The sequence below is a fragment of the Talpa occidentalis genome, unplaced genomic scaffold (genome assembly GCF_014898055.3).
Source record: "Talpa occidentalis isolate TD23 unplaced genomic scaffold, MPIMG_talOcc4v2.1 talOcc4.9, whole genome shotgun sequence".
NCBI classification, from domain to species: domain Eukaryota; kingdom Metazoa; phylum Chordata; class Mammalia; order Eulipotyphla; family Talpidae; genus Talpa; species Talpa occidentalis.
Window position 1 is genome coordinate 4,247,568 of NW_023605305.1, and position 69,049 is coordinate 4,316,616.

The 69,049-nt window shown below is 59.2% G+C and overlaps 1 protein-coding gene across 4 annotated transcripts; it reads left to right on the forward strand.

Annotated features, from left to right (window-relative positions):
- The first annotated feature begins 7,629 nt into the window (after positions 1-7,629).
- SPSB1 (splA/ryanodine receptor domain and SOCS box containing 1) lies at positions 7,630-57,689 on the forward strand. Of its 4 annotated transcripts, none has more exons than XM_054691001.1 (3): positions 7,630-7,644; positions 48,980-49,817; positions 55,890-57,689. In XM_054691001.1, exons 2-3 carry the CDS (start codon positions 49,124-49,126, stop codon positions 56,015-56,017), a joined length of 822 nt encoding a protein of 273 aa, XP_054546976.1. In that variant the 5' UTR covers positions 7,630-7,644; positions 48,980-49,123; the 3' UTR covers positions 56,018-57,689. The 4 variants fall into 4 exon arrangements, with proteins under 4 accessions (XP_054546976.1, XP_054546977.1, XP_037354359.1 ...); XM_054691002.1 differs by lacking the exon at positions 7,630-7,644 and adding an exon at positions 21,206-21,222; XM_037498462.2 differs by lacking the exon at positions 7,630-7,644 and adding an exon at positions 39,346-39,482.
- Positions 57,690-69,049: the final 11,360 nt, after the last annotated feature.

A 69,049-nucleotide genomic window follows, 5' to 3' on the forward strand; every position in this document is an offset into this window, starting at 1 on the left:
CTTGTAAGAAGAGCAGATGATTGACATGTGCACGCCAGGCCTGGCCCACAAGCTCTCAGATGTCAGCCATCACCAGCGCCGCCGCCACCGGGGTAAGTAGGGCAGAGGCCTCGGGAGCCATGAAGGAAGTGAGCAGGAAAGAAGCTTCTCCCAGCATTCCCTCAGGGACCACTGGCAGGACCAGCGTTTCTCACCCCGTGGTAAAGGTGGGTGGGTGCTGAGCTCTCCCACAGCAGCTCAGTGCTACTTTCTTGGGGTCTCTGGGGGATATTTCCCTGCAGGCCAGCAGTGGGGCCGGGGCATGTCTAATTGCAAAGCATCCAGGGCCCCGAATTTCCTCATGCCTTCATCTCTGTTTGATTAATCTTGCTCCCCAAAAATGTTTTTAGTCAACACATAGGGGTTGAGGACTGCAAGAAGTTAGGCTGTTGTCTAGGAGTCTAGTGTGTACATGAGCTCTGAGGCAGAGCGCAACAGGACGCGACGGTCGGAAGGGATGGGAGCTGGGAGCTGCAGGAGGAGCAGGGGATGACCCTGGGAAGCCGGCAGTGCTTCCTGGCAAGAGGGGGCGTGGGTTTTGGAGGGGCTGAGGAAGGAAGGAAGGTGGTGGAGCCAGAAGAGGTGGCAGAGGGCACCGTGTGAGGCTGGCGGGCGGGTGGAAGCCAGACTACCTCGGGTCTGTGGGCGTGCTAAGAATTCCAGATTAAGACCTGTGGCTGGGGGCGGGGGTCCATGCGCAATAGAGGTGTTGCAAGGATCGCTTCTGCTGAGGGTGGAAACGGATGGACGGAGTCACAAGTGCCAGCAGGGCGGTGGTGAGGACGCCTGCTGCTCAGGCCAGCCAGACGTGACCTTGGCACCCGTGTTCCGGGGCTGTCATTGCAAGCGAGCACACGCTGGGGGGCCTAAAACAACAGATGTTTGCTCTCTCACAGCTCTGAGGCCTTTACTCTGCCATCCTGATGTGGGCAGCGCCTTGCTCCTTCTGAAGGCTCTGGGGGTGTCCCTGCTGCCTGCCCAGGGCCAGTGGTCGCTGGCCACTGTGGGGGTCCTGGGCCTGTGGGTGCATCACACCCACCTCGCACTCACCACACAGCCCTCTCTGTTCCAAATCACTCTTTATAAAGGACATTTGTCATTGCATTAAGGCGCGCCCTCAGCATGACCTCTTCCTAACTTGATGACTTCTGGAAGGACCCTGTTTCCAAATAAGGCCACATCCATAGGTTCTGGTGAGCAAAAATTTGGGGGGACACTAATCAACCTCACATGGTGTGGCATTGGGTGGGGCTGGACCCACTGTGGCCCTCTGATATCCCCCCCTTCTTTTGACCCTTCCGCTCTACCTTGAGCCACTCCTGAGAGGCGGTACGGCTCACGACCCCGCCAGGCTTGTCACCAACTCCACAGGCCTCCTGTTGGCGGTTGTGCTGACCCTGACCTTTGTCCGGGTGCAGAGAGGATGCTCTTACCCTTTTCTCTGCCACTCAGCGCTCCCACTACCCCGGCTCTTTGGTGCCAGCTGGACCCGGGCCAACATACACTGCTCGAGCGTTGGCCACGCTCTGGGTTCAAGTCCTGGGTCCGCCACTCACTGACTGGCAGCTCTGGGAGACCTGCGTGACCAAGTCCGTCTCAGTGTCCCCAAGTGAAATCAGAAGCTCCACGCATGGAGCAGGGCGTATCGACAGCATTGAATAAGTGTGAACTTTGAATATGACGACTTGAGTACCTTCATTTTTTTCTTCTTCCAACCTGATCTCCCCTGGAGAGAAGGATCCAGGACATTCCTGATCAGCCCTGTTGAGGAAAGCCCAGCAGGGCCAGTGCACCCGTTCCTGGCTCCACGTGGAAGGGCAGGACGGGGGTCTGGGCTCTGGAGGTGTTTCCCAGGAATCGGCAGCGCAGGAACTGGCTCATTCCCTCTCTCCAGACTGTGCCCTCGTGGAGTCAGGGCTAACTTAACAAACTTCCAGCACAGAGTAGGGTGTCCTACAGCTGGCTCCCAGGAGGTGCTCACTGAGTACATGGGGCTGGGCCCCGCCGCCCCCCCTGCTGGAGACAGGCCATCCTGAGGGGCGGGGGAGAGCAGAAAGCCTGGGCCAGTGAGTCCGGACTCATTTCAAGGTCTAACCCTGCTGTGTGGGGCAGGAAGGAGAAATGAGTCCCTGGCTACTGGAAATCCCTGCTATGTCATTTGGGACAGAGGGTGAATTTTGTAGAATCTTTAAATAGAGTCTTAAAATTTGAACTAAGGCCACTGAATACAGGTCTCTGTTCAAAGAAAAATAGACCATTTAGAGGAAATGATTCATTATTAGCATTCGTTACCATCTGAAATAATCTCATTTACTGTGTATCACCTGCCTCTCCTACATAAAGGGAAGTTCTCTAAGTCCCCCAGACCAGATCTATTTTGCTTTCTGCAGTCCCCCCTCATCCACAGGGGATATGTTCAAAGACACCCGCACCCCCAGAGGATGCCCGAAAACTCAGGTGCTACTGAACCCTGCACATACTATGCTTTTCCCTAACATACATAATTAAACTCATGATAAAGTTTAATTTATAAATTAGGCACAGTAAGAGATTAACAATAATAACTTTTAACAACATAAAACACATTATAATAATACCATAACAAAAGTTTTATGAATGTAGTTGCTCATAAAATTTTTTTACTGTGCAAAATATTTTTGGAACACAGTTGGTCATAGGTGATTGAAACCATGGAAGAGGAAACTGCAGATAAAGGGGAGCTGCTGTCCCCCCCACTGCTGTGCAATATCCATTCATTCCTCAATATTTAATATACAGGTCAATATTGAGGGACCAAGGGAATAAATACTTGGAGAATGACTCACTTCTATTTTTAATGGAATTTTATTATAATTTATATCATTTATTATAATTATTGATATAATTTATGTTGAAGGTGGTTCCCTGTGGGGGGAAATACACTGAAAGAGCTGAAGTCATGCACTGGGATCATTTTTGAAGAATTTTGCAATTTATCACAAGTCCAAGACCATCGATTTATTGATTTGTTTTCAACATCATGGGAACTCTCCTCGAGGTTATTTATCAACCAGAGTCTCATTTAAAGCTTCGGAAACTGACCTGGATCTTTACCTTCGTTCTCAGCAAACCTGTGTCTGATAGAGCTACACTGCCGTATCACACTTGGCCAGCAGGTGTCACTGTCTAATAATATGTGATCCTAGGGGCCGCCTCCAGCCATTTAAAGCCAGAGTTTATGAACTGAATCAATGCACTAATTCCTGAATGCTCTGCAATCAAGGTTCTGTAAGATGCGTCCACCCTATTTCAGTTTCACTTCATGACATGAGTGTGTCTTGTGATAGGGATGCAGAATGGGCCTGAATTTTATTAATAGGTTTCCCTGTTCTTTCTTGTGCACTGCTGTGATATGGAGTCCATACTTTTCTAGGAAAGCCCTTGCTCTCTTTTTTCTCCCTTATTTAGAATTTATTCAAAAAATAGTTAAAGGTGGGTGACAATATCAACATTCAGGCCAAAGTCCATGATGAAGCCCCCTCTTAGTCACTGATCAGAAAGAGGGTTGAGGTCGCACCACCATCTGCTCTCATGGGGCTACTTTGTGGGTCTCCCTCAGATCCTAGATTTATTTATCCTCTGCTGGAATTGACTGTGGTTGTGCTGTGGGTTGCCACGCTTGCAGGCTTGTATTGTTTCTGGAATTTTTGTTGTACCGAGGGTAGGACATTTGATTTGGGATCATAACTCAAAAAATCTTGACTTCTGAGCCATGCTGGAAGCTTCCTGAACGCCGGTCCTGTGTCTTGTACATCTTTGTATTCCTGGTTCACAGTGGGTGCCCAGGGAATGGCCGTGTGTGTGTGTGAGGGTGTGCAAAAAAAAAAGTTTCTTATTATTTATTAGAAATTACAGTGTATTCAAAGCTACAGTTGTTTTCTGCAATTCTGGCTTAAGTTGACAAGTGATTTTTTCTTTTTTTAACCCTCCACCAAACCGCCCATGCCCATATCCCACCTGCCCCCTCCCGCAACACCCCCTTTTACTTTCTTCTACTCCCTCTGGTAACCATTATCCTCTTTTTGCTGAGTTCAAGTTTTATTCCTTGTAGAATTTTTATTTAGGAGAGAAAATTCTCAGAAAGTTTTAAGTCATTTGCTCAAGGTCACACAGCTGGCGCACGGCTGAGCTGAGGTTGCCCTGTCATGACTTTTAACTCCAAATCCAATGCATTTACTCCAATCTGCGGAAGGGGGATTCTGACTCAAGGGTGTCCACTACATTCGTAGATAGAACTTTCATCACCAGATAAAGCAGCTGATGCTAGTCTGCTATCTGATCATTTCTCCCTTTTATTTTGCTGAAACAGATTAGAGAAATGAGCAAATTGTGCTAATGCAAGTGATGAAATGGGAGTGGGGGTGGACTTGAGGGGGTGATACCAGGAGGAGCCCTCCCTTCCCCACCCCACTCAGCCCATATGATCACGCACAGATACTTGGTTTAAGGTTTGAGTCAGACTTTAAATTCCCGGATGGTGTTTATCAGCGATGTCACAATATTGCCAGATTATGTATCTTTTTGACAAACAATCATCTCAGCACTGATAGGATGAAAAACATCCCCCTGTCATACAATCTGGCCCCCACAGTTGCTCACCACGGCTCCCTGCTGCAGCGGGTCCCTGTGGTGACAGTTGCGTGGCCTCACCCGGCCTACCTGGCCGCTGGCCTGGGGGAGACGGAGGCTCACGCCCCGGGACTCCTCTGGGAAATTTAGGTGGACTGGATCCGAGCTGAGAATTCCAGATGAATGAGGAAGGAAGGAGGGGGTATCGGGACTCCAAAGTGGGCCCTCACATCAAAGGTGGGGTTTCTGGCTTCACATCAACAGACCCCACGACCTGCATCACATAGTATTTGCCAGAGGATTCCCCAGAAGGTCTTCTCATGGATAAGGGGAGGCACGGGTTCCTTCCACTCAGGAAAATTGTTGGCATCGTGGCCCCCGGCCAAGTGGCCACAGCAGCTGCCCCGCACAAGGGTTTAACATGTGGTGCTGGTGAGCAGCCCCCACACACCCCGAGTGCAGCTGCTCCTCCAGGAAGCTCACAGAGCCAGACAGAGGCCCTGGGCTCCTGGAGAAGACACCACTCAGGCCCACTGGTAACTGGGAAAGACCCCCTGCCACTCTAGATGTTTTCTCTGTGCCCCCAAGTGCCATCAGGTTCTGGGATGATGAACAGTTTTCAAATCGCAAAGTGTTTGGTTAGAGGGAGTCCCCTGGTCTTTTGAATTTAAGCTCTTCTGGGTCGCCGACAGTGGCTGCCCACCTGGCCGCCCTGGGTTCCATATTCTAGAACCACAGTGTCAACTGAGGAGTCACGATACCCGCTGAGGCCCACCGGCCCAAGGCAGTCAGGATTTTTTTCATGGATAATAATAATACATTCAAATAATTGTTGAAAACAGAAAAATGAGGGGGGAAAAGGCCCAAAAAGGGAGTCATTAATAAATACACATGGGAAAATATTTTGCTTTTCAATTATTAATGCATGGGAGGGATATGTATAATTCAGTAGCACAGATGATATGTAATTAAAATAATCAGTGCTGATGAATGTGCACTGTAACCAGCACGCCACTTCTCGAAGGCAACAGACTGGCTGATAGACTTTGTAATCCACTTGGAAAATGTAAATTAAGTTCATGTAACTTGATTCAATTTATTTTTGCCTCTGCACATCTGAGGATTTTGTCCTCATGTTTTATGTGAAGTTACTCACAGAAGTTTGATTCAATCTGCCAGCAGAAAAAAAAATGAAGTCTTTCACTAAAGGGAATCAAATGGTATTCAGTCGCAAGATAGTCAGCATTTACAATAAAGTTTTAAAAAGCAATGTTAACTGAAACTCCATACAATCGATACAAAATAAAATGTGAATAAACTACCTAAAAGGTACAGTGACTGGTTAATGACACAGAAACGGCACCAGACATCAGGGATTACCGTCTTGCATTTACTTCTTTAAACTTCTTGCCATGTGCTGACTGGATGGAATTTGGAAGAAAAAAATTTTTGAACATGTCTCAAGTAATTACATGATCTGAAAACACCCCTCTCTTTATTTCTTCACTCCCGCTGGCCGCTGCATCTGCCCTCACCTGGCTTTGTGTGTGGAATCAGCTGCCTTGGTGACACCAACTCTTGGTGCCTCCACTGAGAATGCCAGTCTCAGTTCTGCCTGGACTCCTGCGCAGGGGCTGGCTGCTGCTGAGATGCCCTGGGCACTGCGTGGCCGCTCGGGGAGGATGTCCTACACGGGACTTGGATGGCCACGCTGGTACGTGCTGTCCGGGAGTCCATCTAAGCTGCAAGGGATCCCTGGCCCTCCATCCTGTCTCTGACCCTCCCAGACCAGCCCCTCTGCCACTCGGGTATTTTGATTCAAAACTAAACCGATTTTCAGCACAGTGAGAAATAGAACTGAGTCCCCTGGGCTCCAAGCTCTGCTGGGCAGGGCCTCGGGGCAGTGGCTGCTTCCCCTTCTTACAGCCCCGACAGGAGCCCCTCCCCCCGGCCGTCCTAGAGACAAGTCAGCTAGAAATCACATTATTTCTAAGAGCTTCTCCCATAACGCTAATTCCCGTTCCCTTCGTTGGACACAGTGTGCGTGTGCGCGCGCAGGGGGCGGGGGTGTGATGTAAGGTTTTGCTCTTAAAATGGTCTTTCTTTAAAACTTTCCCAGTTCTGGGGCGCAAGGGGCATCTCTGTTGCGGGCGGCCATAGGAGCAGCCCTGGGCTGAGCGTGCCCACCGCCCCTCCATTTGGAGAAGCCCTCGGAAGCCTCGAGCATTCGTTCAACAAACACCGCGGCGCGCCCTGCGGTGCGCCTGGAGCCACCCGGGCCTGAGACCCGCCTCTGCAGGTACCGGGACCGAGACGGGTCGGGGCGGCGGCGAAGCGGAGGAAGCCCGGGTTTATCTGGGGGCGAGGCCCTGCGCCCTAGAATTCCAGGGTTTTAAGCAGCTGGGAACGTCGGATGAGGCCAGCGAGGCCTTGCTCCCGAGGCTGCGGACACATCCCGAGCCTCCCAAAAGGTTTCGAAAGTCACTCTCGGGGAGCACCCACCAGCCCGCCCCCCGCGCCCGGCCGGCAGCGCGCGGCCCTCGGGGTGCGGCACCCCAGGCGGTGGCCCCGGCGGCCTGTCCGGCTTCCCCCCGACGCCCGGGGGGGCCGAAGCTCCGGCGCGGCCCGTGGCGCCCGGGCGGCCTGCGGGAGGCGAGCGCCGGGCACGAGACGCGCCGCCCCCCGCGCCCCGGCCCGGCTCTCTGCGCTCGGGGAGCCGGAGCCCGGGGCGGGGCGGGGCGGGGCGGGGCGGGGCGTCCCCGCCCCCCGCGCCGCCCCCGCCCCGCCCCCCGCGGCTTCTCTATCTGCCCTGAGAGCCGCGGCTCGCCGCCTCCCCGGAGCCCAGGAGTCGCGCTCGGGCGGCCCGCGCGCTCGCAGCACAACCAGGCGCTGGCGCCGGCGCCGGGGCCGCGGGGAGGCGACTCGCTCCCTGGGCGGGCGCGGCCCGGGCGCCCCGAGTCCTGCGCGCCGAGAGCGGCTGGCGGCGGCGGCTCCCCGGTAGGCAGCGCGCGGGGCGGGCGCGGGGGGCGCGGGCATCGCGCGCTGGGGACCCGGTGGCGGGCGCGGCATCGGGCCTGGGCCCGCAGGGGGCTCGGGCGGGGCTGCCCCGGGGCGCCGGGGAGACCTGCCGTCGCCGCGGGGTCCGGGGAGGGGCCGGGAGCCGCTACCGCTGCAGCCCCGAGGCGGGGCGCGGGGCGCGGGTCCCACCTGCGCGGCCGGCGGCGCGCGGGCTGAGCTGGGGGCGCCCGCAGACCGCGGGGCCGGGGGGCGTGCGGGCCCCGCCGACGTCCAGGGGCCCGGGCGCCCCGGGGCCTCTCCTCGCCGCCGTCCCCGCGACCTGCCCGAGCGCCCCGGGCGGCGTGACCCCGCGCTGCCGACTTGGTTTCGCTTTTCCCGCGCGGCCCGACCGGGCCCTGGGGCGCACCCGCCGCGGCCGCGCCTCCCCGGAGCCCGCCCGGCGGCACCCGCGGCGCCGCCCGCCCCGCCCGCCCGCCCGCCCGGCCGCCCTGGGCCCCCGGGCGACCCGACAGCCGGCCCGGCGGATCGAATGAAGCGGGAGACCCGCGCGGGCGCGTCCTGGCGAGGCGGGCGGGTCCCCGCGGCGGGGGCGGCCTGGGGGCTGCCCGCGGGCCCGGCTGTGCGGCGGGTCTGGGGAGTCGCGCAGGACCCGGCTCTGCGCGCCCGCGGGTGGGGCCGTGCCGGGTGCCCCTGGGCACGGCGTGGGTGTGTCTGGGCGCGCGTGTCTGCGGCCGTGCGCCCCTGCGCAGCCTGTCCGAGGGCGCCGGTGTGCGTCTGTGTGTGTCTCCGCGAGCGTGTGCGGAGTGAGTTGCACGTGTGTCTCTGAGTCTCTGCGTGTGTCTGTGTCTGTGTGTCTGAGTGTGTGTTTCTGAGTGTGTTTGCACGTGTAATCTGCGTGAATGTGTGACTGAGTCTGTGTTTTCAGTGTTTGCGAGTGTGTCTGAGTGTGTGTCTGAGTGTTAGTGTGTCTCTGTGTGTCTCTGTGAGTGTGCGTGTGACTGTGTTTCTGCGTGTGCATCTGTATGCTGTCTCCGGCTGTGTGCACACACGTGTGTGTGCGTGTGCACAGGCCACCCCTGCCTGTCCGGCCGTGAGGCTGCCGGCCCTGGGGACCCACCTGCCTGACTGTCCGGCCTGGCGCTCTGCGGGGGCGGCTGGACCCCCGCCCGGGCGGCTGCGCCAGCTGGGAGGTGCAGGCTCCTCGCTGCCTCTCTCCATCTGAACACGAGCTCGGCGCTGGGGGGAGCTGGCGGGGGCTGCTTCCTGAGTGAGTAATATTTAATCAAACGCTGCAGCCGGCAGCATCAGAAACTCGTCATGACTTGAGTCCTAACAGGTGTCGAGGGTAAAAGCCCCTCCCCCTGTGACTAAGGTTTGGTGTCCTTGGGAGAATTCTCTCCTGGGCAGAGCTGGAGGGGGGCCCAGAGCATCCCCTGGTTGTTGGGTGTGAGGGCTCTGCCCCGTCCCTAATGCCCCCACCCCTGGGTGGTGAAAGGCTCTGCATGAAGCACTGTGGGCACTGACAGCTTCTCCCCTAAGGAATCTGGGGGCCAGGGAAGCCCTCACTTACTGACACCTCTGTCTGGGCACCTTCCTTCCCCCACAGAGGCCCAGAGAGGGTGACCGACTGACTCAGATTGCACAGCGAGGACTGTGGACCAAGTCTCAGGAGCCCTCGCTGTGGTCCTTGGTTACTGCCCCCTGTGCTGAGGTCACGGTGGACACCTCATGTCTGCTGAAAAGTGATGGCTAGATGAGATCATTGCAAATTCTCCTCTCGTTCCCTTACTGCCTTTTTCTGCAGAGCTTGCCCCAGTGGACGGGGTGGGGTGTGTGCGTGCGGGGCGTGGTCTAATGCAGTAACTTTACAAACCTTCCTTATTGCTCCCTGACTGGGCACCTTGACATCGGTGACTTGGGCAGACTTGGCTTCGTCGGGCTGCTAGGCAGGGTGGTCCAGCCAGGGGCTTGGGTGATGTCCCCTTGGGGCTGGATGAGGCTGCGTTCCTCGGGCTGCTCCAGCAAGGCTGAACCCACCCTTCCCAGCCTTCCCAGGGCCACCTCTTCAAATCAGCCCCAGGGAGTCAGTGTGGACGTTGATTTCTCCTGGGGGCAGGGCACAGGGCCGGGTCCAGCAGGTGGAGGTCAGCGCTGCCCCTGCTCACCATGCTGTGCTCCCCTGCCCTGGCCCGGCCCCCTTCTGGTACCTTCCCCTCCTTCTGGATGACTCTCCTGCTGCTGCGGCCTCTCATTTAGCAAAACCTCTGATTTTTGTGACACTCACGTTTAGTCTGGGAATTTCGCAACAATTACTCTCAAGAAATAGGTTGTGGCTGGTGTGAATGTGTTGATGTATTTTTTTCATTCTTGAAAAGTCTGAGGAGCATCTTTATCGGACACAGCACAGGGTGGGGCGGGGGTGCCTCTGTCTTCCCAGGGGTACGCAGCCCTGTCCTTCCCCGCACATGCCCTGTGGGCGAAATCCAGATGAAAGGGGTTTTTATTCTAGACTTTGACCCAAGCGCTCTCCCTAGTCCCAGAGGCCGGGGAGTGCCTCTGCCCAAGGTGCCGGGCACTATGTTGCTAAGAGCCTCGTGGACGTGACCTTGTCTGATGATGGTGGTGATGATAACAGGAAACACACCAGCACCAGGCTCTGTCCTGAGTCCCTGACTCATCGACTCTGGACGCTTCCTCAGAACCCCCGGGCAATGGATTCTCCCGTCTTGCTGCTTCTGTGGCTGCTTGGACCGGCCAGGTAACTTGGCCGAGATCGCTCTGTTTTGGGGGGTGGGGTGAAACCCTAACCTTGTGCTCCAGGCCTTTACAGTACAGTATGCCACTCCATCACTTTAGCCTTTTCTCCAAGATGTATGTTTATAGGTATCTAAATTGACACAAAAGTAGACAGTTCCCTTACCAGCTTCAAGTGACAACACACACATAGCTTTATGCACCCGCACCTGTATGCACACACCTGCATGCACATACGCACCTGTGTGTACACACAGGCACCTGTACACAAACCTGTACACACACACCCATAGGCACACACACATAACTGTATGCACACGCAGGCACTTGTACACATATCTGTAATAAGCACACACCTGTGTGCACATGCACACACATGCACACATTCATATTGGATTATTTTGACGAAAATCTCAGCCTTGACATCAAGTCAATGTTACGACTTGCTAAGATGCACTTAAGTCACAAAGAGGTGGCCCGGAGTCCCGCTGGAGGCTGTCGGGTAAGCGGGCTCCTCCTGTCGTAGTCTTGAGGTCCTTCCTCGGCAGTGATGACGCCACTGCCCGGAAGACAGCTCGCAGGGAATCGAGGCCTCTCTAGTTCCAGACTCCCACCTTCCCGGGCCCTTTGAGGAGCTTCTTGCTTGTTTTGTGTTTTAAAAGTCTGTTCATTGCCCAACACTACAGATCAGTGCGTCCAAGGGTCACGAGACGCCATTTCAGCAGCACGCATGGGCTCTCTGGGCCTCCCTTGGAGATGGGGAGGGAACCCCCAGGGCACAGCCCAGCTCTGCCGCCACCCCCATCTGGGCCAGGCCTTCCTTGTGCAATGCGGGCCGCGGGACTCCAGGCAGCCGGGCGTCAGGGGATGTGGAAATGGGCTGTCAGCACGCGACTGACAGAGACCCAAGCTTAGTCACTGAGCAGGAGGGGGTGAGGGGGGGGAAGCTTGGGGCCTCTGAGCCCCGAGGGGTCTCTGGGGAAACGAGGGAGGGAGGCAGTGCAAGGTGTGGATCCAAGATGAAGGGCACTGATATGTGAACGCCACACGGGCAGGACTTGGGACCTGCTGGTGACAAGGCCTCCCAGCCACCCAGCTGCACACCCCCTGCCAGACAGGCGCTGGGGCCGCACGCGGCTGCTGGCTCTGCTTCAGGCCTCCACTTGTTAAAACCGCTTCCTTGTGTTACGAAGCGTCTACTTCCTGCCGGTCGGGATGGAGGCTGGCAGCCTCTCTGAGGTGGGATCGCAGGCTTTGCTGACTCGTCAGACACGGGCCGTGCAGAGGGTGAGGAATCTTGGGTGTCTGCGGTTTTCCTGGAGACTGGGGGTCATCGCTCCCCTACTGGAGCACTGGGCAAGAGACCTGGAGGGGCTTGAGCCTGTCCTGGGTGCAAGTGGTCTCCAGTGATGTGTGCAGGAGGCCTGAGGGAGAGGCCTGAGCAGGAGGCTCTGGGAGGGGTCTTCTCTCAAAGGAAGTTAATCTGGCAGGAGTGGGGTGTGAGATGGGGCGTGCCTGGGTTCGGGCCCTGGTTCCAGCGTTTTCACCTAGAACAGGGCCTTGGGCCTAGTGCTCCCACCCCGGCCTGTGCGTTTGGGGAGAGTCCACCTCTGCTAACGAGGGGGGTGTGCTGGGGTTCCCACTTGGGCGCCTGGAGCTCCAAGAACCTCTGGGAAGGCCTTTTTTGTTTGGCTTAGGGGTTTTCTACTTCCAATTTTAAATCATGGTAAAATACATGTTACTATGTACATGTTACTATGTACATGTAACTTCTTAACCACTTTTAAGTGTCCAGTCTGGAGGTGTTCATTCCCTTTACATTGCTATGAGCTGTCACCACTGTCTCTCTCCAGGACTCTCTTCATCTTGCAAAACTGAAATGGTCACCATTGAATACTAAAGCCTACTCCCCCTCCCCCAGCTTCGGCACCTGCCCTTCTACTGTCTGTCTCTGTGAATTTGACTGCTCTGGGTCCTTCAGATAAGTGGAATCACACAGTCTGTCTCTTTCTCTGACTGACTGATTTCACTTAGCATGATGTCCTTAAGGCTGCTGCATACTGCAGCATGGGTCAGAATTTCCTTCCTTTTTAGGGCTGATAGTATTCCTTTTTAGGGCTGAGTAGTATTCCATTGAATGGACATACCACATTTTGCTTATCCTTTGTTCCACCCATGGACACTTAGCGTCTGTTTTATTTATTGTAATCCTTGAGAGTTCCAGGCTGGGTGGTGGTGGGGCCTCCTCATGTGCCTTTGGGGTGCTTGTGGGGCTGCAGATGCAGGGGGCTCTGATGAGGAACTTTTTGGGATTCCACCCCCCCTAATGTGACCCACCCTGCCTCAAAGGCTGCTGCCCCCTCCAGCTGGTCAGAGATAAGGTGAGGCTGTTTGTGGGAGCTGGTCGAGGCTGGGGAGCCAGGGTCTCATGGAAAGAGGCCAAAGCTCTGGCTTTACTTGGGCACAAGTCCCCAGAGCTGCTTCCAGGGCGAGAGAGGTTGGTCTCTCCAGCCACCATCGAGCCTCTCCTTCCCAGGTCTGGCTCTCCACATCCTCACTTCCTACTGCTTCCAAGCCTGTGCAGCAGCCCTGGCAGTCCCGTCCTAACTACCAACACTCGAGCACTTTTTGGTCTACGTCCACCCCCTCTCTGCTGCTTTGTGCTGTTGACCCCACCTCCTTAGAGAGCTCTCTTCGCCCCTTGCATGCCCGCTGCATCCCCTTCCTGCTGCTGCCGCCTGGTCTTTCCTGCTTGTCTTCCCCTGGGATCCTCCCCTCTTGACCCTTCCTGCCGCTGCCGACTCCTTCCACTTCTCTCGGGCCCCCACCCCACTCAGGACCCTGCACCCCCTTGTAGCTCAGTCACCAGCATCTGCACCCTTCTGACCCCCCCCCAACTCGGTCTCAGCACAGATGTCCCCATCCCACATGCTTCATGCTCACCAAGCCCTGCACCTTCCAGCTCTGTCCCAAGAGCCCTTCTGGCTAACAGCCCAGCCCTGGGTGGGGAGCCCAGCGCACGGGGTGGGGGCTCTCATGGTGGTGTAGTGTGGTGACGGTGGCCTGCTGAGCTGGGACCCTGCCCCCCCGGGCCATATATAGTGTTGTCAACCAGCTGACCTCAATTCAAAAAATACAGTTAAAAAAGAAAAAAGAACCCATCCATCCTGTCTCCAGTTCAGCCAGCCCCCTTCTATTCTTGACTTTGGTTAAAGGAAAATATTTCTTGGCCTGATAGTTCTTAAGATTAAACATACATAAAAATCTACTGGTTTTCATCTTGAAAACACAGATTCCAGCATCCCGTGCCTTGCTAATAAATCTGGAGTTGACCCAGGAAAAAGAAAAGGCCAGCCTGCTGTTTCCTCTCCTTCCAGGCCCACTTGCTCCTGTGGTGTTCCTATGCGCAGGCACCCTTCCACCGGGTAACCCAGGCTGGACACAGCCCTTGGGGCCCCCCAGGACCGCGGGGTGCAGGACAGCCTGTCTAGACATGTGCCCTTGCTCAGGCTGCGTCCCCAGCGCTCAGCCCACCAAGTAGGTTCCTCTCCAGGCCTGCTGGATGGAGACTGTGGGGCAGGCCACTTGAAGGTTCCCAGCAGGGCTTGCAGCACTCTGGATTGGGGTGCAGAGGCCCTTCCTGACTGGTGACCCGGGCACAGGCTTCCCCTCAGAGCCGGCACTCCCCGACCGTGTGGTGTGGCTGCCACCTCCTGCGGTGGCCATGAGGTTCAGGGAGGTGACGTGTCACTGGCCCGCGCCTGCTGGGGCTGGCCGCCCCCATGCTCTCTCCATCACAGAACCCACTGCTGGGTTTTCAATTTGACCAAAATTTCCGCCTTCACCCCGTGAGAGGTCAGGAACTCCAAAACCTTGTGAGCTGTCATTGAGCCACTTGTCACTCATTCTGTCACTGAAACATTTATTGAGCACCTACTATGTACTACCATCTGCTGCGGCCGAGGACACATGGGACAGGGAGGGGCCTTGCTCTCCTGACCTCTCTGTTGGGAGGGGAGACAGGCTCTCTCCGGTGATGACAGCACCCACGTGTTGTGGGGACCTTGACAGGAGTGGGGAGGCAGGCGGGGCCCCAGGTGGGAAGGCAGCAGGTGTGGATGCGCGCGTGGGCTGGGGTGTGGCTGCAAAGTTCTGGAGGACAGAGAGGAGAGGAAAACAGGCCGGGGCCGGCCTTTTGGGAGAGGAGCTGGGAGTGGTGAGTGCTCCTGAGCAGATGGGCAGGACACGGTGGGGGGTGCTCCCTGCCAGGGGGTGGGGCTCGAGGTGCTTCTGTGGAGAGGGGTGGGCACAAGGGTGCCTGCAGGGTCAGCTCTGACTTGGGCTCTCGAGGCGGTGGCTGAGGGCCACTTGGATGGCTGTTCCTCCGCCGCTGATCCTCCTCTTCCCAGCTGCAGGCTCTGCAGCGGCATGGCGGGGTCCCTGGGCCTCCCTGGACGCTGCTTCCTGCAGCAGTTGGCACAGCCCGTCTCCACTATAAATAGCTGGGTTTCCACCACCGGGAGTGTTTGGACACACCAGATTGGTGTGCTGGTGCAGGGGGGACTGCTTTCCTGCCTCGACCCTCCAGTCCAGATGGGGAGGTGGCGATGGGGTTGGGGGGATGGGCACCAGGGGACAGGCGGGCTTTTGTAGGTCACTGTCACCAGCAGAAGAGCCACACAAGAGAGATCCATTGGAGACGTTTGGGTCCCAGAGCTGGGCTCGGAGAACCATAGCCACACCCCGACATCAGCTTTCCAGATGCTGTGGTGCATGAAGTCGGTGGGTGTCCGTAATGCCAGCGAGACCTGTGGGCAGCACGACCCACTTCACAGATGAGAAAACTGGGGCTGGTTCAGGGCCACCTGGACATCAGGGGAGGGGGGGCCCCACCGCCTGCTCCTGGGCCTAACCACAGAGAAAGACCGTGGCAGAAAGGAGGGCTTGAGATGCAGGTCAGAGGTCACATGTCGCGTGGCCTGCTGACTTGGCTTCTGGGGAGATGATGGTGCCCCCCGCAGAGCGGGGATCTGGGCTCCATGGAGTCTTAACTCCCGGGGCTCCAGTGGCCTGTGCACTGGCTCGTTATGTGCCTAGTTATGGTTATTAAAATTGAGGTGAAATCCACATAAAACTGGCCTTTTGGAAGCAAACGATTCCATAGCAATTTGCAGTCACCTCTGCCGCCTCTACCTGGTCCCGAACATTCCCCTGGCCCCCAAAGGAAGCTTCTTACCCGTGAGCAGCACTCCCCACGGCCGCTGCCCCCAGGCCCGGCCACCCCCAATTTGCACCGTCTCGTGGAGTTGCCTGTTCTGGACATTTCCTATACATAGAGTCCTCCATGCCGTGACCTTTGGCTGCTGGCCGGTTCTGCTGGGCGTGGAAAATTGAAGTGTTTCCCGGTGGAAGCTGGTTTCCTTTCCAGCTCATGTGGGGGCCACTTGAAGGGGGGAGCAGCTCTGTCCAGGCTGCTCGACCCAAAGGCTCCCCTAGGACCGCAGACACCTGCCTTGCCTCATGCCCCCGCCGCCGCGCAAGCCCAGCCTCTGCCCTCCTGCGGCTGACGAGCTTTTTCATTCTTTTTCATTGTTTCCAGCAACTTTGGTGAATGCATACATATACCTGGCGGGTTGGCAGCCCATCGACAGCCACCCTGACCTCCCCGACCTGGGACCCGGCCTCAGGGCACGTCGAGCGGCCCCTCCCCCGTCTCCCATGGGCGCTCCATGTGTCCCCGAGTGAACCGGCTGGGGTTTGGGGCCTGTAACTCAGGGAGTTTCCAGGATTGGTCCCTGCCAGTAGGACGCTTGGTGCCACTGGACACTCCAGCTGCCCATCTGGGACCAGAGTTTCAGCTTGAACAGCCTCTGGCGTCTCTTCTCCTTCCACTCCCAGTGTTTTCAGCGATCTGGCTGGGGCTGCGGGGAGGGGACTGTCTCCGTCTCATCTGGGGTCTGGCTGAGCCGCAGCTGACGCCTTCCGGGCAGGGATGCCCTGCCGTGTCCACGGCCTAGAGTCCCGCTACTGTGTGTCACCGGGCCGGGTCACTGGCCCTCAGCGGCGCAACCAGGGGGCCGTGGCTGGGGGAGGGGGGGTGTCTGCAGAAAGCAGACTGGAGGGTCACCCTGGGCATGGGGGAAGCCCGAAGCCATGGCTCTTTAGTCCCTGGAACCCCTGACAGCTCTTTCCTGCCTCCCCCCACACCGCCCCGCTCCTGGGCCAGCATTTCGTTTAGGGCGTCTCTGCTCCATCTGCTCTGAGAGGGATTCAGCCAGAACAGTCTTAACCTTTCTGGAATGCCTGCTGCGTTCCAGGCGCCGCGCTTGCCTGGTCCGTGGGTTTCGGATCCTCCTGTCCATTGGGGAGTTAGGTCTGCCGCCCCACGGACAGGTGAGACAGTGAGCTTCGGGGTGCTCTGTGTTGCTGGGGAGACAGGGTGCGTGTGGGGTGGGCCTCCTTCCACCACCTGTGTTTGCTCTACAGCCAATGACTGGACACTGCTTACTGGGCACTTGCTGTCTGCCGCCGTCACACTGCGGGGCGCGACGCCCCCGGGCCTGAGACTGATGGGGCAGGTGAGGACAGTGCCCGGAACCCCGGCTCCCTGCCAGCGTGTGGGCACAGGGGCCTCCTGTTCAGGAGCGAGGCTCCTGGGCAGGCGGGGAGGCGGAGGGCCCCCGAGGCTGTTGCGTAGTGGGAAGGGCATCGGGGCCAAGCCCAGGGCTTGTCTGTGGGGATGGTGCCCTTGCCCCCCCACTCACCCCAAAAGATGAGTGAACAAGCTAAACATCTTTGTCTCTAGTTTTCTCCTTGCAATACTCAGACCAGTGTCCCCCGGGAACCCCAGCGTAACACCCTGGCCCCGGCGCGGGGCCCGCTGGGGGCCGTCCAGCAGGTCAGCCGTGCACCAGGGCTGACACAGGCGCTGGGGGGTCTGGCTAGGCACGTTGCTCTGTAGCCCTGGGGCCACGGGGAGGCTCAGGGAAGTCCCTGCACCCGCGTGGGGAGGCCACGCAGGACACGGCCAGTTGGTGCGCCTGCCTGTTGGGTGGATCCCTGGACCCTGAGGTTAAACACTGGCTTCCGAGGACGGCAGGTTTTGAGTGGGGCTGGGGGCACCTCCGTGGATTTCTGGGGCCGAGCCCTTGGACACAACAGGAGGAGCGGAGGACCAGAACCTTGTTGCTTAATGACTCTGAAGCCTGAGGGGCGACCCAAGAGGGGTTTCGCTTGTCTAGGGGCTTCTCAATTTGGAGATTTAAAAAGCTATGACGGCAAAGATTGCCTTGCATTTGGGGCGCTTGGAGAAATCGTCCTTAGGGGCAGCGCCAGCGTGCGCGTGTCCTGATGGTGCATACATTATGTACGAACGTCAGGGACCCTTTTAAAAGGCTCTTCTCCCTGCGGAGCCTTCCTATCCGGCCAGTTTTGAGCTCCTTTGTCAAGTGTGTATGTCTCCCCCTCCTTGCTCTGAACCCCCTGGTGTCCCCCAGAAAGCCCGTCTTTCTTCCCACTCTGGAGGCTGGACGGGTGATTCCTTCATCCCTGCCTCGCTGCCTCGGTGCCCTCAGGACAGCAATGCCCCGGAGCGCCGACCCGGAGGCCCCTCCAGCAGACCCCGCGCGGGCTTTGCTTTGCTGCCATCTTTACTGTATTCTTTCAATGGAAAACCTGAAACTCACGCTATAGCAGACGCTGGCGTCGGGAGCCCCATCTTCTTGTCTCCCCTGCGCTCCAGTACTCCGGCTTGCACGGGGTACCCCGTGCTGGGACCATCAGGCTTAGGGGTAACGCGGAGGTCCCGGGCAGGCCAGGGGAACTGCTTGTGCTCTCGGGGTTTAAAACTGTTCATTTTCCTCAGTGGCTCGCACAGGTGGAAGCTGCTCCCACTCGTGCCTGGGGCTCTGCCCCCCTGCTTGGAAGGAGTGGCAAGTGGCCCCCACATGCCCTTTTACCCCGCTCCCTGCAGAGCCCCTGGCTGCCTCAGCAGAGTAGCCACTCAGGCGGGTCCAGCCGGCCCTTGTCGGTGCCCAGGTAGATGGAGTGAGGGCAGGTGTGTTGGGGAGGCCAGGAAACTAGAGACCCCGAATCTCGTGTTTTCCCTTCAGGAGCCACCAACACAAGTCGAGAGTGCCCTCAAATGCCCGCTGGACATGTTCAGTGTCTGCTGGGTCCTGCTGAATCTCCACCCACCCTCAGCCCCCAACCCCCGCCACCATGGACCTGTGGGAAGGTGCGCCCGGGCTGCCAGCCCTTGGGTGACGTGACCCCCTGCCTGCCTTCCGCCTGGCCTGAGAGGCAGGACCGCAGGGCAGAGGCCCTGGCTTTGTTCATAAGCAAAAGGAGAGGGAGAGATGCTGGGGGATGGGAGTCCGGGCCTGGACCTGCTTCTGCTCTTTGTCCAGTAAATCACACAAAGAATCTCAGAAAATTACTGCCTCGTCCCCGGTGCCCCTGGCGCGCCTGGGGCATGGGTCTTCGTCGTCTTGTTTTTCTCCAAGAAAAATCAGCTTAAGTGTCAGACCTCACCATCCTGAGGGACATTTCCAGTGGCTGGTTCAAGTCACCAGGGGCTGAGGGCTTGCTCCTCAGTAAGATGAGTTTCAAAGTGGGTCACACGCTCAGGTGCCCCCAGGGCCCGGAAGGCGGCACAGATTTAACGGTGGTGGGGGGCTGCTGGGCAGGGGGAGGACTGCGGCCGAGCAGGTTGTGGGCGTCTCAGGCCCGAGGAGCGGTCAGCATTCTCCAGCATCCATTTCCGTCCCCTCCTCGGGGAAGCCAGGAATCTTAAGCATTTTCAATGTTGCCAGATAATGACGGGGGCAGTGTGACAGTGGGGTCACACTCGGGGCTCGGGGCCGTGGGACTAAGCCTGCACCTACCTCCTGGTGCCCGGCCTGGCCCCTCGCCGCAGCGTGGGTAAAGCAGCAGGCTGGGAGCCCACTCAGCACCTGCCACGGCATCGAGAGGGACCACATTACCCGAGAGGGCATGTCTGTGAAGTGTGACAGGTGCGTAGTCAGAAGCACTCTGCCCCCGCCACCCTGCAGGCGAGCGTGCCCCGGGCCGGCGGGCGTCTGGTTCTGGGTGGGGGGGCATCACCTGATTGTCAGCTAGTTGCAGGGTCCTGCAGGGGCCTCTCACCAAGGGCAAAAGTCCTGGTATGAGGAACACATTGGGAAACCAGCAGCCGCTGAAAACAGCAAGCAGGTATTAGAAGAGATAGGATGCTTTGGCCAGCAGGAACAACGGAGCCCCCGGGCAATAGCCCCCGGTCACTCCACCCTGGCTCACACCACCGATAAGGCACCCCCAAGAATGTGCATTCCTCCACGTACGTGCACTTGCCCCACCGTCTCTGCACCTGGTTCTAGATCAATCTGAGACTGCCCAGAGGTCGGGCTGCACTCCCTTAGGGGTGAGCCCCCCTAGGCCTCTCTCACTGGGCTTTGAGTATTCTTTCTCTCATCCCGCCTGCTCCCAAACTGCTGCCCCGCGAGGCGACAGGGGGGTCGGGGCCATGCGGCTCCCCCGCTGGAAGGGACCCTCGAGAGCGGCGCTCCTCCCACAGACGGCTGCTCCCAGCTCACAAGGTTGCTGACTAATTCTCTTTGCAAACGGTTCAGTTTCACATGTTTGAGTTTCCAGTAACTACGTGGGTGGATTTGTTTCATTTAAGGGGAAAACAAAACAAAACAAAACATGGAGGGGGTTTTCTTTCCCAAGGAGCGTTCTCGCCAATTCTGGGTTTAATGCACGAGGCTCCGGGCACCGGGCGGCTGTGCAGGCAGCGGGCTCCTGGCAGGCGGTGGCGCTCCCAGGTGGAAATCGCTTAGTCATGTGCGAGCCGCCCAGGTGCCGGAGGTCGGGCGGGAGGGCCGGCCAAGGCCAGCGGCCAGGCCACCCGGGCCTGCCCAGGGAACAGCTGGCCAGGGCTCTTTCCCACAGGACCGGGGAGGGAGAGAGGAAGGTGCGGGGTTCACCGCACCTCCCCGGGGGCCTGACCTGGGAAGGAGAGGCTTCCCAGCTGCCCGGGCCCTGCTTCAGGTGAGTTGGAGTTGGAGGTGGCCCTGGGGCTTTGAATTCTGCTGAGGACAGGGTGAGAGGCCGCCCCGGGGGACAGTGGAGGGGTGTGTGTGTGTGTGTGTGCGCGTGTGTGCGTGTGTGCATGTGTGCGTGCACACACGCCCACATAGGCTCGGCCGGGTAGTACTGTCCTGCTGGCTGGGGGTGGCACTGGCTGAGGGGAGCGCTATGACATTGGCGCTGGGCGGGATCCAGGGCTGTGTCAGGCCTGATCCCTTTAGCTGCTGGTGGTCAGGGGCTCCTATGAAGGGAGGGGCTGATGATGGAGGGGCCTGCTAGGGCTCAGGGAGGTCACTGTTCACCCACAGGCCCATGTGCGTTGCCATCTTAGAGCCCATGCGCACGGCGCTGCCCGGAACCCGAATTCAGGCCCCCACTCCTGTGTGGGCTCCTCCCCAGGACGCCGTGTTTAGTCGGAGGCTGCAGCAGCTACGAGCCTGCTGGGGAGTCAGATGGAGGCGGCTGGCGTCCCGCTCTGCTACTTCCTGCCTCTGGGACCTGGGCTCAGTTTCCCTTCTCTGAAATGGGGGTGTTGAGTACCCCATGGGTGGCACAAGTTGACGATACCAGTGAGCTGCCTGGTGCTCTCCTCATGCCTGGGATCCGGGGCCTCGTCTCCCTTCTTCCTTCATGCTTTGGATTTATGCTCCTTAATCCTGGCCTCCATGGACTTGCTTCCTGTGCCTCCTGGACAGGGAGAGGGCACATAACCAGGTAACCCTCGAACAATCTGTTTTTAAGCAGAGGGCCACGAAAGCAATTGGAGGCGAGCAGAGTTCTGGAGGGGTTTTGACGGGGTCGGGGTTTACTCTCAGCAGATGAATCCAGGAAGACTCCCTGGGCAAGGTGACGTAGAAGCTGGGCCTTAGGGTATGTAAGAACTGGAGGGGTAGGGGAAGACGGAGCTGTCACTGGGGGGGGTGTGTATAAGATGCCAGAGCTTAGATGTAGCCGGGGTGTAGCAAGCGCTTGATGAAAACCATCACCAGCATCAGTGACTCCAGGATTGGCAGGTTGGGCACTGAGAGCCCATTTCTTTGGATCTGCTGTTTCTATAGATGGTGGAAACTGAGGCTCAAAGAGGTGAAGTAATTTGTCCAAGATCCAGCTTGGAAGCCAGAATCAAAATCATTGCCTTCCCAGGGCAGGTGATAAAGGGGTGTGTCAGGCCTGATCCCTGGAATGCCTGCGTGTGTGTGTGTGTGTGTGTGTGTGCACAGAATGTGAGCAAGTGCCTATGTGGGTACAAGTGGGAGTGTGTGTGACTGGGTGATAGGGTGCGGGTATGTGAGCTCGGGGCACAGCTTCCTCAGGCCACCAGGTGGGAAAAGGCCGCTTCAAAGCCGCTTTCAACCCATTTCCGGTGAGACGGGGCCGCAGTCCAGTCGCTGCCCTCAGTGGGCGCTGTTTTTCCTTTGCTGATCCTCCCTTCATTCCACCTGCTGGCTAAGGACCTCCGGGTGCCAGGCTCTGCCCTGCCCCGGGGCCCCATGGGGCCCTCCAGCAGGAAACCAGGACGCGGGCAGGCACCCAAGGGGCGTCTCAGCCCGTGTAATTCCCTGGTCGGGTTTGAAGCCGGTGCTATTCTGGAACTCCCTCGGGCCCCGAGCCTGCCCTGGAGGGCCCAGGCTGGGCGCCAGCATCTGGCTAGTGACCCCTGGGAGCTGGGGGAAGTGGGGCGGACATGTGGCCCTGTCTGCCAGGTAGGGTGGGGAGGAAGCAGCTGCGTCTCTCCCTTCCGGGCAGGTGTGGGGCGGGATGCATTTCCTGTGGCTGACGAGGGCGGGGCCTCAGGCCCTGGGCTGCCCCTGACTCTGTCCTCTCTGGCTCCTGCCCCTTCGCTGGCTCCCTGGCAGCGGGCCTGCCCTGGACTGCCTTCTGTGCCCTCTTCCTGTGTCTCTCAGGCCTCCCACCTCCACACTCAGTCTTCCAGCATCCTGGGAAGACCAGAAGTGTTGATTCTGGCCTCCAGGCTGGAGCCTGGACCAATTACTTGGCCTCCATGAGCCTTAGTTTCTAGATCCTGACAATGGGCCTGAGACTCATCCTGCGGAATCACAGCAGGAGCTAAGTGAGGACGCAGAGCGGGAGCCTCCTGGCACTAGTTTTCTTCATTCAGGGGCTTGTCCTTTGGTGCAGCTGGCCATGTGGGCAGCTTATGCAAGTTGGTGCCCCTGCCAGGCATTGGACTCAGCAGGGCGGGGCAGGCGGTGTCCCTGTCCGCCGGGGGACAGTCACAGTGTGTCGGGTCAGAGGAAGCTCAGAGAAGGGACAGACTTGGCGAGTCCCCTGCCCTGCTTGGCTGATGTCAGCGGAGAGAGAAGCTGCAGGAGAGAGGGAGCTCCTAGGGCCTTAGCAGGGGACTGCTGAGGTGCCCTCCCCGAGGGGCCCCTGGGTCTGGGAACGGGGGGACACTGGATTGGGATGGCAGCCAGTGATAGATTTTAGGTGACTTTGAAGTACAGGCGCTCCCAGGCCCAGGGGTGGCTGCTGTGGCTTGGGTGGGGTGATGTTGGAGGTCCCCCTTCGAAGGTAAAGCACTAAAGCACTGTCCAGCCTGATGTTTGGGGAAGGGAGCACCCACTTTAAGCTCCCACTGGTCCTGTGGTCCCTGGGCTGCCTGCCCAGCCGCCCTTACCTGTGCCTTTGGTGAGAAGCATATCCAGCCCCAGGCTCCCACGAAGCACCCCACTGGGGCCAGGCCCAACGCCAGCCACCTGCCCACCCCCAGGTCCAAGACAGGACATCGGCCTTCTCAGAAAGGTGGAGGGGATGAGAACTTTCGAGTCTGTCAGGTCAAGCGACATCTGCTGTGGCAGGCAGGGACCGCTCAGGGACTCCCGGGGTCCAGGAGACGTGGGCCTCTCACTTCCCACCCCCACCTCGACTTCTTGCCTCCCTCTTAAATCTGCATAGCAGCCGCTTCTACAGTCCTTCACTGAGCACCGCGTCTCAAGCGGGGGCTGCAGCAGGGACCAGTGGGGAGAATGAACTACCACTGTTCCAGCGGGGGCACCGCTGCGGAATGGCCCCCTGCCTCGCCTCTCTGCCTCCCCACAGAGGCTTCGCCCACCCCTCACTTTCCCAAGTGTTCCGAGCCGTCCTGTGATGTGGAGTTTCCGGTTTCTTCCTCTGAGCCCCCAGGAAGACGCATCCAACCCTCCCATCTCAGGCGATGGAGCAGGATGGGTGGAGCTGGTCCTGTCTCACTGCCTGGCGGCTGCCATGGTGCTCAGGAGGCTTTCGGGGGATCTTGGGGAATGTGATGGGAGGCGCAGAAACATCCTCCTGGGCAGAGAAATGGTTCTCCCTGTTGTCTCCTGGTGTCCACAGCAGCAGCGAGATGTGGAGGGAGCTTGGTTGGTCCTTGTGAATAGACGAGTGAATGAATGAGTGAATGGATGAGACTTGCCAACCCCTCGCCTACAGTGGCAAAGCTAACCTCGTGATTCTGTCAGCTCGCATCCTGATTTTGTCTGTTGATTGTCTGTCTGTCTCCACCAGGGCAGGGACTACCTAGATCTGCTGTCTCAGGGCCTAACACAGTGCCTGGCACACAGTAGCGCTGGCTCAGGCCACCATCCTAGCCGTCGCTTCATCCTGGCAGGGGGACCCGACTGCACCCCACTCTGACTGGTCACAGCTTTCCCTTTGGGGGTGCCCTGGAGGGTGGGCTGACGGCTCTTGTCACGCACGGCCCGGCTTCGAGAGCATGGAGGGCAGCTCTGCTCCCGGGAAGGGGCTCCTCCCTCAACGCAGGGACCTTGCGTCTCCCCTGCTCCATCCCATCTCTGAGTCCTGAGTCTGGGACCCACCCCCAGGCCAAGGCCAAGGTACTGACTTAGGCTGAAAAGGGTGGCAGTAATTACAGGTACTGGAAATAGTTCCACAGAACCTCCCCGACTCCGCCCCCCCCCCCGCCCCAGATGTGCCTGTGCTCAGACACACACAGACTAAGCTGAGAAAAGCTCTAAACCCTTCTTAGTTTAGTCTGCAGACGCATCCCAGACTGTGGGCTTAAACGTTGCGTTCCTTGGGCTTAGCCTTTCTTCGAGTGTCGAGTGTCTGGGTTAGTACGGGAGGGAGGGTGAGGCCAGACTCCTCACAGGGGCAGCGTGTGTGGAGGGGCCGGGGGTCCCTGCGTGCACCGGTCACCTCCCAGCTCGGGCTGTGCCTGCGGGAGGAGACCCCGGTGCCTTCGTGGAGACCTCAGTCCTGGCTGGAGAGAGGCTTCAGCCTCTAGACCCCGTGGGCAGCCGGAAATGGGTGTTTGACAAGCTGCTGAGCCAGTGAGGGAGCCAGACTCGGCTCATTTTTGCTGGATTTCGTGGCATCTAAGATCCATTGAGGGTCTCGGGAAAGTTTGCCATTTTGGAGTAAGCTGCTGCTTGTCGCTGCCCTGGGCTCAGGACCAGCCAAGCAAGGTGTTCTGAAGTTGATGCCACTGGGTCACGAGTGGCGGGGTGGGGACTGGGCGTGGCTGCACTCGTGGGACAAGGTCATTCAGCTACAGGGGGTTCGGGGGGCATCTCTGGGCTGCGAGGTGCTGGGGAGAGTCGAGCAGCAAGATCATGACCAGCGTTTGGCCTGTTCTGCTTGTCTGCTTGCTGCAGCCTCTGCCCTCAAGGGGCCTCTGTGTGCACAAACGTGCTAACTCACATCTGGGAGTAGCAGGGGGCAGAGGAAGGAGACCCCAGCTCCCGCCTGGCAGGTTTTGTTGGGCTCTTGGTAAAGACCAGCTCCCAGGGTTTAGTTCCCAGGGCCCAGCACCTCTTGTCTCGGACCTGGCTCTGAGCATGGGGCTCCGGGCTGTGTGCGCCCCTGCACCATCGCACCCTCAAACTACCCATGGAGACAGCTGTGGTTATGGTCCTTGTTCAGCAGATGGGAGACAGCCTAGAGCAGCTCTGGTCACAGTTGGGGTGGGGGTTGGGGTCAAAGCTGGGATGTGAAACATGCAGGGGCCCTCTGGAGCTGCCCCCCTCACCAGTTCTCTGCAGCTGCTGGTGTCCTTCCTCCCCAGCTTGTTCCGAGACGGGGCCTGTCAGAGGGATTTTAAGGTCCAGACTGGATAGGTGTCTGTGAAGGGGGCTTAGGGTGCAGCTGACCCCTATACCAGGCCCCTCTCGCTCCAAACCTGGGGAGAAGCCATGGGATAGCTGGGGAGACGTGTTTACAGGGTCCTGGACCGGCTTCTGGGAGGCCAGCCTCACCTTCTGAGAGGCTGAAAATTGGCCGAATGTTCTGGAGGGTGGGGAGGGCCAGCGCAGGTGGCAGGTGGTGTCTGACAGCCCATGCTGCTCTAGCCACACCAAGGGGGCCCTGGGAGGGAAGGGCCGTGCTGGTGGACAGACACCCTCCCCGGCCCGCCCTTCCGGATGCTCTTCTCAGCTCCCTGCCTTTGTTGTCTGGCTGCACCAGACGTCTGGGCTTGCATGGAGGTTCCTGAATGGGCCTTGGAAATAGGTCACTCCCTTCCCGTCCTGCCTGCCCTGACCCAGAGGTGACCCTCCCGTGGTGACAGTGTCCGTCTTTGATGCTGGCTGTGGAGGGGCAGCCGATGTCTGGGGCAGGGCCACCCCTCCCTGGCCTTCGAGGACTTTGCCGCCTGGGCAGCGCCTGCCTGATGCTGCCTCCAGCACCCCCCCGGCTCCTCCACCCCATGGGAAGGGGAAACCCGCGCTCCGGACCCTCTGCCTGAGCAGCGGCCTTTTCCGCTCCATGAAGTGTCCCGGCTGGGCTGGCGGCTGCAACTGTCTGCAGGGAACAGACCAGTTCCTGCTGGCTGGAACCGCTTGGCCAGCCCCACCCCGGGCCCATGCCCCTCGGCCTGGCACTCAGCCGTGGTGTTCCCGCCGCGGAATCACAGGGCTTTCCATTCCTGCCTCTGGCAGCCTTGGGGAGACCCCTCAGGACCCACTGGCGGAGGCCCCTGGGGGCCTCGGGAGATGCTGCTGGCCGCACTGCCCTCACCTGGGTGGGGAGCCCTGTCTGCCGTGGAGCGCTTAAGCCTTAGTCCCTGGGGAATCCAGGTGTGCCCGGAGCGGGATGCAGGGGAGCCAGTGCCTCTCCTTCCAGGGAGGTGCATTGTTCTCGGGGCTGAAGTCAGGGCCGCCTGACTTCAGCCCCGAGAGCCCGGGCTGGGTGGGTCCTGCGGGGCCCTTGGGCTGTCCACTTGGGACACCCCACCGCTACGCTTCCATGAGGAATGAATTTCTGCTGTGACACTCACAGACCGTGGGGAGCCCTGAACCCCCGGCCTCTCCCCCCCCACCTTTGAGGCCCTCCTCCTGTGACTAATGGGACATTCAAGGGGGCTCTTCCTGCCAGAAAAGGGGGCTCACGTGCAGGCTGATGTATACCAGGCCCCTGTGCCCCCAGAAATTGAGCCCAGCACCCCTGCTCAGGGCTTCCCGTTGCTCCCCTTGCACAATTTCTCGCTTTGTCCCGTGTATTTTTCTCCAGGATTTTTAGACCATGTCTTTTTTGCGTGCCAGAGTAGGGGCCAAAGCCCTATTGGATACTCACACGTTTGTGCTTTTCCTAGCCAGCTAGTTGCTGCGTTGGATGCAGCAGGGCAAGGTGCCTGGGCACAGTGCCAGCGCGTAGTAGGACTCCTAACAGTTGGTTGTGTCGCTGAATTGTGTCCTAATCAGCTGTCATCACACAGGCTCTCCTCTGCAGCGGGTCCCACGTGAGCCCCTTGCTCAGCACACAGTAGGTCTGGATGAGGCCCGGATGGGGATGGGGGGTTGCCTCCCAGGGCGCTGTGGTGTCTCTGTGCCCAGCCTCGGAAAGGTCGGTGTGGCAGGGCTTGGGTCCTGGACTCTGTGTACCCGACGGGGAGGCCAGCCGGGTGGGGATGGGGCAGAGGCAAGACAAAGGCCTGGTTGTGCCCTCAGAGAAAACCCAAACCTGGGTTTCCCTGCGGCTGAAGCTGCCAGTGCCCGCCGCCTTGCTCCCATAAAGGGAACTTTGTGTGTGGCTCCCTGCGGGGGGAGGAGGCAGCAGCGTCTGCAGCGGCCCCGGCGCCCAGACTCCCTGGGAAGGGGCGTGCCGGTCGGGGAGCCACACTCCCAGCCAGGGTAACTCCTGTGACCCTTGACTTCTTTGAGCCGAGCCAGACGGTCGCTTTGGAGACAAGTCTGTTCTCCATGTCATGGGGCCGGTGGTGTGGGATTCAGACCAAACACATTCTTTCTTGGAAAACCAAGTAGGTGGAGGTGTGAGGGCTGGGGGCTGGACTAGGGGTGCCTCGAGATGATGGGCCCCGGCCAGGTGGGCAGTGGGGGGGCCTCGGGAGCCCCGTCTGGAAGCACGGCCACCCCGCTGCTGGCTGTCCCCCGAATGCCAGGGGATCCAAGGTGTGCACCGTCCAGGCTCAGCATAGACCCGGGGGTTTTCCAGAAAAGAGTGAGCAGTGCAGGTGGAGCGGAGGGCCCGGTGCCGGTGCTGGCTGCCCGTACACCACGGCAGAGTCGGGCTTCCTCGTTTTCCAGGAATGAGGGGCCAGAAGGGCAGGCCTGGGGCAGAGGAGCTGCACACGCACCGGGGGAAGGTTCCAGAGCAGGTCAGGGACAGGCAGACAGATGCCCGAGCCCCCTGCAGGAAGGTGGTGAGGGAGGGTGGACCCAGGCCCATTCCCGGGGGTGGCATGTCTGTGGCTCACCCCGGCGTGGGCAGGTGTCTCCACGGAATGAAGAGAAAGAGCTGCTGACTCATTCAGCAGGTATTCCCAGAGCATCCACCGTGTGCCAGGCACTGGCCCGGGCCCCGGGGCACAGTGAGGACGAGGCTTAGTGGAGAACCAAGTGGACATCAAGGGCCAGTGCCGTGGAGCAGGCAGCCTGGGCCGGAGGCAGGGCTCCCCGGGGGAGGGCTCACATTCCCAGTATTTGGAAGAATCGTATGCAGCAGAGCAAGTCGGAATGATAAAAACAAGTATTAGGCGTTCCTGTAACAGACAATTCGACCATGTAAAACACTTTCAAAGGCTACTGGACATGGGGGGAGCTTTGAGGTCAAGCAGGAACAGGGAAGGAAAGGGACAGAGGGACACAAGGGCTGGGGGGTGGTATAACCCCATTAGTAGAAAGACAAGTATTCCTAGCACAAAACATAAAGGAGCGTGACTCAGTGATGCGGTAACCTTGGAATAGAGGCTATGAGGGAAGAACTTCCTGGGTCCCTGGCCCAGTGCATCTGGTGCCAGGCAGGGCTTGGGATGTGCAAAGGCCCTGAGGTCAGTGCTTGGCCTGTGCCTAGAACAGCCAGTGAGACAGGAGGGTGGGAGGTGCAGAAGACCTGAAAGGGGCCTCTGTGACACACCTGCTTTGTCCTGAGTGGAACTGCTGCAGGGTCTGAGCAGAAGCTGGCGCCGGGGGCAGAGAGATGTGCGACTGAGCTGGCTCCCAGCTCTTCATAGACTGAAGCTGGGCCCACAGTGTTCGTTCCAGACTGGGGTTTCTGCCCGTCACCACATGCAGTGGGCTGTCAATGAGGGGAGCCACCCCAAAGCAGGCCCACTCCCGCTCTAGCAGATGTGTCTGTGCCAGACTGTGGACTGGGGCCAGCACAACCTGGCCCCTGCCTTCCAGGAGGGAGACAGGTCAGACAGCCAGCAGTCTCTGGCCACAGGGACTGTGCCGACCTTGGGTCAGGGTGTGGATGCTCAGAGTATATATTTGAGGGGAACTCATGAGTGAATGTAAAGACCCGCAGGTATGGAGAGGGCAAGGGGGGGCATCTAAACAAGATGGGGGAAAGGCCAGACAGGACCAGTGTCCAGGTCTACATGGGACAAAGCCTGATAAGAAAAGTTTTTAAAAAGCTTGACTTGTGAGTCGATTGGGACTTTTCCAGCGAACCAAATCCAAACAACCTTAAGTAAAAAGCAGCTAGTGCCCTAAACAGTAAACAGGCAAAAGTCAGGGGGTTCAGGCACAGCTGGATCCAGCAGCTTAAAGTCCGGCATCAGGCGTTGCCTGTCTCTGTGGAAGCATCTGCTCTCCTTCTTTTTGGAACTCATTTTCAGGTCACTTAAGCAAAAGCCCCAGGGCTGGCTCTGACTGGTCAAGGACACAAGTCGTGTTATGTCCCTCGTTGCAGACTGAGGCTGTGTAGCCGCCCCCCGTCCCCGAGCCTGGAGTAGAGCAAAAGCTGCCCAAAGCCCGTGCCTGGGGTGAGATGAGGGAGGCCCCAGGCACAGAAGCCGGTGTGGGCAGAGGGGTGAGCTGTCCTCCCTGCCTTGTGGGGGACACCGTGGTTGTGCATTTTGCAGGAGGAGGAGGGTGCAGGGAAGGAGGCGGGATAGTCAGACCCAGGCCATAAAACACGTGTATGTGCCGAAGTCTGAGCGTGGTCCCCGGGCAGCCTGGCACATAGTAGGTGCGCAGGAGACAGGGTGACCTGTGTGCTTCAGGGGGGCCGCCAGATGATTGTGAGCTGCTGAGAGGCTCAGCCCGATGACATCTGAGAGGGCTGGGGGTGGAGGGCAGGGGCCGGGCCCGGGTGGGGTGGGGGTGGGCGCCCGTGTCTGCCTGCCGGGCTCTCATGGTCGCTGCCGCCCCGGCTGCGAGCCCGTCTGGACAGATTCGGACGGCGGAGTCGAATCCTGTCATTAGCCTTGGCTCGCGTCCTCTTGTCCGGAGGAGCCACTTCGTCCACTTCCCCCTTTTAGCTGCCGGCAAACATCTGTGGCGGCGAGCAGGGCGTTTCTAAAAGCAGAGTCACCGTGAGGTGAGGCCCTGCCTCCCGGGCCAGCACGCAGCCCCTTGCCGAGGCAGGTTTTCCTCCATGAGAACTCGCAAGAAGGTGGGTCCGGGGGACCCCAGACGGCCCTGCCTCCTCCTGGGGAGAGGGGGGCAGAGAGGGGATGTGCTCCACGGGGCTGAATTTGCTCTGCCCCACCTGGGCTGGTTGGGCCTTTGGGGCTCCAGAGATTTCTGGGGTGATGAAGTATCACCCTGTGGGTCACGGGGGGAGACCTGGGTGGCCCCAGCTCTTCAGGGCGGGCTGGTCAAGCCCCTTTCCTGAGCCTGTGTCCCTTCTCTGTGCCGCGGGGACCACGGGACCGGCCGCTGTGGAAGCGCTCAGAGCCGCTGGGAGGACCACAGAGGGCCAGCGGGAAGTGTCCGAGTGGGCACCCCAAACTGCCTCTTGAACAGTGGCTAAAGGCCCCTGAGTGGCCGTGAACATGAGGAGAGGTGGGGCCTCCCCCACCCCACCCGCGGCAGGGGCCCCAACTGCCTGGGCCTGTGTCCTCCCTGCCGGGAGGGCCAGCAGGGAGGCTGCAGTGAGGCCAGAGGCCCAGCGTGGGGACCGGGGGGCCGTGTGAGGACCCCCGCAGCCGGCATGCCCTCCTGCAGACGGGAGCTGCCTGGCACAGCCGCTCCCCGCCAGCCCCCGCCCCTCCACTGGCGGGCAGAAGTGGTAACCCCGGGTCAGCAGTCTCAGATGGGGCTTTCCTCTTTCCTGCAGTTTAGTCTGCGATGGTTTCATTGGAAAGACTTACCGCCTCTGAGTCAAACACAAAAATCCCCCTGGATGTGCCAGCGTGTTTATTGCTGCCAGAACAGAGGGTGTCTTCTCTGGGGGTCCCTAATCCTTCCCTTCCTTCTTACCGCCAGGCAGGGAGGCTCCTGGGTCCCAAGACTCCCTGGAGTCCTCTGGGCCAGGACCTCAGGGCTGGGGGAGGCACAATTCTTCCTTCTCAGATACCCCCTCTGCCTCGGCCAGGGAAGAGGTGTGCACGCCGAGCTCCCCGTGCCGAGCACCCCAGGTGCTGGGGGCGCCGTGAGCCAGCGGCTCCGGACTGGCTGCTCCTAGGGCAATCCGTTGTGCTATGGGGAGAAATTCTTTGCTTTATTTTTTTTGTTTATACTCCTCCTAATAGATTCTGAATTTTGGGAGCGTGCTTCAGAATGTCAGTCATCTGTCACTATGGGCATGTCAGCAGAATGGGTGCACAGTCTATGACTTTGGGGGGAAACATGTTTAAAGGTTGGCTGATCTGTTAGGTGTGAAGGGCAGGGTATGCTGGGGGGTGCAGGGAAGACCACCGCAGTGCAGTGCACCTTGGGAGGTAGGGCAGGGGTGGGGAAGGAAGCTTGGTGGACAGAGATGGGTCTGGGGGGCTCTGTGCTTGGGTGCCGAGTGTCTTCCTGGTACATAGGACCCTAGGGATTCCTAGTAGAATGGGGTCTTTCAGGGGGCATGGGGGAGCTTGGGGGAGAGGTTTGGTCCATGTGTCTTAGGTAGTAAGACACCATTTCCTAAGTTCTAGACCATGGCTCAGCACACTGGGCCAAATAGTAACCATTTAAGCTTGTGGACCATATGATCTCTACTGCAGCTACTGACGATGCCTTGTGGGGAGGGAGAAGCAGCCAGACACAGCAGGTAAACCAAAGAGCGTGGCTGTGTGGCAATAAAACTTTATTGACAAAACTAAATGGTGGGCCAGGTGGGGGCCAGGCTCTGTACTGTGGGACCTCTGGGCGCTGCTGGGCTCTGGGGCACTAGGGGAGGGGCCTCACAGCCAGTGACTACCAGGTAGTGACACCAGGGCTGGTGACAGTGTTGGGATGAGCATCAAGGACTTGGCTGCCTCTGCCTGGTGGGGTGCACTGAGGAGGAGCGGTGCCCTGCCTGGTCCTGCTGCGAATCAGGTGCAGGAGGAAGCCTAGGGGCTCAGAGCAAGAACTTCGGGGTGAAAAGCACGTGCAGTAAAGGAGAGGGAGGGCTTCTTTTCTTCATAAGGGCCGAGCCCCCGAAATCCTCAGGTGCTGATACTGACCACATGAGGCTGACAGGTGCACATTTGTGGCTTCAGGGGGGATGATTTCGTGTCTGCCTTCAACCCTTCTTCCTCTCTTCCCTCCTCTCTCACGCCACCCTGCTCACCTTAAGCATGTCTTCCTGCCCTTTAAAAAAAATTGTGGTAAAAACACATAGAAAATGCCCCATCTGGGCCTCCCCTGGTGGTGCAGGCGGTTGAGCGCCGTGCTGTGAAGCTGTCCGTAGCCTCTGCAGTGCCGGTTCGATCCCCGCCTCCCGGCGAGGGTCCCACATAGCGAGCAGACCTCTCCTGTCACGCCCGCTGCTCCCCTCAGCAGTGTATTTCGTCAGTCTGCCTGTTCTGTTCCCTGCTCTGCCTCTGGTGAATCCTGTCACCCTCCTGCGCATCTGGCCTGTACCCCGGTTCTTGTGTAAAATAAATAAATAAATTTTCAAAAAAAACGAAAGAAAAAAAGAAAATGCCCCATCTGTCTCCATCAGCTCAGCCGCTGAAACAGAACACCCCAGCAAATGCTAATTCTCACAGTTCTGAAGTCTGGAGCCCAAGCTCAAGGTGCCCGCGGATCTGGGGTCCCGGGAGGTCCCTGTTCTTGGTGTACAGACAGCTGTCCTCTTACTGTGTCCTCATGTGGCCTCTCCACCTTGTCTTCTGAGGACACTCATCACTCACAGGAGCTCCTGACCTAGTCACCCTCCACCAAGACCTCATCCCCTAATATCATCACATTGGGGTGAGGATTTCAACTTAGGGGTTTTTGAAGGCCGCAAGCGTTCAGCCTGCAGTACCATCTTAACCATTTTTAAGTGCACAGGTCCGTAGCATTACGCGCATGCACACCACCCACCCCCTATTCTCATGTGGCAAAACTGAAACTCTGTCCCATTAAACAGTAACTTCCATCCCCATTTCTACTTTCTGTCTCTGTGAATTGCACTACTCTCAGTACCTCATCAACAATATTTGTCCTTTTGTGCCTGACTTATTCCATTCAGCAAGCGTCCTCAAGTTTCATCCACATTGTAGCTGGTGTCAGGATCTCCTTCCTTTTTAAGGCTGCGTCATATTCCCTGGTAGGTGTGGACCATTTGCTGATCCACCCGTCCATGGACATTTGGGCTGTTGCTTCCACCTTTTGGTCACTGGACGGTGCTGCTGTGAGCACAAGTGAACAAAGATCTGTTGGGGCCTCTGCTTCCAATTCTGTTGCGTCTGTATGCAGAGAGGGAGTTCCCGAGCCCATGGCCATCCTACCAGGCTTTGAGGAGCACCGTGCTGTTCACCACAGCGGCAGCATTGTCTTACCTTCCCACCAGCAGTGCGCCAGGCTTCCAGTTTCCCCACGTCCTTCTAATTTTCCTTTAACATAAGCTTTTCACCAAAGGTTTATATACCCTGGATGCCAGCTTGTCTGTATGACTGTAGGTAGACGGGTGCTCAGAATGCATTAACCTTCCGAGAAAGGTTTTCTGTCTGTCTGTCTATCCATCTGTCTGTTCATCCATCCTTGGGGCTGCCTTTATGTTATTGAAATGCCCCTTTTGGTTACGCTGCTCTCTCCACTGAGTGAGCATGGAGATGCTGCAGGTTCACCCCCCTTCTACTTGCCACGTACTGACTTGTGGTGTGGTAGACTGGAGCTGCCCACCCGGGCTGCCTTTGTGGCTGGCAACCCACTAGCGACTCTGTAATCAGTGCCCTTTACAGGTACCTGACGGGGGCCTTGATTCTGGACCCCCCGGAGGGGCCTTACTAGCTCCATTGTCAGCTTGTTCCCCAAAACTTCCCAGACCCCTGTTCTGCCAGTGTGCCAGCAGCACCTCCATGCTAACTGGAAATCTGGGGTGCAGAGGCTCACTGCTTCTATCATGTTGAGTGTTCCTCTGTCTGCCAGGGAGGCTGGCATCTTTTCAGACAAGTTTATTTGCAGGTTGCATTTCCCCCATTCCTCCCCCCTCGACTGCCTGCTGAGGTCCTGACTACGTGCGCTGGAAGGACCGGACACAAACGTGACGAAGTATTTGCAGTCGGTCCCTCGCATGTCTTTTGTGTCTCTTTGAATTACAAGTTTTCAGAATGAAAACTAAATGGCGGGGTGGGCCTGGGCCAGGGGGATGCTGTGGGCAGGGAGGCCAAGTTGGGGACTCCTCGGTGATAGTGACTTAAACAGACTTGACAATTATGGGGGGAGGGGGCTTATATCAGGTGATAATGTAGAAAGCCTGGAGGAGAAGGAATTGGGGAGATGTGAGGTTGGCGTGAGGATGAAGCTGTGGTGGGGTACGTCAAGGTCACAGAGGTCCTCCCTGGAACCACGATGCGGGGGACCCTAATGAGGGGAACCCTCTAGACGCTGGTGTTTTAGGGGCAGGACGGACTACCAGCAAAGGAGCTGGGACAGGAGCTCTGCAGAGGGGGCTGGCATACCACGTGGGTGCCAAGCAGCCTTTCCAGGCCAAGGACATGGTCGGGGTTTTCAGATGGGGCTGAGAACTGAAGAAGATGCTTTTCTAAGTGGTTTGTTTTATTGATTCGGAGGTCATGACCTTGGCAGAGGTGTTCCCTTAGGTGGCTTGGGCCCGAAGCCAGCTTGTGGGTCCTTGCAGCCTGAGTGCGTGGAGGGTGGCGGAGGCCACAGGAAGTGTGGGTGGCAGCAGGGGGCCAACGGGTCCTCCGAGGTGCAGGGGCTGGATTTCAGTGCCCTTCACCAGGGAGCTGCCCACAGGGTCATGCTAGGCCCCGACAGCCCCAGGTGCCCACGGGGGGCCCGGAGGGCCAAGGTGCGTGGGGACCCGCCTTCCTCCGTGAGAACCGCGGGCTGCCCTCCCAGTGTCTGTTCCCGGAGCGGCCCCGAGGGGCCCGGGGAGACATGAGTCATTTCCTGGACAGCAACCTGTCCCTGCTCCCGAGCCATTTTGGGCTTGACCTTTCACAAATGTATCCGCTTTTTCAAGTCCATTCCGTTTCCTGCTGCTCTGTCTCCTACCGGGGCTTGAGTCGCGCCGGAGGTGTGAAGTGGCAGGTGAGGGCGGCCAGCGCCTGGGCAGTGAGGCCGGCCCCCAGCACACGCCGGGAGATCGGCGCCGTCTCTTCTTTGTCCAGGGGAAGGGAGGGAGGTCGGCCCGGAGGAATGAGGGGCCCCTGAGCCAAATAAATGGGCTGTCCCCTCTCTGCTCAGGCTGAGCTCCCCAGCACGGCCCCCGGGGGGCTAGCTCTGCCCATGGGCCACCACGGCCCTCAGCTGTCTTGGGAGGTGCACGGCTGACCGGCCAGCGTGCCAGGGTGGACTGGCCCTTTCATCCCGTCATTTTCCTAGGCCTTGGGTTTTCTCTCTTACTCTCATAGGCAACAAAGCATTTTTTTTTTCATTGTGGTCAGCTCTCCAGCACATAAAATCGACCATTCTGACCATTTTTAAGAGCGCGGCGCAGACGCCTTCCGCTCAGTCACCCGGTGTAAGTGACCTTCCATCACCGTCCACTCCAGAACTTTCCCCCAGTGCCGCCATCCCCACTGAGCGCTCACCCTCCCCTCCTGGCCTCCCTCTCTGGGAATTTCACTCCTAAGTCCCTCCTGTGAGGGACGCCCAGGATTTGTCCTTCGGAGACCGAGTTGCTCCCCTCAGCATCCCTCTGGTTTCTTCCGCGCTCCTTCCCTGGTCAGAATCCCTTCCCCTCCCGTCAGTCTCTGAACACACCGGCGTGGGGCTGGCGGGTTCACTGTCGTCCTGGGGAGGCATTCGTGGGGCGATCTTGAAGGTGTCTGAGCTTCGGGAGAAGCTGTGGCTCCCTGCTCCCTGGCTCGAGACTGGAGCATCCTCCTGAGCATCCTCCTGCGCTGAGCGCCGGCCTCCTGGCGGTCTCGGGGGTCCCGCGACCGTGCATCACGCCCGATGCGCCCAGCGGTGCCGCCCTCCGCCACCTGGGCTTGGGCCCACCTGCTGGGGCCTGGGCTCTTCCTGTTCCTCCCTTCACGTCTTCGGTGCTCCCCGAGGCCTCGCAGGAGAGGCCTGAGAATGTCTCCGTTCTCTCTGTCGTGGGTGACAACGTCCTGATGTGTTCTCATGCTGCTGACGTGACGTTTCTTGGGTTAATGCACTTCACATGTGCTGTTTACCTAAGAGAAATTTTTTAATTCTTTTAAGCCTACCTCCCCCGGCGCAGGTGGAAGGAGGAGGGAGGGAGGAGAGGAGGAGTTTTCTGTGTTTCCTGACAGCGTTCGGGAAGGGCCTGGGGTGTGGCCCACAGAAGCCCACCTCCTCCACCGGGTGCCCTCGCCTGAAACAAGGAAAGGGCCTGGGTCGCTGTATTCATGGACCCACTGCCCCTCCCTGCACTTCGGATGAAGTGACTGTAATTCCTCTGTGCAAAGAGCGGGACATTAGCTCCCCATTCAGAGTTCTCCCCGGTTCCGTCTGAACATCCAGGATGGGTTCAGCGTCTCTGATCTGTCCCCTCCCCAGCTGTCCCTGTGCCTGAGTCCTGGCTCTGACTCCCTGCCAGGCCAGCAAGGCCCTGCCTCCAGGTTCCAGATCCTTCCCCTGCCCCTGGCCTTGGGATCCTGCGAGCACCCTCAGCTCTCAGAGTCCACGTCCCCAGTTCTGATGGGGGCTTCTGCCAGGGTCCCTCTGCTGCCTCCCTCCCCACTGGGATTTCAGCCCTTGGTCAGCACCCCTCAGAGGGCACCCTCCTCCACCCCACCGTCCTCCGAGGCCTCTCCCAGCTCCGGGTCTGCCCTCACTGTCTCTGAAGGCCTCTGCTGTCCCCGGAGGTGACCTCATTGCCTCAGTCTCCCCACCCCAGGCTCTGCCTTGTGGATCAGGCCCTTGTGCTTGCTGATCCCTCGGTGAGAAGAGCAGGACTGTGTCAAGAAGCTTCCTCTGGCCTGGTGGTTTGAATTTTTCCTTCTGCATGTGAAGGAAGCCAGTGCACAGGTTTTTAATGGAAAAGGGCCCTGCTTGGTGACTTCCTCCCCGGCGGCTCCCGTGGGTAAGGCAGCAGGGGCTGCCGAGTCGGGCCGGGGGTCCTCAAAGGCGGAGGAGGGAAAGTGTGAGTTGGGGCTGGTTCCAGGATCCTTGGTCCCCTCTGAGATGAAAGTCCCCACCTCCCGAGAGTCTGGAAGAAACTTCTCCACCAACACCGCTTATCCCAGCCGGGCAGACGTGGCGAGGGGCTGGATGAGAGGAGGGGATTTCTGGCAGTTTCTGTCTATAGAAATGTTCCGTTTCCATCTCCAGCCCGTGAGAATCATGGTCTGAGACTCGAACCCCAGTGTTAAGTCCTGCCCCTTAGCATCCCCCCAAAAGCAGCTTCTCCAGGGGCTGGGGGAGGGGCAGGGGCCAGAGGTGGCCTCCGAGTACCCCGAGACAAGTTGGGCCTTGGCCGGTGGGTCAGGAGGCTGGGAAGGCTCCCGAGCTGGGCCCTCACCTCTGAAAGTACTGAATTGTTTGAAATCAAAATGGGGGACCTGCTTTGTGGGGCCACCACGGTGTCACCCCCACAGCACAGCCCGGGTGGGAACCTGGCACCCCCACAGGGAGCGTCTGCCTCTCTGGTCAGGAAGGTTATTGACTTCAAGACCTCCTGGTTACGTGACAGGAAACCCTCGTTGAGAGGGAGAACAGGGTGAGGCTGGGGCCAGGGTGAGGTGCGCCCCAGCTCCATCACCGCCTCCCCTCCGGTTATGAGCCCGAGGCTCCTGTCTGGCTGGGGTTCCCCACTGTGCAGGGTGCCCCGCTGAGCAGCCTGCCTGGATGGGGAGCTCCCCCATGGGGTGCTGTGCTGCCCAGGCCCAGCTGACAGTGTGGAGTCTACAGAACTTCCAGCCTCTGCCTCGGATTCCTTCTGCTTCCTGTTCCGTCTCTGTCCCTGTGTCTCTGCCCCATTCCTGTCTCGTCTGTCTTCATCTCTCTGTCTCTTTTTGTGTCTCTGTCTCTGTCTTTCTGTGTCTCTGTCCTCCTCTCTCTCCCCTGGAGGGCCCGTGGAGTCCACAGACCCTGCCCGCCAAGGCCAGCAGGACATCAGTGAGTCTGAGTGTGCGCCCTGGCGGCAGGGCGGGGCAACTCGAGGGTGACACAGTGTTCTGGTGGCTCTTCCTGTTCCTCGGGGTTGGGACCTGGTGCCATAGTCCCCATCCAAGGTCAGCAGCCTGTCCCCAAAAAAGGCTGGGCTAGGGGTGGGGAGCAGGGAGGAGAGAGCCAGCCTTGAGGCGGAGCCTGCCAGCCACCAGGCACAGGTGCAGGTCTCAGCAGGGGTGAGGGGAGGCAGGAGAGCTCCCCACAGGTGTCCCTCAGCTCTCCCCTGTCCTGTTCCATGTCGGCTGCCTCCACTTTCTGCTCCCAGGAGACTTTGGACCCAACCAAGGCTCTGGACTGGGGGCGGAGGGGCCTTCTTCCTAGAGGCGATCCCCACCCCGACAGAAGATGAGCGACTACTGGGGTTCAATCTGCTGGGACAGGAGGTGGTGGGGTCAATGTCCAGGCTGGGCGGGAAGCCAGGAGGACGGCACAGGGAAGCCACAGGCTGGTACGATCCTGGTATTTTGTCGTTTGCGGCTGAGTCTCTGCTTCACAGGCTGCCCCCGGGGCGGGTAAGACTGGGCCTGCAGGCGGCTGCCCTCACCTGCCCGCTTGGGCCCACCTGTCCTTTTGGAAACTGGCCAGCATGGCTGCTGACCAGGCCCCGAGCGGCGCGATGCTGGTCTGCCCGCCTCCTCCATGGCCCAGCCTTGCTCCCGCGTGCGCCCTGGGGGGGTGGAGGAGGTCCCGGGGTGTCTGAGGTGCAGCTGCAGCAGCAGCGGGGTTACAAACTGGCCGCCCGCTGGCCCTTGGCCTCCATTCTGGAGGGCGTTTGGAAACCGGGCCGATTACCTTGTAATTGTTCCCAGCAGCGAGGAGCAGCGGCCTCCAGTGTTTGTTTTGCCTCTGTGTTCGCCGGGCCAGTGGTAACCAAGGGCCGCTTCCCCTTGGTGACGGCGGTGCTCACTCAGGCCAGGCTGACCCAGCCCCAGCCAGGGCGGCTGCGGGGCACCCGGAGGGGCCCGGCCTCCAGCAGGGAGGGCACACGGTGCAGGGGGCTGCCTGCCTCCTCTTCAGTGTGCCCATTCTGAGGAATGGGGCTTCTCTCCTGGCACTTTCCCCAGGCACTGGCCCAGAACATTCCAGAACTCTGATCCTCCGGTAGGTGTCTGGGAGACAGTGAGGCCACTCACTGGTCAGGGGTCTCAGGCAGCCTGGATGCTTGCCGGGGCCGGGAGAGACTGCGTTCTGGATTCTGGCAGGATCCAGCATCCTGGGGTAATTCTGGGGGAGATGGGGTGGGGGCGAGGTATGTGTGGACCAGTCCGGGTCTCAGAGGCTCCCTGGCAGCGAGGCCAGGGCCGTGGGACGCGGGGGCCTGTGAGGTGGGAGGAGCTGTGTTATGACGAGGTGAGGCTAGGCTGGCCTGGCTGGCGGGGGACGGTACGGAGCCGAGGGGCTGCTCCCGCGGCTGGGGCGGAGGGAGCTCCTGGGTTATCAGACTCCGAGTGGCCGAGGGCTTTTCGAAGGCCCGGAGAAGGAACCCACAGCCTGTTCTGACCACCCCCACTCCTGGGGTCTAGGAAGGACAGAGGTGCCCAGACTCTGCCCACGACTTCTGTGGCGCTTGGCGGGTCTGGACTTGGCTGGGTAGGCGTCGCCGTGGCTGGGGACTGCTCCCTGGGGGAGGGAAGCTGCTCCAGCCCCTTCCTCTGGACGTGTTTCCTCCAGGCTGCACCTGGGGAGGCCCCCACGGCTCCTGCTCACTTGGACAGGCGGGTCCCCTGGTCATCTGGCCACAGGACCCTTTGCAGGCCGTCCTCTGGGCAGGGACCCGAGACCCACGGATTTTTCCCCGGGCGGTGCCTGCAGCCCATGGCCTCCCCGGGCGTGACCAGGTGCCAGGCACTCAGCTCCCTCAGCCCAGCCGATCCTCGAGGAAGGAGCCGACCGCCCTGCCCCCGCCAGACCTCAGTCCTATCTGGCTCCCGTCTGGGGGGGCCTGCAGCGGGGATGCCATCCCTCAGGGGAGGTGGGGTATCTGGGGGGCAGGGGCTGGGACCCCACAAATCCTTCCACCAGCCCAGCTGCCGATACCATTAGCCTCCGTGATTCATTGCAGCTCTTCAAGGGGAGGCTCGTGTTACAAAACCCGTGGGTCCCAGAGGCTTGTTTGTTGGCAGGTCTTGCTGCCTCAGCAGAAAAGAGGCACTTTTGATATGGGAACGGAAACTTGGGACAGTCAGAGATGTTCATGTGCTGGCAGGGGCGACCTGTGCTTGTGGTCGTGCAGGGCCGGCCAGGCGGCTGCAGCAGGGCCGGGGCGGGGTCCCCATGGCGGGCCCCCCCCACCGCCAGCCAGTCTTCCTGACAGTGAGGCGTCCTCTGCTCCCCTTTCGCCACTGCTTTTATTTGATGGAGAACCCAGCTTGCGGAGGAAATACCTTTCTGAACTCAGCCTGTGGGTGTCACAGAGCGGCCGCGGGGGAGCCCATGAAATGTCCCAGGATAGGGACCCCGTCACGCTTGCCCCCCCTGGGCTTGCTCCCCAAAGCTGGGCTGAGCAGCTTGCAGGACGCAGCTGCCCTCATCTTCCTCCCTCCCTCTGCCCTGATTGCCATCCTGGACTAGCCCATTCAGTGCTTATTGAGCCAATTTCCCTTTTTCCCCACTTCCTCTTTCTTCCCTTTGTGTTTGCAAAATGTGATAAGTACAACAGACGCTCCCCAGACCCAAGTTGCTTTCCCGAGAAGCGTCTCCAGAAGCAGATCCAGGCCACCTGGCTTCAGAGCAGAGACCTGGCCGCCATCCCACACCCCCCAACCTGGGACACCACAGACCTGCAGGGAGCAGACCCTGGTGACACCAAGGGGAGGGGGCGGCCTGGCCCCCCACCCCCCAGCACCTGGAGTCACTGTGAATGAACCTGAGATGACGGCAGGTGGCCGCAGATCTGAGTCACAGGTACCCCAGGTTGCTGAGTTTGGGGTGGGGAGTCAGTGGCTGCATTCCACCGCTGGGGAAAAACAGACCCCCTTCTCCAGACACAGCATCCCTCCCTTTCTCCTCACGCCACTAAATTGCAAATTCATCCCCTGTGCTGGCTCTTGGTTACTGTTAAGTTTGCCAAGGGCACCTCACTGAATCCTTAAAGCAACCAGGGCAGAGGTTGTGCAAAGGGGCATCTGAATGAGGCTCCGAGAGGCAGGGCCAAGCCCAGGGTCACCCAGCTCCAGGAGCTGCAGCCCCCATGTGACTGCTCCACCTCTGTAGCCCTTGGCAAGTCTCCCTTGACTGGCCTCCTCTCAGTCTGGGTCAGGTAGGGGCAGTCAGCTCCTGGGGTGAATGACGCCCTGCTCCCCAGCTCATCACTGGGCCTTCTCTCACCACCATCTGCCTTAAGCAGCACCGTGTGGTGACACCGATTGGGCTGCAGCTCCTGTGGGTGACATTCTGACTCCTACTACTTCATCCACGCCCTGATCAAACCCCTGTGTGTTGACCCCCTGGTGCCCCTCTTGCTGCCAAAGGCCTGTTTTCAACAGAGCCCAAGGGATTCTGGTTCTGAGGGGATGGAAGTCAAGGGGCGCCCTCTGAATGCTCAGAGCCCTCTGCTGGTTTTTCTTCCTAATTAAGACAAAATCCAAAGTCCTTACTGTCACCCCCAGGCCTGCGTGGCCTCCCTCTGTATGGTGCTCACCCCGTGGTCGCTCCCTCCCTCTGCTGCAGCCACTTGGGCTTCTCTTGCTCCCCCAACATGCCAAGCTCATTTCGCCCCAGGGCCTTTGCACATCCTGTTCACATCCTTGTGCTACCCTTGAAAGTCGTCCTCCCTTCCCTGGGTCTCTGGCCATACAGCACTGTCAGAGGAGCCTGCTCTCCCCGCTCCTGCCCCCTCTCTGCTCACCCCTCTGCTCACCTTTTCATTCAGCCACATTTGTTCCCTGTGTCGACCACGTTTCAGGCGCTGCTGCCGGCGCTGGGGCTGCCACTGTGGCACAACAGGCCCAGTCCTTGCCCTTGGAGTTGTGTTAGTCGTTCACATAATCATCTGTCACCTGCCCTTCCTGCCAGACTGTGAGCCTGGCGAGGGCAGCGGCGTGGCTGGTGCCTGTGGATATTCCTTGGAAGAAATCCCACCCCGGAGCCCCCTTGTTTGGACTTGGGTATTTTCAGACGGTCTCTCAGGTCAGGTCCTGGGGGTTCTACCAGTTCCCCATCCGGGGCAGATGGTTGAGGGGGACACTGTCCTGCTTTCCTAAAACTGATCAATTTTGAATTATCCATCTTGTTGAGGGATTCAGGGACCAAGGAACAAAGAAGGGGTCTCCTAGGCCACCCCACTAGGCTGATCAGATGCCGGAGGGATGATCAAGTAAGCAACTCAGTCACCTCTAGGGCACCTACTGTATGCACACAGGCCTTGCCCGTGATCCTTTGGGGCCTCCTTCCAGGTGATACGAGAGTGAGTCTGAGCTGAAAGGGCCCGTGGCAGGTGATGGCAGTTGGCACGAGAGGCCGGGGCAGGGACTTGACCCTTAGAGGTTTTCATGCAGACTGTGCTTTAGCCTGGGGCTCCCTGGCTGCGGCCGAGGCCAGGTTCCGGGCCACCATAGCTGGAGTGTCTCAGGCAGGGGGGGAATGGCAGACGGTGTCCTGATATCATAGTAGGGCCATTGCCACCTCAGAGCGGCTGCAGGAAGTGACCTGCCCTGTGAGAGGCAGAGGCTGGGGAGCTCTCGTCCTCTCACCCCCTTGCTGCTTCTCCTGCCTGTCCCGGAGCAGGACGCGAGTGCAGTGAGCCCGTGACATCGGTTCTTCCATGTCCTCATCCTAAACCAGCAGCACGTGTGCAGGGCGCCCCTCCCGGCCCCCGCCGGGCGCAGCACAGAGCTGCAGGCACGCATTCCGGATTCCTCCAGAGAAACTTGATCTACAGGTGCCGTCTGGAGGCAGCAGGGCCGCCAAACCACAGCTCTGTGCTTTTTTGGGGGGTTGGGGGTGAGCAGGAACAGAGCACTGGATTGTAGCAAGTCAGCTCTGGAAGGCCCTGGCTTGCACACGGGGGTGCCACTAGCCTGCGCGTGGGCCTGGCTCACGGCCTGCGTCTGGCCACCAGACCTCGCAGGCTGTGCCTTTCTCTGCTCTGCACCCTCCCTCCTGTGGGTTCTGGAGGGGTCAGCAATTTTTAATCCATTTATAAATTGTTATTTTTTGAGGTGAAATTCATATAATGTTATTTTTTTTAGTGCATTGTCAGTGGGGTACAACCACCACCTCTATGTAGTTCCAGAGTATTTTCATCCCCCACCCCAAAGAGACCCCGAGCCATTCATTCCCCATCCTGGAAATAACCCATCTGCCTTCTGTCTCAGTGGATCAACCTATTCCAACTATTTTCATACAAGTGGGATCATAAAACAGGTGACCTTTCTATGTGGCTTCTTTCACCTGGCATGAAGTTTTTAAGGTACATCCGCATCGCATCGTAGTATGTCAGTACTTTATTCCTTTTCATGGCTGTGCAATATTCCCTTAGAGATGTAGTCCACAGTTTATCCATTTATTGCATTGATGGACATCTGGGTTCATCATTTATGGTTTTGCAACAGGTAAAACAGCAGTAAAGAAATTTAAGAGAAGGGGAAACTCAGCTTCATCACTGAAGACACAGAGACGTTTTCATTTTCCTGGCTTCCTTTTCATCTGTTTTCCCGCATATGCCTGCATAATTTTCTAGATTTTACTCAGGGCAGATACTCAGCATAGCAAACTCTGGCCTTGCCTCTGGTGCTGTGGTCCTTCCTCACGGATGGCCATGCAGTGCCCCATGGATGAGCCAGCTGGGGGGCCGCTTCCCGCCTCCTTCCCTTACCCCCCCATGTGTCCAGCTGGCACCGTGGGACTCTGGACCTTTGCACTTGCTTGGAAGTTCAGGACTCCTTTATTCACCACCTTCACACTGGCCCAGGCCAACCCTTGTCCAGTTGCAAGTTTGGGTGGTCAGAACCATCCACGTGGTAGGGACTGGAGGGGAAGCCAGTGGCACAGAGACTCCTGGAGGCGGGCCCTTTAAGAGTGTGTTTAAGTCTTCTTGGCACCGACTGGCCTGTGAGGCCCAGGGCGCTCCTCTCCCTTGGCATCCTGTTGAGTTCGGTGAAATCCCACACAGGGAATGGTGGCGAGGCCGCGCTGGAGAGGCACTGGGTGATTTCCTTCAGAGTCCTCCCCAAGTTCATGGGCTGCAGTTGGCAAACCTTCAGTCCAGCTGAGCAGAACTGCCGAGCGCCTCCATTTGCCCCTGTCAGGTGGACGCTCAGGTGTCAGCCTGGTGGCCCATGAGTGTGGGTGGGGGCGCAGAGGGGGATGACAGGGGAGGTGGCCTGAGCTGAGTGACCAGGAACTGCTCCAAGGCCTGGAGAAATTCCTAAGTCCCTGAACATGACCTCCCTAGCCCACAGGAGGTGCCCACCCACGAGGGAAGGTGGCACAGGTGGCACAGAACACGCTGACACAGTAGCTGAGGGGGGGGGCCTTTGCCCCAAGTGGACTGTCCCTGTGTCGTCCCCGTGCACGTGCATGGTGTGGGGAGGGAACACTTTTGCTTATACTTTCTACATGTCTGCATTGACATTCCACATGGACAGGCGAAACCTTTGAAATATTCCAAATCAAGATAGAACAAGTTTTTTTTAATTGTGATTTTAAATCCAAGCCTGAGCAATAATCCTTTAAACCAGCAGCTCCCTAATCCCCAGAGGGCCCCTTAGAACACCAATTACGTACCCAGAGTTTCTGATTCAGGAGGTTGGAGCGGGGTCCACGCACTGGCATCTCTAACAGGTTCCCATGTGGTGTCAAGGCCATCGAGCCAGGGACCCCACTTTGAGAACCGCTCCTGTGACCCTAACTCCAGAAAAACAGCCCTATATCCTCTTCCCCCCATTATTACGGGTCTGCTGCACCTGCTCTGTACCTAAGAGATTTACAGGAGGTAGGCTGGGGGGCTTGTGGTTGTGAACCCACAGTTTTGCTGGAGCCATGGCCTCCTGCAGGACCTTCCCGCCTCCCCACTTTGCTCCCACAGCCACAAGGAGGGGTGTGTGCAAGTCTCCCACCCGCGCCCTGCCCCTCGAGGAGCTGCCTCCTGCCTGCCTGGGCTTGCCAGGGCGAGGGGCTCTCCTGCACGCGGCCTTCGAGGTCTCGTCCCGCCTCCGTCCTGCTCGTTCTCCCTGGGGCGGGGGGCTGACCCATGGCTCGGCGCCCGGAGGTGACCTTTCTCGCGGGCTCTGCTCTCACTCGGCCGCCGCCCTTGCGCAGCCACAGCAGGCGAGCTGCTTGGGCAGGTTGCTTCTTGGTGTCTGGGAAGACCCTGTTTGCACGGACCCTCCCGCCTCAGGGAAGGTGAGCCTAACCTCACTTTACTCAGGGTCGGAGCGAGTTCTCTGCACCACCTGGGGGGCCAGGCTGCTGCCCCAGCCAGGCAGGGGCGAGGAGGGACGGGTGTGTCTGAGCCTTTCCCCTTGGATGCCTCGGGGCGCTCCCTGTAGCCCTGCCTCCCTGCCCTTTTCCAGGAGTGCCCCAGTCCTGCATGGACCAGGCAGGCCCAGCTGGATGGACGCCCACTTCCAGGCTGGGCAATGTCAGGGGCCCCCGGTCCAGACTTCTCGCACTGCCCCTCCAAGGCACGTCTGCTGTGCCCTCGAAAACGCCCAGCGGGGGGATGTCATCCTTGTGGGTCGCAGAGGTCCCTGCAAGCATAGGGCTTCTTGTCTGAACGGCGCTCACGCCGCTGCCTGTACAACCTCGGCTGGGCTATAGCCATGACTTTTTATTTAAATTTTTAGTCTCTGTATGAGTGTGATGCTGGTTTCCCAGGGGCGAGGCTCGCCCCATCTGAGCCCTTTCTGAAAGCGCCGTGAGTAATCTGGGTCCTTCCGTAGGTGTCACCAGCAGGTGCACTTCTGGTCTTTTGAGGTCAGAGGCTCGAGCTCTGGACCGTGTGGGATTTTCTTTCCAACATCACTCGGCAAAACTTTCCAGAAGGGTCCGATGCTTTTTGTTGATTCTGGGGTCAGAGACCTTTTATCTCCCCACTTGAGCAAGAACACAGCTCCCCTGCGTTCTCCCGGCATCTCCCCTCCAGTGGCAGGTGGGGAGGGTGGAGGTGGTAACCACACGCGGTAGTCTTGCTGCTGGCAGCACCTGTGCCAGGGCCGCCGTGGCCAGGCTTGCAGGGGGCACGCTCCGGGCACTCCCACCCCCAAAGCGTGTTTCCAAGCCCTGGCTCCCAGGAGCACAAACCCCTAATTAGCAGGCAGAGCCGGGCAGCACCGGCCGGGGCACAGAGGCTGCCTGCTGATATAATAACAGATCGCTCGGGGCATGCTTCTCTTGCAAAATCCTGGGCCGCAACCGCTGATGTGTGAGGCGGGGAGGCGGAGGGAGGGAGCGTATTTGATCTTCAGGTGAAAGGAGGCTTTATAATTAGGTCACCTGGTTCCACATCCTGAATTTCATTCTTTCCCCGTCTTGGGTCCAGACAATGGTTTTACTGTTCTGGGGTCAGTCGGACGGACAGAGGGACACACTGAGGGGAGCCGAGCCCAGAGGAGGTGAGTGGCCTCCGCTGTGTGTCCCTGGCACCCCCTCCGCCCCATCCCTTTGCCACTGGTCACCTGGACGTGTCTCCTGCAGAGAGGGCACAGCTCCTTCAACAAACGTTGTCTTCAACAACCAAACAAAAGGGTAATTTTGAGTAGCGGGGAGACGCCAGGGTCAGTTGCCTGGGCCAGCAAAATGCCGTTTGGGGAAGGGGCTGCGGAGTCACGGCTTTCACTGATGCCCGCTGTGGGTCCCTGCCCCGCGCTGACACGCCTGCCCTCCGCCCTTGCCAGCCGGGGCCACCCTCCCGCCTGCTCGCCTGGCCCGGCCGTGGCTGGACCCCTGGCCCTCCGGGCAGCGGCTGCGGTGGCTGCGTTTCGGGCGTGGGGCTGGAACCGTTGTTTTCTTCTTGTTTTGAACTGGCCAAATAGTCGCTCCGTTTTTACTGGGCAAGTTGAAAGTTGTGATTGAGAAACTGTACGCGGAAGCGTGGGACGGTCATTGCAGAAATGCTGTCCCTCTGCGGGTGGCCCGGAGCTTTGTGGCTGAAGGAAACATCCCGAAGATGTGACTCCTCGGGAGGCCACTAGTCATCGCCCTGCAGACATGTGTGCTGCGCGCGGGGGCGCTCTCCAGGCCTCTGCAGCCCCGAGTGCTGTGTGTGCTCTTGACATAGGTTTCATTACAAAAGTAACACGCGCGCCTTTCCGTATTTCAGTTCAGAAAGTCCTGCAAATGAACATGTCTTCCCGCGCCAGCCCCCAGGGTTAACTGTCGTGAGAGGTTTGGTGTTTATTCTCCCAGACCTCTCTCTGGGCCTGCGGACAGGTAAACCCACGCACAGGTAGAGCTTTAAGTTCCGTTTCTGCGGGCCAGGCTGTGTCCCCTCTTGCTTTTGAAAATGTAACAGCGTCTGGTTACAATTTATGTGGTGTCAGCACATCTGGGGGCACTGCTGCTTCTCCCCAACACTGTGTGCCATTCATCCAGATTCCCAGGGCAGGACTGCAGTGGAACAGGCCCCACTTTGCACTTTCCTGACATCCAGGTGCCGAGAGCTCTGGCCCAGGCGCCGCCCACCCGTTCAGCAACATCCCCTTAGCCAGGAGCTGCCCTCACCCGGTCTGCTCCGTCCCGGGTCAGTGCCCGAAGCCTGGCACCCAAGAGTCTCTCCTGCAGGCCAAGGAGACTTGTGGGGGCGGAAAGAAACTGTTGCTTTTGTGCGAGGCTCAGAAAACCAATAGGACATTATTTCCTTCATCCAGGATGGACACTCAGGTCAGGAATAGCAGTGGGGGGCTCTCGGGCCCTCAACCTCCTCCTCCTTGGATGTAACCCCGCCCCCCAGTGCTGTCACAGACAGAAGGCGATGATCAGTGAGGTCCCTCCTCTGACATACATGCCTGATCTCCCTCGAAGAAGCCAGGGATGGGGACCCTAAGGCAGGACTGGGTGTCTCAGAGCCCCACCTCCCCAGAAGGGACTTGAGGAACCAAGCACTGGCTGCCAGTTGAGGGTGCAGCTGGGGCGGTGGTCCTCGAAGTTTAATGCAGCGCTACCAGGGGCTGGGGGTGGCCTGAGGCTGGCCGGGGTCTGGGAAGAGCGTCACCGGTGGCCCCCGTCCAGGCGGGAGGTGGTACCTCCCGGGAAGGTTGCGCTGTCTGGGGCCTGGCCTGTGCCGACACTGGGAGGACCTGTGCTGGGGAAGAAAGGGGAGCTGGGAGTCGGCATCTCAAGCAGCAGCTGCTGCTTTTCGAGCCCCACCTGCCCTCTGAAGAGCAGGCCAGTGAGGCCAGCTTCCCTCATCTGACCAGGGAAGATGCCCGGTGCGCCAGGGCTATTTCAGGATCTGTGCCAACCTGAGGCCCTGTGATTCGGTATTTGGCGAGCATCAGCTGTGTGTCTCGGCCCATGAACCCCCTATATTCGTAACGTGGGGGCCCCGAGCCCACATCTCCATGCACACGCTGGGCGGATGGAGCTGACCCTGGTTAGGGTGTCCCCTCCTCCCGCTCCTCTACTCACAGCCTCCCCCTGTTCTTTCCACCCGTTAGGCAACCCTAAACACTCCACAACCTGCACGGTCGCCTAGCAGCCTGCCGGGAGCGCCGCCCGGGCCTGGCGGGAGAGCTGGAGAGGAGGCCTCGCCATTAATGAGTTTGCCTGGGGAGCCTGGGGAGCGGTGAGAGGAAGGCGACATGGGTCAGAAGGTCACCGGCGGCATCAAGACCGTGGACATGAGGGACCCCACGTACCGGCCCTTGAAGCAGGAGCTGCAGGGCCTGGACTACTGCAAGCCCACGCGCCTGGACCTGCTGCTGGACATGCCCCCCGTGCCCTACGACGTCCAGCTGCGCCACTCCTGGAACAACAGCGACCGCTCGCTCAATGTCTTCGTCAAGGAGGACGACAAGCTCATCTTCCACCGGCATCCGGTGGCCCAGAGCACGGACGCCATCAGGGGCAAAGTCGGGTACACGCGTGGGCTACACGTGTGGCAGATCACGTGGGCCATGAGGCAGCGGGGGACGCATGCTGTGGTGGGGGTGGCCACGGCGGATGCCCCCCTGCACTCAGTGGGGTACACAACCCTCGTGGGGAATAACCACGAGTCCTGGGGCTGGGACTTGGGCCGTAACCGGCTCTACCACGATGGCAAAAACCAGCCCAGCAAAACCTACCCCGCCTTCCTGGAGCCTGACGAGACGTTCATCGTGCCCGACTCCTTCCTCGTGGCCCTGGACATGGACGATGGGACCCTGAGCTTCATTGTGGACGGACAGTACATGGGAGTGGCTTTTCGGGGGCTCAAGGGCAAAAAACTGTATCCTGTCGTGAGCGCCGTCTGGGGCCACTGTGAGATCCGCATGCGCTACTTGAACGGACTTGACCGTAAGTGTCCTCTGGGGTCTGAGTGGGTGCTGCCCGGTTCCCTGCATCTGCAGGCCTGGCCAGGCTTGGGAAGAACCTGGCATGGTCAGAATTAAAGTGCCTTTGAGTACATCACAGCGAATTCAGATAGTCAGAGGCTGCTCTTGCCGCCCTCTGGTTATAGGAACAATTCTAGCTAGAGTGTGCCAGGTTGCCTGCAGCACCTCAGGGATGTATAGGTAGGGAGCTGGATGGGTGGGTGGATGGACAGATTGTTGGCTTTATGGGTGGGTGGGTATGTGGATGGGTGGAAGAATGGGTGGTGGGTGGGTGGATGAATGGCAGAGTGGATGGATGGACAGACAGATGGACGATAGGTTGCTGGCTGGCTGGCTGGATAAATGAATAGATGGATTGTCTTTGACAGGCGTGGTTTGCTTCTGGCTGACCTGTCTATAAGTTTAATCTGAAATCACCAAATTCTAGCAGAGTAGCCAGGTAGTGAGCTGGGGTTTGGGTGCACCTTGGGGGTACTAGGGCCTCTCACAAAAAAGGCCTCTCATGAAGCTAGTGGCTTTGCTCACTCATTAAACAGGTGTAGGGGCTGTCTCTCCTGTGGCTGGGGGGGGGGGCTTTGAGTCCATTGCTTTGGGACATAGTCCCCAGAGGGGCTTGTTCAGTCCTGGGGCCAGGAGACCTTCAGAGAAGAGTATGCAGGTTAGAAACAGGTTGAATCATCGGTAACTGCCCCTCGTCTCTTTGGGAAGGGGGTGGAAATAGCCACACGTGGTACCAATGAACTGGTTTGGGAGGCGGGAAACTCTGTGACTGCCTGGCTGGGAGTCCCTGGTGGCCCAAGGGTCTTGAATTGTTTGACCCTTCACGGGTATCTTCTACCACCTGCAAATCCAACTTGGAAGGGGGCAGAGCCAAGGAGCTTCATTCACCTGCAGGTGCTGACCATCTTTAAAGGGTAGGTTTGGCCTGGAGCCAGGAGACCTAACCCACCCTGAGGCCAGACACGGATGGGCGGGGCCCTTCGGGGAGCACAGATGCTTATTCCTGCACTTCAGTCTCCAACCTTCAGGTTCTTCCTACCCCTTCCCGTTTTGGGGGACATCAGAGAAAATACCCAGGGCGTGTGGCATGAGCAAGTCCTTAAAGGTTTCTCTCTGGACCCCGCCACCCCCTCTCTGTGTTCTCCTGCTCTGGCTCTGCCTGCAAAATGACAGTTGGGTGCCTCACTTGTCCAGCACCCCTGGGTCATGGGACTCCTGGCAGGGCAGCCAGGTGTGACTGCAGCAGGTAACCTCCCTGAGGAAGTATCCTCAGACCCGGTCCAGGGAACCAGCAGAGCGAGTTCTGTGAGTCCGGCTCCCCAGGTGACAGTGGTGGAAAGCCAGCCCACAGTGGCTCTGCCCTGCACAGACGCAGCTCTGGCCACATCCTCTGACGACCTGGGAGCTCAGGAGGTAGCCACAGCCCTGTCGCCTCCTGCCAGGGCGATCCCGGCCCCCAGGAGCTTAACTTTCCTTCTGTGCAGATGGATGAGTGAATATCTAGGTTTGTTGTGTTGCTATCGGGCCACAAAAACTGTCCACAAGCAGCATGGCCCAGCCTGGCCCCTCAGAAGAGGCTGTCGGCTGGGAGTTAACAAGGCCTCCAGTCCAGAACACTCACCCCTGTTCAGCCTGGCGAGTCGGGGCGCACTGCCTGGCCTGCCGAAGGGTCCAGGAGGCCCAGACAGGCGCCCCGTCCTGTAAATAGGTGGGTGTCCTGCTGGGCTCCGCGTGGGTGGGAGGCTGGACTCTTTCGTGACTCCTCTTGTTCGGGACTCTTAGCAGGGCAGGGAGAGGGTATGAGCGTGGGACTGAGTTGTCAGTAACAGCGTCTGTGAGCTGGAACTTGGGGGACTTGGTTAATGATGCACCCCCACCCACCAGCAGAATCATCATAACAGGACGCTTGGCCTCTGACCTCCCATCCCTGTAGATGCTGCTCAGCCAGCTGGCTTTGAGGTCTGTAAGAAAACCCGGTGGGGGAGTTGCGGCCTCGGCCTGGCGGTGGGGAGCAGGCGAGTGTGCACGGGGCCTGCGGGCCGCCTGCCACCCTCACTCGGCTCCTGTGCTGAGAGCGCCTCGTGTCCTAGCATGGCCACATGCTCTGGCTGCTGGGTGGTGCAGGCGCTTGGGGGCGGGTGGCCGACAAGGCCCGGGAGGAGCTGTAACAACTGTGCTGGGAGAGGCCATGGCACCTGGGCCAGGTGGGGACGTGACCCTGGAGATGCTCACTCACACCCCTAAGTGACTCTGACATCTGGAGCCAGGGCCTGGGTCACGGTCAGTGGGGCATCCCCTTGAGAAAGGGAGGGGCAGGGCTGAGGTTGACGTTTAGAGGCCGGGTGGACAGGCCGGGGAGACAGGCCGAGGGGCTGGAGCGAGGAGAGTGGTGTCCTGGACCCCAGGCCAAGAAAGGACTCTAAGAAGGACAGTGACGCCAGCTCAAGTACAGTGATGGCTGAGTCAGAGCCAGGTCAAGTGTGTCCATCAGCTTCTGTGACCTTGTCCAGAGTCACCTGGGCCGGGTGGAGCCCAAGCCAGAGGGAGTGGCTGTGCAGAGAAGCGTGAAGGGGGCGGGGATTGTCTCCTGAGGCAGCCTGAACAGGACAGACCATGATCTGGGCAGCTTAAAAGGACAGAATGTATCCCCTGGTGGTTCAGGAGGTCAGATGTCGGGAATCGCAGTGGAGAGGCTTTGCCTGCCTCTCCGGGCACGCACCGCTGCTGGCAGTGCCCAACCTTCCTTAACTTTTCGGCGCGTCCATTGCTGCCTCCACTGTCAAGTGCCCCCCCCCCCCCCCCCCCCCGTGTCCTCTCTCCTCATAAAGAACACCAGCCCTGGGCTCCAGCGCCCGCCTCCTCCAATCTGACCTCATCTGAGCTGCTTCTATTTGCAAAGAACCTCTTTCCAGGAGGGCACAGTCTGGGGTTCCAGGTGGTCTTGAATTTGGGGAGTGTCCCACCCACTGTATACAGAGGTGGAGACAGTGGGTATAGACCTCCTGCAAGGCCTTCCCTCCCCATGCAGCTCCCGGCGGGGGATGAGGCAGCGACGCGTGGAGCTCGTGCATGGCGGGTGCCCATGTTGCCCAGCTGGGGCCGGGTGTCCTTTCCGGGTGGCATGAACAGGGGTGGTGCTTTGTTTTGCTTCTTTTTTGCAAGAACCCCCTCATGTAAAGGGGGAAGGCGCCCACCTCCCAGCCCCGCCCCACCACCACTCCCTACTATCCATTGGGGGGCATTTTCACTGCCAGCTGCTTTCAGGAGGAAGCCTGGGGCCAGCTCAGGAGCCGTGATGGTGACGGGGGACATCACTGCCTCTGGGGCATTTCTGGACCCTAGACCCACATCCCTGAGCCCGCAGTTCATTCCTTTAGCCCGGAAATAGCCTCGGCCCAGTCTTGGGAGGTTTGAGCTGGGCCCTCCGAGTACTGGAACTTTAACTGGGGCGCTGGGCCTGTGTGTTCAAATAGGCCCCCAGGTCGGTGTCTGTCCTAGAAATGGGGGAGCAGATGCCTGGGACCTTCCAGTCCCTCCACCTGTGGCCCCTGATTCCAGAGCTGCTCTTAGCACCCGTCGCTCATGCAGACCCCACAGATGTGCGCCTGCCCCCTGGAGGTGGGCGTGGCCCGGGCCCTGGGGTGGACTCTGCCTCCTCGGTGGGGGAGTGTCTCACAGGTGTCCAACTCTGTGCTGGGGCTGGAGACAGAGCCAGCTGTCTCTAGTCAAAAATATACAGGTAGGGGAGACCTTCTTGGGTCCAACAAAGTCTGGGGACAAACGTCCCCCATGGCACCGTGCCCATGCCTGTTTCCAGGCCAGCCCGCTTTCGAGAAGGGACCAAATCATAGGGTTTTGTGCCCTACACAGCTGGCAGGGGTGAGGAAGGTGGGGCATGACCCACTGGCCTGTTTGAGGCCCCCGACAATCCCCCCAGCGTGGGAGGCCTGGGTGACTAATCTCATTTTTGGCTTATGACCTATTAGCTGCCATTTCTGTGGCCCGTGTTGGCGGAGCCAGCACCCCTTGGGGTCTGTGAAAGCCTCCCCCACATGCACCAGGTTATTCAGTGTGGCCCAAAGATGCTCAGGCAAAGGAAGCGCCCCCTGCATCACACCACCGCCTCCAGCAGGGCGCAGAGGAGGGAGCCAGAGGTCATGCCCCTTTGGGTAAATCTCAAAGGCTATTGGGGTGTCCTCTACATGTGGGCGTGGAAGGACCCAGACCGCAGAATCTGAGGGACTTGGGTTTATTTCCACATTCCAACCCTTGGCTCTCAGACCTTGGGCCCTCAAGTGACCCCGAAGCCCATTGCACCCCTGGATCTTGGGGGCCCAGACCCCGTAGGCACGTGTCAGCCACAGCTGTCTGGGCGCTGGAAGGCAGCCACTGGCAATGGGGAGCAGGTGCCCATGCAGGCCTGTGCAGCTCGGAGACATTTCTCAGATGGGCCTGAAGCCCCACGGCCGAGCAGGTGCAGTGGGGGAGACCAGGCGGGAACCCCTTTTCAACTCTCACCCCACCGCCTGCAGGGCCAGGCCCCACCTGGTGCCTCTCGAGGCTTCTCATAGTCTTCCAGGCCCCCTGCCCCTCAGTGGGGGCTGAGCTGAGTCCTGAGTGGGGGGGGACTAGTCCTATGAGGAGCAGATGCGGGGAGCCCCAGGGTGGAGGGGCAGAAAGTCAACCCAGCTCTCCCCTTGACCCTGCAGAGGCCGCCCCCAATCACCACGCCTGGCCAAGTGCTGTGGAGACGTGTCTCTGGCCTTTAGGGTCTCAGCCAAATGGGACTCTGCTGCCTCTGATCTGGTCCTGATCTCACAGATGGAGACACTGAGGCGGGGCAGGGGATGTGACCCCGGAGGTCAGGCTGCCCTGCGGGGCGAAAGTGAGGCCTAGACCTGGGAACGCAGCGTCTGACTGTCCAGAGAGAGAGACCGGGGCCCTGCAAGCAGGCAGGGGGCACTGGCCCTCCTGCATTGGGGCGCCCTTGACCCTAAAGGACAGGAGGTCACTTAGTTCATCTCCAGCATCCGGGCGGGCTCCTCCACCTTCCTGCCCTGTCTGGGAAAGGCCCTACTTCAAAGCTTTCCATGGAGAGCATTTCCCTTTGCAGCCCTCCGTCTGGCCGGGCTGCGGCTCTCCCCGGGAGACACAGAGCACTTGTTGAGCTTCCTTTAAAGCCTGGTATTGGGCACATGCATCATCCAACCGCAGATTTATTCTTTTTAAAAAAATAGCAGTTTCGTTGCGATCTGTAATTCGCACGCCATGTGGTTTGCCGTGGAAAGTGTCGTTCATATTTTCAGTTGTATCCCCACAGCCCAGGTGTGCTCACCTGGATCTGGTTGGGGGAGGCAGGGCGAGCAGTGTCCCCTGGAGGGAAGGACTTTCAGACGCCTCCTCCTGGAGCTGAGAGTTTATCCGAGACCCCTGAGAACCCCCCTTGCAGGAATCAGGGCTGCGGCCCCTGGGGACGGAGCGGCCTTCATGAGCTGCATTAGAAGCCCTCGGGGGTCCGGCGTGTGAGGTAGCTCAGCTGTGACCTGAGCCTGGACCCCCAGCCTGTAACTGGGGTCTGCTTGGCCCTCAGCACCTCAGTGCCCGCAGCCCCCAAGCCATTGGGTTAAGTGACTCCCTTCCTCAGAGAGTCTGGTGCTGGGAGTGGGTGGGCCCCTGAACCCCAGCAACACGCCGTGAGGCTTGCCCAGGATCAGGAAACACCTGGGTTTCAGTCCTTGCCTGTCTCCCACCACCAGGGGCCCTGGGCGGGACATTTAGGTTCTCTGTGCCTCAGTTTCCTGTTCTGTAAAATGGCTGTGAGGATGGGATCTCCCGGTGCCTGTTGACTCATTCACTGTGAGGACTGAGCGGGTTCCCTTTGCAGAGGCTTGCAGAGTTGCCGATTAAGCCCCATTGCAAAGCACTTAATTGTTAATTGTCTGTATATTGAAACTAACACCAGCGGTGATATTCCCGCTGGTGGTGCTGGAACTTTCCGAGCCGCGCTGACCCCTGTGCTGTGTCTGCCCCCCAGCCGAGCCCCTGCCCCTGATGGACCTGTGCCGCCGCTCCGTGCGCCTGGCCCTGGGGAAGGAGCGTCTGGGCGAGATCCACGCGCTGCCCCTGCCCGCTGCCCTCAAGGCCTACCTCCTGTACCAGTGACCCGGGCCGCCTGCACGACGCCACCCGTGCCAACTCACCGAACCGCCCGCGCCGCCACGCCTGCGCCTTGGACCAGGGCAGCTCGTCCTCGCCACCTCCTGCTGCTCCTGCCGGCCACGGACAGCTCTGGACACAGGCTCCCGACGTGCCCCATCAGAGCCCCTCCTCGAGAACGCTGAGCGCCCATCTGCTCTCGGGGCGGCGTGGGACACCCCCCACTGCTGGGCCCCAGGGCAGAGGGACCTGGGCGCCGAGAGCAGATTCCGGGGTGCTAAGAGGTGCTTATCGGAGGGCAGGTGCTCAGGCCCGTGGGCCGTGCCGCAGATGAAGCTCAGGACGCCAGGGACTCGTGGACATCGAGGCAGAGACCAGAACTGGACCTTCTGCAGGCACATGCGCCCCCGGCGTCAGCCCGCTGCGGTGCCCCTGCCCCTGTATTTATTCTTTTAACAATAACAAAAGCCATTTATTTATTCCATTTAGAAAGGAACCCTGTGTCGCTCAGCTGCTTCCGAGTGTTCTGTTGCTCTTTCCACCCGCCCCTCCCGGGAGGTGTGCCTCACCTGGCCTCGCCGGGCAGGGCCTGTGCTGTTTCCACACGGGGCACAAGGGTGTCTTTGTCTGGGCCCTGGACCCTGCACCATGTTTCCAGGCGGGCCCCTCGGGGAGCGCCAGCCTCACGTGCAATACAGGTGTCGGGCCGCCTGCCTGCCAGGCAGAGCCCACGGCCCCAGGGTGGCCACTTACCACTCGGTCTGGGGCGTGTGGCCTTATTTCTCTCGTCCCGTCCGCGAAGTTTCTGCTGTGGGCTTGCTTTCGCTTTCGCTTTTACTTTCCTGGCAGAGCTGGGATTTCCATGTGCTCTGTCTTCCCGAGACCCCTGGGCTGGGGTGCGGGGATGCAAGTGGCTCCATCCTCGGAGAAGTCAGGGGCAGGACGCTGGGAAGAGGGGCAGAGCCGAGGTCAGCCTGGGGAGCCAGGCCTCCTCTTCACGACCCCCCACAGCCACAGAAGCGCCGGGCGGGGCAGGGCGGGGTGACTGAGGGAGAGGGGCGCTCCCTCCCTCTGAGCCCCACGTAGCAGACCCCAGCGCCCCGCCTGCCGAAGCCATTTCTTTCATCTTGAAGTTGGCTGACTTCAATTCGTTTCTGTACAGGTACAATAGATGACTTTATTTGTTTAAAATGTTTAATATATATACATATATATTTGTCCATAAGAATGATGTTTTAAACAGCTGCTGTAGGGTACCTTTAAAAAAAAGTCTTCCAGTGGAGTATATTTTTTAAAGCACAAAACTGGTGCCAAGACGGGGTGAGGAATGTAAATTAGCCCCTTACTATTTTGAGGTTTTTGTTGGGGGAAACCTCACCTGCTAGACTCTGGAGACGCCCCGAACCCTGCTGGGGCGGGTCCTGCTCCCATGAATGTTGCACACAAGAGTTTCACTCACACAGACCCCTCCGTGCGGCCCGACCCGGCGTCCCTGCAGAGGCCGATGCCTCACCGGGCTCTTTGTCGTCCCTCGGCCGCCCCCACCCGCCCCGGCCCTCCACCCTGCCCTTCTTCCCTCCCAGCCCAGCGCCGTGTGGCCTGTACAGTTTTGAAACCCCCGTTCTATTTTATGATGGTTGAATAATAGTCAGTAACCTAATAAAGGAAAGTTTATTAAAATACAGACCCACTTTTGAATCCCTCTTTGTGCCTTGGGGGAAGGGAAAGGGGCGGGGGTGACCTCTGCTGGGTCCGGCCAGCGGCCGCCCACACCATGGAGGAGGTACATCCTGCGCCCCGTGACCCGTGGCAGCGGGTGGGGTGCCGGTGGGGCCCCTGCAGGAGGACAGCACTGAGAAGGCCCCGAGCACATCCCACCCCCTTCCAGAAGACCAGGCGCCTGCAGCCCTGACGCCCGGGCCCAGGGGGGCGCGTCTTTGGTTCACGTGGGTTTTTAGGATGGGGCGTCCTAGGGGCTCACCTTTGTGCCCCCGGGGCCTAGTGCAGTGACCCTTGGCCCCGGGGAACCCGCCTGCAGCCGCTGTGGGGAGGGTGCCCCCACCCCAGCTCCCAGCCAAGAAGACAGGAAATTCTAGCTTATTTAGAGGATTGGTGAGTGATAAAGTGAGTAGCCAAGAAATTTGCTAGATAGGATCACATGTCATGACTAGTTCCCCAAGAATTAGCGGCGGTGCTCCCCGGGCGTTTTTCCCTGTCGGGGCAAGTCAGGATCTGGTGGGCTGGGAAAGTGCCCTGGGCTGAGGCCAGGGACGCCCAAAGCCCCCCGTCCCTCTCTGGACCGCCGGGCCAGCTTGCTTTGCCCGTGAGCATCACCAGGAGGTGCTGGCTTGGGGCGTGCTTCGGGGCCCCGCCTGAGATGGGCAAATCAGCATTTCTGGGGCCAGGCCCAGGAATGTGCCATGTTCCCGAAGTGACCCAGCGACAGTCAGCTCCTTCCCCGGGAAGCTGCTGGGCCAGGGGAACCAGGTCCCGTGAGCCGGCGGGGCGGGCCGGGGTCGGTCCCGGGGATGGAGTTGGCCCGGCAGCCTGGCCCACCCTCACGCGCTGTGGTCGAGAGTGACCCTCCTAGGACCGAGCCCCCCGAGCGCCCACGGAGGCCAGTGCGGGGAGCGGCAGCAGCGGGCCCGGCCCAGCAGCCAGCGTGCAGGCCAATGCTCCCAAAGCCCTTGCTCTTCCGTCCTGCCGCTGGCCTTGGACATGGGTGAGCATTGCTTAAAGCCGCTTCCTGGCGACTGTCCTTCCTTCCCGGGACATCCCCAAAGATCCAGGTGGATATTGGAGAAAGGGCGCCCAGATGCCTTCCCCAGACACGGCTGGAGGAAAGGGGTGGTCTGAGATTATTTTTAGGTCGGAGTTCACGTCTGGGCTGGGCTGGAACTCCAGCTTCCTTTGAAGGGGGTGGGAGGGGTGTGGGGTCAGGGGGTAGTGCAAGGAAAATAAGAGCCTTTGTGCTACCGGGAGACTTCTCGGGGAGCCGAAGGGAAGAGCCAGCCCGTCCTGCAGGCTGCCCATGTGGTTGTAATTAATACCCCGCCTGGAGCAGGTAGCAGGGCGCGGGCTTGGCCGCTGACGGGGCGCCCTCCGTGGCCATCGCCTGCGCGCAGCCCCCTCCTGCCCTTCCTCCCACTCCGCGGCGGTGAGATGAGGAATGTGGACTTTACTGAACCATAAAGTATGCCGGGGGAGCTGGGGAGGGGGCCGAAGACAGAGCAATTAGTTCATGCTCCGGTCCAGACACCCAAACATGTTTGGGGCCCAGCTGCAAGGAATATTTGAAATAAATGAGCTGCCGGGGCCAGCAGTTTGCTGTGTTTTCTGTCCGGGGCCATGGCAACCGGGGAGGAAATCACGAGCTAGGATTGGGCTTGAGAACCAACAAATGACGTCCTGGCCAGCAAGCCTGGAGGAAGCGGCTCGGGCTCCCCCAGGGCTTCTTGGGGCTCAGCTGCTGGCCGGAGACCCCCCCGGCTCCTGGTGTCCTTGCAAAATTGTGTCCTGGCTGCGGACCTCTGTGGCCTCCTGGGGGCCCTTCCTATTTCTTTTTCCTTTTTTTTTTTCCTTTAAAGAAAAGAGAAAGTTCCCACTCTTCTGGAACCTTCTCCCTGGGCCATGGAACAGCTGCCACCACTACTGCTGCTGTTAACCTAGTCATCTCCACGGCCAGAGGGCCTGTCCCCGTGGAGAAGCCAGGCTGGGGGCAGCTGGCTACAGGAAGGTGCGCTGCCCTCGCCCCGGGGTTGTCTTTCCATCCAGCCCAGCTGCAGCCTCTTTGGGGTCGACTTTGGGCAGAAAAAGCCACGGCTTCATTTACACCCTTTCCCTGAGTCTTCTGAGAGCGGGCCTTCCAGCCACCCCTAAGAATGCATCATGAGGACCTAATTTGGGGGTGCTCAGCCGAAGCTCACAAGTAGCTCCCACATCTGTATCACCAGGACCCCGTGGGGAAGAACACATCCAGGAACTTTGAGATAATCAGTGGGACCCAGGGAGCATCTGACAGCCCCGGGTGGTTCAGATGCATGGCCCTGGGGCCCCTGGGATCTTGGGGTTCTGTGCAGTCTTACCCGGCCTGAGCATCCTGCCTTACCCAGTTTCCTCCTGGGCCTTGTAGGGTAAGTGAAAAAGTGTCAGGCTTTTCCGTCCTCCCGTCATTGGCATTGACGATGGATCCCTGTGGTCCTCTGCGCATGCCTGATGGCGGGCACCTGGAGTGGGTGTGGGCATGCATAGGTGGGCGCACCTGGGCTGAGACTGGGCTTATAAGGGTGGCATTATGGGGACGCCAGCAGAGAGCAGAGAGAATGAGAGAGGGGAATGGAACCAGGAGAAGGCGCAGTGGTGGAAGCAGCAGAGAGGCAGGGATAGCAGGGACACCACGAGAGAGCGCTGAGAACCTAGAAAGAATGAAGACTCGCCTCCGCCTGCCGTGTCCCTGGTAAAAGCTCAACAAAAGCCTAAACAGCCACCGGGGCTCCAGGACTCTCCTTCACCCGTCTGCCTGGATCATAGAAAACCTGCTCTGTGCCTTCCTGCTGCTACAGGCCTACAGGCAGCTGTCACCCGGAGAAGCCTGGAGACCACGGGCGTGGAGTATTCTGTGGGATTCAGCTTCAGAGCAATGCAAACCCCCTGCTGTGCCAGCATGTCAGGTGGGCTGGTTCACTGTAGACTCGGAGAGACGGAAAGGAGAGTCCTGGAGTCCTCAGTGGATTTTTATTGCCCTTTAATGTTGAACCCAGGAACCAGGTACCCAAGCCTTCCAGGCAGGGAGGCAGGCACAGGCCACACAGCCTGAATCTTTATGCTTTTTCTCTGGCCTCTCTCTGGCCTTCTCAGTCTCTTGGTCTTATAGCCTCATAGTTGTGCTCTCAGGGGCCAGATGTCCCGAGTTACAGGTACGTGTGCCCCGTGCTCATGCTCCCGAGCACTTTTGGCACAGGCCGCAGATGGCAGCTGTAGAGGCTAGCTAGGGGAAGGTGGGAAAAAGCTGATAACTTCACTTACTCTGCCCCCCACACCAGCACCTCTCCAGGAACCTCAGCCCTGGTCCTAGAGCAAAGAGCAGGGTGGGATGGGGCAAGCAAGGAAACCTCAGCTATGGGCTGTCCCCCTGAGCCTCAGTTTCCCCAAGGAAATTAGTTCTGGAACATCGGATGCCTTGCAGGTGTGGGAGCCACTGCCCAAGTGAGCCCCAGGGGCAGGGCCTTCCATTCAGGAGCCGTTCTCAGCACCCACCCAGACCGTGCCCCACCCACCGCATCCCTACTGACTCTGCAACATTAGGAGCGGACACTCCACTCATCTCCTGCCTGGACCCCACCTCCCAGAAAGATTATTCAACCGAAGTGTGCTTGTGAAGTAGCTTTCAGATGCTTCCTGTTAAACGAGGCCCATTAGGATGGCTGGTGCCTGAGGTGGAAGGGACTTCTTCCAGCCAGTCTGTGTGTTGGGTCTGTGAGGGGGAGAAGGGCCCAGGATCCGGGGAAAGGACTGGCTACACTCATGCCCAGCTCCTGGATTACCGCCCAGGGCAGTAACCTCAGAGAGGGGGCAGCACTCTCTTCCCTGAGGTCCACCCCAGCACTAGCTTAGCATCGACTCATCAAGGAATTCAGTTCAAGACCCTTTTCCAATTGGCTTTTTTGAAAAATGCAGGTAAAATTCACATAATGTCATGTTCACCCTTTCAGGTGGTCTCCAGTCTACTCCTGGGCAACCACCTCCTCTAGATCCAGAACATTTATCACCCAAAGGACACGCCGTGTCCAGAAATCACTCCCCTCCCCGGGCCTCTGGAACCTCTCACCAATCTGACTCCAGATTGGCGCATTCTGGACACTCCACACTGATGGGTCACTCGCTCTGCCACACTCTACATCTGGCTTTCGATTTCCAAATAGCTGTGGGGGGGGGGGTGTTCCCTGAGGCCCTTCCCACTGCCTTCCTGTGTCTTAGTTTTCTCACTTGTGAAATGGGGAGAATATGTCCTCTTCTTAGGACATTGTGTGAATTCTGCACAGGCCATGTCTGTAAAGAGCCCAGAACTCTGGAGTCCCGAGTCAGAGGTCGAGAAGAGCAGCTGGCCCTCCCCTCCCACAGAGAACTGGATCCAGAAGGGGCGTCTGTGCACACTATGGGTGCCTACTGAATCGTGAGGACAGATGAAATGCTCCCACTTAAAGCGAGATGGAGCTCAAAGGAATGACACGCAGCAAGTCAGAATGACAAAGAGTGGACATTTACAAACCACAACAAATGATTCAACAAAGCAAATTACTTATAAAAATGAGTGGACACTAATAGAGACAGGTGTTTGAGGTTAAGAGGGTTCACAGGGTATGAGGGATGGTGGGTGGGATCCTTAAATAATATAAAATAGATAAAAAAATTTTAAAAGAAAAACAACTGATATTATTCACACATACACACACACACACACACACACACACTGCACCCCACCCTGGGGTGCCCAAACCCTTGTCTATGAGTGGAAATTTGCTGAAGCTGCTTGTGTGTGAATAAACTTCTCCTAGGAGGCTGTCTTGGAAGATGCAGGCCTTGGAACTTCTGTCCCCGGATAGAAAGAAGCTGGCTGTCTACTCATCAGTGAGGGAGGCAGAACAATTAGCAGCTGTGCAGCCTAGGCAGGTCTGTCTGCCCCCACAGTTTCCACGTTAAATTATACAGGGGTGTTGGGGGTGTTCAGAGCAGCGCACATCTGTTGTTATAAAGCCTGGAAGTGGGCAGTCCAGAATCAAGGTGTGGGCAAAGCTGACCGCAACCCCCCCCCTTAACTACAGGCCTGGGGAAGAGCCCTCCCACCTCTTCCAGCTTCCCTTGGTTTGTGGCTGCATCACTGTAATCCCTGCTCTGGTCTCAGGGCTCCTGCCCTCTGCCTGTCATGCAAGATGCTCTTCATTGGATTTAGGGCCCACCAGGTAACCCAGGAAGAGGCAGTCTCGACTCAATGACGTCTGTCAGAACCCCTTCTCCAGAGAAGGTTACACTCACGGGTTCCAGGATTAGGGCCTAGAGACCATCCCCAACCCTCTCCAGGTGTCTTTAGAACTGTAGGGTAAATGGAGATACTCAGGCTTTTGTGCCATTGGCCTCTGTGGCTTTCACCTGCAGCCTTGAACACAGGAGGTGCTTGGGCTTGTGGGTGTGGAATGCGCATGACTGATGGAGGACACCTGGAGTGCGGTGTGGGCATACGCAGGTGGGCACACCTGAACCGAGAGACTGATCACATAGGTGCAGCAGAAGGTGGTGCGGCAGAGTGCGGCAGAGAGCGGCGGTGGCAAGCGGTGGCGAGACCAACGGAGAACGCCAGAGAGCCCAGAGTGAAGATTTGTTGGGGGCTGGGAGTCCTGCCAGCCCCCTCGGCCCCCAGCCTGCCCTGCACCTGGTTGCCACACTACAAATGGCATAGAAAGATCATTAAAAGCCTGAAAAAACCACTGAGGGCTCCGGGACTCTCCTTTACCCATCCGCCCGGATCCACAGAGAACCTGCCCGTGCCAGCTTGCCCCACAAAAACATCCTCTGAGGGGTTTGTGTTAGTGTCCACTTGTAGGAGACCGTGATGGTTATGAAGTGATGGCGGTGGAGAACAGCCCAGAGCTTGGCCTGTGGCGAGGATGGCCCCGAAGTCAAGGCTGGAGATGATGATGGTGATGAAGATGAAGAGGGTGATGAGTAGCTGCAACTCCTCCTGCCTGGCCTCCAGAGCTGACGGGTAGTCTTCCGCGGGGCCGGGTTCAGGCCAGGCTGCGAAGGGATATGAATCTTTGCCGTGGACAGAGGACTTGAGCTTCCCTGGGTCTCTCAGTGACCAAGGACCCCGCGTGGGTCCTGGGCGCAGGCAGTGCTACTCAGGAGTCATCAGGAAGAGGCCGATGCCCGCGTCCCAAGCGCCCCGTGGTGTCTCCATGCCCGCCTCCAGCCATCTTTCTCTGGGCCTCCCTGCAGCTTCTCCAGCCAGGCCGCTCTGGATTGATCGTACAAGGAAGTGGAATGTGAACTCAGGGCTATTTAAAGAGCAAGCGAGGCTGGAGGCGTGGCTGGGGTCCCGGCCAAGCGGGGTGCCTCGGGTCGGCAAGGGCTCCTCTTTGCACATGGTTTGATTTACTGGAGAGCTACGAGCAGCTCCAACTTCAGACAGAGAGCTATTTGAAGCCGCTGCCAGCTGTTGTGTCTGAGCTGGGTTTCTACAACTTGCTCACTGGTGAGCAGCCTGCCTCCCGGAGGAGTCAGTGTGCCCCAGCAGGTTCAGGGCCCTGGCACGGCCCACGGTCTTTGCTCGGTGGCCTCACCATGCCCTTCCGTGCGGCCCAAGGCTGTTCCAGCCAGGTAGGAGCCTGAGGCCCCAAGCATGCAGCTTCCTGAGCAGGCAGCCTGTTGCCTGCCTTCAGGGCATCTTGCAGGCTCCGTAATAAGCCTGTGGAATGTTCTAGCTGAGCTCATGGCTGGACTCTCTGGGATGAGCGGGCTCTGAAACAAACCTCGAGGCCTCTCAGACATCTTGGCAATAAGGCACCCCTTATAGCAGGCCCCCCCAGTGACCCCTGCGACCTGGGGACACAATGCTCCCCCTTTCTTTCCCCTCTTCTTCCATCCTGTGCTACCGGCTCATTTCTCCTTGGCCACCTGATCCCGACCTCTTTAAATGGGGTACGGGAGCCCGGGGACAAGGGCTGGGAATGCAGGCCGTCCAGGGAATTCTGGACGCTCCCCCAGCCTCTAGAAATCCCAGTGAGCCAGGGAGTTTCCAGAAGGAGCAGCCTTTGGACCAAGGCCACCGTGTCAGGTCAGAGGTCAACCCCCTTTACAGGCTGGATGTCCCCAACCTGAGAATGTTGGGGTTCACAGGACTCGGGATGGGGGTGCCTCTGAGCCCCTCCCCCACCGAGGAGGCCAGTGGCAAGAGCTCGTGACTCAAGTGTTCACTTCCTGAGGCCACTTGGAAGGACTTCTCAGAAGAATGCTCTGGAGCGGAGGGGGTGACACGGGAAAAGGGGCGGGGGGAGGGAGGGGCGGAGGGAGGTTGTGTAATGAATCTCGTTGCCTGTGAAAGCACACTTGTGTCCGTCCAGGAATCCCGACGGCTGCCAAAGTGGACAGAGTGTTCAGTCCCCTCCTGAAAGTGCCAGAAATGCCTTGTCCGCTGGGCAGGGACCGTGCCCCGCTGGTGGCTGCGTCTGGCCCTCCCCGGCAGGCGTCGCCCCCGAGGGCCTGGCTGCCAGGAGCCCAGCCCAGGCTGCAGAGCGGGGACCCTGCGGTCCCTTTCCTGGCAGCCCGAAAGATCCCGACTTCTCTGTACCGGCAGCCCGGCCCTGCTCCCCCTTTTCCTTCTGAATCCTCTAGAGAATCAGAAAGGGGAAAGATCACGACAAAGCTCCACCTTCCAACCCAGGAAGGGCGGTGGAATTAGGGCGTCCCCAGCCGGCCGACACGCCAGGGGTCAGGAGGGCCGGGGTTATGGCTCGGTTGCCAATCCTGTGACCCTACATGGCCTTGGGAGCCTCCAGTTCTGGAAAGTGGGGATGATGACACTTTCCAGACAAGCCGGCGGTGGACAGATCAGCTGAGATGGGGTGGGGCCTGCCCTGAGGAGCTGCGAAGCCCACGTACCCCTGGCCTAGCATCGTGACAGCCACTTATGGCAAGTGGGCAAGAGGTGCGTCGTCTTGAACTTCCAGTCCATGGCTTATCTGAGGGCGTCCCGCAGCCAAGCCTGGATGCTGGGCCGCAGGAGGACCCCGACCCCAGCTCCCTGGAAGCATAAGCTGGACGAACTGAGGGAGCCCCGCAGTGTGACTCGCTGTAGCGGCAGGAAGGCCCAGAGCAGGATCTCTCTGAGCCGAGCAGACGGGTAAAGGAGAGTCCTGGAGCCCTCGGTGGCTTTTTCAGGGTTTTACTGAGTTTACCAGGTACACGGCAGGCAGGGGTGCTGGCAGGCCTCCCAGCCCCCAGCGAATCGTCACTCTTTCTGGGCTCCCCAGCGTTCCCTCGTGGCCTCTGCTTCTCTGCTGGTTCTCTTCTGGTCTCTTGCTTGTTCTCCTTCTGGTTCTCTTCTGGTGGTTCCGTTCCCCGTGACGCCACCCTTAAAAGCCCAGTCTCAGCCCATGTGTACCCACCTACGCATGCCCACACCCTACTCCAGGCGCCGCCATCAGGCATGCATTCAGGACCGCAGGGATCCGTCATCCATCCTCATGGCGGGAGGGCGGAAAAGCCTGACCATCATTGAGAGCCACCTGGCCACCGATGAGGGAGACAAGACACCTTTCCTGGCCCATGGGGTGGAGCAAGAGGCACCGCCACCCCTTTGTCCCATTGGACAAACTCCTTGCCGTGCCGGACACATCCAGGTGCTCGGGAGGCAGACTCGGGAAACCAAGCTCTGAGCAACCAGCAGGTGGAGGGACAGGGGAGGGGGCAGGGGAGACAGGCTTCAGGTGATGCAGAGCAGGAGCTGGGCATGCCACCAGACCACAGGGGCAAGGGTGCCTGTGGGGAAAACAGCAAGTCAGGCTTTGCCCTTTCCCCCTGGCCTCTACAGCTGCTCCTTGTGGCTTTGCTTCCCTCCTGTCCGCCCACCGTGATGAAGTGTTGTTGCGGACGGTGCTCGGTGTGAGCACGGGCACACGCACCTGTAATTGTGGACACCCGGGCAGAGAAGCCAGCGGGCATAGGGCTGCGCAATATAAATATGGGGAGAGGGGAGGTTGCCACCTCCCTGTCTGCTTGTGAGCCTGGCCCCCTGATTCAGCATTAAAGGCCGGTCAACTCCAAGGAAGTCTCCAAAATTCTCTTTTCGTCCGCCTGAATCAATAATGAAGCTGCCTGGCCTGGGGCGGCTGCACAATAGGCTCTTGCTCTGTGCAGGACTCTGTTCTGGCATCTGATGGTGGCCCCTGGGGATAGAGTGGCTCTGGGGGTGGGGGCTGTGCCACCACCCTCTGCAGAAGGGGAGGGAAGGCACTGTGTCCGGGCCCCACATGAGCCCGGCACTTAGTAGGCCTTCAATAAGTATGCACTGGTTGAGTGAGAGAAGATGCTGGGCTGGGCGGCTCTGCTCTGGAAGGGGGGGCTGCCCCTGGGTCCACAGCGCCAGCTGGAGAAATCCTCCAACTCCCTGAGAATGAAGGAAAAGGCAAGGTTTCTGGACCACAAAGGCCCCAGGCCAGGAGGGAGCAGGGAGCCAGTGAGGATGAAGGATTTGACATGGAAAGGCCAGGGCAGACTTCCCAGTAATGCAGCAGTGCACTTGAACTTCAACCCGCACCATATACCACGAGAGGAGCTCAGCCAACCCAAACAGGCCCCCACAACCGAAAGGACCCTGACCCACTCTGCCATCATGGTTTACCCACCATGAGTTCTCAGTGCCCTGGCCTTCCTGTCCAAGGAGAAGCTGGAACCCAGGTGTCCACATGGCCTCGGCTGCTCCCTGACCACTGGGTGCACCCCCTCCCTGGCCAGTCTGCAGGGGAGCTGGTAACACCCTGCAGAGCTGGTAACACCCACATTTCTCAGAAGCAGAAACCAAGGTTCAGAGGGGAGCTGGTGTCTGTTGGAGCCGAGCTGTTCCCCAACTTTCCCACCCATTGTGCTATGCCCCCCCAACCCCCCAGCACTGCTCGCTGCACCCACATAGCAGCCTCAGCTGCAGCTGTCTGGCCCCCACGAAGGGCTGGGTTCAGGCCACAACTGCCACCTCTGTTTCTTCTCTCTTCCAGGACATCTCTGGAGCTTAAGAATTGCCAGAAGAGAGCAGCCGGAGAGGCTCTGAGGTGGGGGAAGGGCACCGGCGAGGGTGGGACGGCAGGTGGGGCTGGGGCTGGCTGCTGCAGGAGGGCTGGGCGGGTGTCCGTCTGGCTCTGGGCACCGGTGGCCTGTAACTAAGGGAGCGATAAGATCAGGCCGGGTGGGAGCAGCCAGCACTCCCCCAGGGCCCCATGCCTGTGTGTTCCTGTCTGTCGCCCTCATGTCTGTCTGCGGCCTCTTGAAGCCCAGACCCAGGTGGCCGCCTGGCCCGTAGATTGAGCAAGTGCACAAGTGAGCAGGCCAGCGAGAGAATCAGCCGATGACGGGCTGGGTCTGCAACCCGGGCCCAGGTCTGACGGCTTTCCAGGGGTCTGGCTCCCCGGAAGCCCAGGGACTGTGGTGATCAGCAGTGCCCTCTTGCACCCAGGAGAGGGTGGCTGGGGCTTGGTGGCCCTGGGGAGGCTGGGGTTTCTGCAGGCAGAGTCCAGCTCTTCGGGAAGGCCTGTCCTGGGCAAGCTGGCATCGCCTTTGTCCCTTCCTGCTGCCCGACTCTGAGGGGGAGACCTTGCAGCCCCCCACCTGCTCTTTGCCGAGGGCTGTGGCAAGGCCTGCTGGCTTCCCTGAGGCCACATAACTCCGTGTTTTCTCTGAAAACACTCCTGTGTCCAAAACAAACGAGGACAGCTGACCTAGCGGGTTACCTTGGTCTTCCCAGCTTATTTTTATGAGCTGTTTAATCTGCACACTGTCTTCTGTTCTCAATAAATGGGCTGCGCATTCCAGGATGGCCTCGAACGATAACACCAGCTGTCTAGACAGAGGCCAGCCCATTGACACTATCATAAATAAAAATAGTTTGTGCTCCGGTCTCGCCAAGCCCGGGAGGGGCGAGCAGACTCCCTGCAGGCGGGCTGGGACAGCGCTCACAGCCTCTCCACCTGCCTCTGCCCAGCCCCTCCTTGGCACTGGACCCCTGACCCCCGCTCCATGGCTGGTAGTCGCGGCTGGAGCAGTGGACACCCGGGTGGCCAGTGGGCTTTAATTTCAGACTCCAAGCTCAGGCTCCACCCACTGGGCCTGGGCTGGTTCTGGGCCGGGAAGGGCTGCGGGATCTGGGCCCAGAACCACTTAGGTCCAAATCAGAGAGAAAATGACACTCCCTCCACCCAGCCTGGACCCCGGGACCAGCGGTCCAGAGCTTTGCTTTGCCCCTGATCTTCCCCGGGAGGAAGGGATCAGCCCAGG

Coding starts and splice junctions, on each gene's coding strand:
- SPSB1 (XM_054691001.1), top strand. CDS start 49,124: ATGGGTCAGAAGGTCACCGGCGGCATCAAGACCGTGGACATGAGGGAC. Junction 49,818..55,889: donor CTACTTGAACGGACTTGACC/GTAAGTGTCCTC, acceptor TCTGCCCCCCAG/CCGAGCCCCTGCCCCTGATG.